Source organism: Crinia signifera, chromosome 2 (genome assembly GCF_055691185.1).
Source record: "Crinia signifera chromosome 2, ASM5569118v1, whole genome shotgun sequence".
In the NCBI taxonomy this organism is placed as follows: Eukaryota; Metazoa; Chordata; class Amphibia; order Anura; family Myobatrachidae; genus Crinia; species Crinia signifera.
The window spans coordinates 400310795-400382883 of record NC_139218.1 but is presented as its reverse complement, the minus strand read 5'-3'; the positions used below and the strand labels follow the sequence as shown (position 1 = coordinate 400382883).

At 48.5% G+C, this 72089-nt stretch overlaps 2 protein-coding genes across 7 annotated transcripts; both read right to left on the bottom strand.

Moving 5' to 3' along the window:
* Window positions 1–11552: 11552 nt before the first annotated feature.
* On the bottom strand, window positions 11553–25936 carry LOC146058624 (ecto-ADP-ribosyltransferase 5-like). Its single transcript, XM_083170898.1, has 5 exons — window positions 25874–25936; window positions 22089–22773; window positions 19086–19118; window positions 18663–18792; window positions 11553–11595 (listed from the first exon to the last, which is right to left on the bottom strand). Exons 1-5 carry the CDS (start codon window positions 25934–25936, stop codon window positions 11553–11555), a joined length of 954 nt encoding a protein of 317 aa, XP_083027024.1.
* Window positions 25937–46082: 20146 nt separating this feature from the next.
* On the bottom strand, window positions 46083–71327 carry LOC146058314 (ecto-ADP-ribosyltransferase 5-like). Of its 6 annotated transcripts, none has more exons than XM_083170572.1 (7): window positions 70313–71327; window positions 54259–54384; window positions 53805–53911; window positions 53422–53519; window positions 48612–49317; window positions 47634–47666; window positions 46083–46286 (listed from the first exon to the last, which is right to left on the bottom strand). In XM_083170572.1, the coding sequence occupies exons 4-7, from the start codon at window positions 53467–53469 to the stop codon at window positions 46195–46197; spliced, it is 879 nt and encodes a 292-aa protein (XP_083026698.1). In that variant the 5' UTR covers window positions 53470–53519; window positions 53805–53911; window positions 54259–54384; window positions 70313–71327; the 3' UTR covers window positions 46083–46194. The 6 variants fall into 6 exon arrangements, with proteins under 6 accessions (XP_083026698.1, XP_083026693.1, XP_083026694.1 ...); XM_083170567.1 differs by having other exon boundaries at window positions 53410–53519; window positions 70313–71326; XM_083170568.1 differs by having other exon boundaries at window positions 53410–53519; window positions 54264–54384; window positions 70313–71326.
* Window positions 71328–72089: the final 762 nt, after the last annotated feature.

Sequence of the window (72089 nt, the reverse complement as noted above, 5' to 3'; positions counted from 1 at the left end):
AATCCAATCACTCTCCCTAAAATTGGAGTACCCTACCTCATAGAATGTTTTAATCTAGTGGACTCTTGGAGATCACTTAATCCGACAGAGAGGGACTTCACATGTTTGTCCTTGACACATGGCACATGGTCCAGGATTGACTATATATTGATCCCAGAACCCTCACTTCCCAACCTAAAAAAGGTAGATATCCTACCCCCAACTTTATCTGATCACGGTTTAATCACTATACACCTGATGTTACAAGATATAGAAAAACCAACCTTAAACTGGAGATTCCCATCGCACCTTGTCCAGTCTAGAGACCTGACGGATGCTCTCAACACCACCTGGACTAATTATGTCTCTGAAAATAGTTCTTATGCTGATGAAAACCCTATTATTTTTTGGCAAACAGCCAAAGCAGTCATAAGAGGAGTAGTAATCTCTCATGTCTCTAGACTTCGGAAAAAACAGAAATTAAATTATAAAGAACTCCAGACGGCATTGACAAATGATTTCCACAAATTTAAAATTTTTCCTTCACCTGAAACTAAATCTCAATATAATTTATCAAAAAAAAGATTTGAAGATTACTTGCAACTACAAGGTGATAAATATATCTTTAATATTAATTCAAAATTTTATAAATTTGGGAACAGAGTGGGAAAACTTCTGACCAACTTACTACAGGGATCTAGAACTCAAAACACCATTCAACCGCTGCTGAAACCAGATGGTACGCTTACTAGTTCTAACACCCAAATAGCTAAGATTTTTAGGGACTATAATAAGAATCTATATACTCCCCCGGGGTCGTCCCCGGACGAGCGAATGGATGCAGCTGCCCCTCCCCCAGACCCTGATTTAAATGCAAGACACTCATATTGGGATACACTTCAGACCCCTCAAATACCTCCACATTTACTAGACTCTCTTATATCTCCTGTCACTAGGGTGAAGAAGTGATATGGGCAATAGGTAGATTAAAATTAGCTAAAGCCCCAGGCCCAGACGGCTTTACAAATGAGTTTTACAAGGCAATGTCACAACAATTAGCTGAACCCTTAACAAAATGCTTTAATGATATTATAAACAAAAATACACTACCTGACCATTTTTCAGATGCAATAATTAAAGTAATCCCAAAGCCAGGCAAACCCCTAAATTTAACTGCTTCATACAGACCTATATCGTTGCTCAACGTTGACTACAAGCTTTTTACCAAAATTATAGCGAGAATGAAACCTATCCTACCTTTGATTGTACACGAGAATCAAACAGGATTCATAACAGGCCGACACTCAGTAGTCAATGTGAGGAGAGTATTAGCAGCCATTCACCAATCCTCAAATGAGACAGATGCCTCCTCGGCGTCCAGCCTGGTGCTAACGCTGGACGCCGAGAAGGCGTTTAATATGGTGCTCTGGCCCCACCTTTTTGAAACATTTAAAAAATTCGGCTTCCCTCCCCTTTTTATAAACATTATTCAAACTTTATATAATTCCCCGTCCTCAATTATTGCCTGTAATGGAATATTTTCTGAACCTTTTACTTTGGCCAGAGGTACGAGGCAGGGATGCCCTCTTTCCCCCCTCCTCTTCGCCCTGGCCATAGAACCTTTAGCAATTGCGGTAAGAACTTCTCCATTAATACAGGGTATTCAAATAGGTTCTGAGGAATTAAAAATCGCCCTCTTTGCTGATGACACACTCATATTTCTTTCTAACCCTACTAATTCTTTACCTGCCCTAATGCATCTCATTCGCTCGTTCGGAGCCGTCTCCGGATATAGGGTTAACCTAAATAAATCAGAGATTCTCCCAATTGGCCAAGCTCGTATAAATTTAATCAACAGCTTAAATACTCCTTTTGGAGGGGGCGTGGCCTGGCAGCCAGTCAGAGCGGACGCATCTCTCCAGAGCTCCTGCTTCCAACTCCCAAAAACCCACTTTCTCACCCTCAAACCCTGCTCCTTCCTCCCTACATCGCCTCCCCTTCGTCCCCCCATTGCTCCGGTCGCCTGTTGGCCCCAGCTGCGGAGCCGGAAAGCGCTTTTTAGCGCTTTTGCAGGTTGCGGCCTGGTCACCCGGCCGGAGCCGGGACCTCGATTTTGCCCGGAGGCGCCGCGGAAGAGACGGACGGACGCGGCCGGGGGCGCTGGGGGGGCCCCCCGCCGTCACCGCTTACCACCAGGGGACCCGAGCGGAGGAGCGGACACCCCTGCAGGGTCCTGCGGCCCCACCGCCCGCCCGCACATCGGCGCTCCACGCCGGGACAGAGCCAGCGTCGGAGCTAAATACCGACTCACCAGGCCCCCGCTGGACGTCCTCAGCCCAGACACTCGGAAAAAGTGAGTACCCCTCAGGCAACCCCCAGTTAGACGCCCGCAGAGGCACTGAACGGGTCACAGCCGCCATCACACCCATTCCGCCATCTTGGGAGAGGCATCCCAGATAGCTGGCAGCATCAGGGCGCTCACCCTCTCAACCCCAGGCTGCATCCCCTTCAAAGTGAAACAGGGCACACTCACACAGCTGGTGAGCGAGGAGGCCCCAAGCTGAACTCCACAGGGCAGCAGAGGAGAGAGACAACGCCACTGATATAAAGCCACCACCTTAGTGACACTCTCTCACGGAAACCTCTCCTCACAGCCCCACAGAATTTACCCCATCTCCCACAGGCAAGTCTGGCTAACACTCAGATTACCTCTGAGCTGCTCCACCAACCTACAGCACCTCTTAAACCCTGCCAGCAAAAACCCAGGCACTGAGCAGAGATAACCTCTGGAAAATAAGCCTCATTTTCCTGCCTATACTTATTACAAAGCAAGGAGGAAGCAGACCCTGGTGATAGTTCTTATAAGACTGTTGTGATCTCACTTCTTATCTATAAGACAAGACTGCCCTCTAGTGCTTGCAACAACAAACTACAATTACTGCTCTAAAAAAGAGCCAGCTTGCGAAAAGAAAGACACTTCACAATTTAACACCCGTGCCTGCATACGCAATGTAAGCTAACCTCTCGCTACTGACCAACGTACAACACAATCGGTGAGGAGGAGGGGTCGGGGACCCTCAATATAAAATAAAAAAAAAAAAAAGAAGACAATGATGCGTCCTAAGTAAGGATGTCTCCATAAAGCCAGGCCCCCGGGAGTCACCGCCCGATGAGTTAAGCCACACAGATGTGAGTGTAACCTAGATAACTCTCCCCATCTCAAGATCTAACCGCCTACTGTTTCTACCTGAAGCTTCTGAGCCAATTATGGTCAAAGGCAAAAAGGCTCTTCCAAAAGGTAATACGCCTCTTCCCAAGGAAAACATGTCCCAATCTGATATGAGACCCTTTTTGCAATCCACTCTCTCTACACAAGCAGATGTCTCTCCAGTTCACACCCCACCCACTGCTCAGCAGGACTTCCAGACCTCACTGCTGGCAACGGAACTGGCAGAAATTAGAAATACTCTGTCATACATGAAAACCCTCCCAACGAAGCAGGATATTCAAGACACAATCCGCCAAGAATTAGCTACAGTTCGGCAAGACTTGTCTCAACTCTCCCAACGTACAGATTCTCTGGAAAAAAGCCAAGAAGAAACTTACACTTTCTGCAACTCCCTTACAGAGACTCTAGCTGCCCAATCGGCAGAGATCCGCTCTCTACAAATGCATCTAGTAGACCTGGACAACAGAGGGAGAAGAAATAACCTCCGACTCCGGGGCCTGCCCGAGGAAGTCTCCCAGGAAAACCTGCCAGACGTCCTCTCCAAGATCTTCAACGAGATCCTTGGAAACGACCCCCCAGAATCGATACCCCTCGATAGAGCACACAGGGCACTAAGACCCAGAGGATCGCCGTCTGATCGTCCACGCGATGTGATCTGCCGTTTACACTACTATGCACAAAAAGAAAGTATTGTACGCAAGATACGCCAGCTGGATGGAATAGACTTCAATGGCTCCAATGTACAAATCTACCAAGATCTATCCTGGCACACACTTCAGCAGCGGAAGGCATTGCGACCAATCACCTCCGAACTCCGCAAGAGACAACTGAAGTATAAATGGGGCTTCCCCTTCAACCTCCAAGTTACCTCCGGAGGGAGACAACACACCCTAAACTCCTACTCCGAAATCCCGACGTTCTGCACAGCGTTGGGCCTGCCGATCATGGACATACCCAATTGGGAGTTCAATCATCCGGACCTCCCGCCACTCCAACAGCAAGGACACGGCCCTCCTTGGCAAGAAGCCCGATACGGCAAAAAGAAACAAGGCCAAGCCCCGCCCACCAATACAAACCCCCCCTGAGACCTACAAGCTGTCATACAACAAGACTACTCTCTACTTCGGGACCAGACCCGGGACTGGTGAATATAATGTTTAGTTACAGAACTACCTTGGTTCCAACTTAAGTTGACTGTTTATGCCTCACGGGTCCTCTACTCCTAGGTTTATGTTTGGAAGAAAATAGTTCAGGCAGTTTTATTTAATACCACTACCAATACTCACCAGCAAAGTTACAGTGGTGGGCAGTTATTTTTTAGGTTAATGTTTATAGGGGGTTGGCTCAGACCACCCTGTTAGCTCCAATGTGGTTATCTACCTGCAGGACCCAGGTAATGGACATTTCTCGGGCTGACCCTGAGTTAATTTCTCGGGTAAGGTTAGATACTTATGCTTTATGTTTAGGCTAAGTGGAAGAGTACCTATATAGCCTACACTAGCATTATTTTAAGCATCTATACATAAGAAGTTCTTATAGGTAAGCTATGTAAACCTGACACACTCATTTTCTCAGTACTAACTCCCTAAAGGGAGATCACATAACACTTGTTAGCGGTGACTCCCCCTACCCCATACCCGCCTCAGGCTCTTTGCCTTCTGAGACACTGGTGGCCTTTTACCGCCAGTCGCCTCTTAGCGGGATTTTTCTTTTTCTACTAGTAATGTTGTTATTTAGTATGTTTAATTGTATTTTCCTTTCCCATGTTTTTCCTTCCCCACCTCTCCTACCCCAATTCCTGACCTTTCAAGACGCATCGCAGACTATGTTCCACCTCATCGGACATGACCACACCAGGTAAACTGAAGATCCTTTCCATTAATGCAAAAGGCCTTAATACCCCAGAGAAAAGGAGTAGCTTACACAGGACCCTATGGGCGGAGAGAGCTGATGTAGCCATGATCCAGGAAACACACTTTAGACGATCCGCTAGAAACCCATCCCTTACTAACCATCGCTTCCCCACCGCATATTACTGCAATACACCTGACAGTAAATCTAAGGGGGTAGCAATTTTGTTTTCTAAACATCTCCAACTAACTGATGTATCCATATTGAAACCGGTCCCCGGGAGAGTACTCCTCATTAAATGTAAAATATCTACTCAACCCTACACCTTTGTAGTGGTATATGCCCCCAACCAAGACCAACACTCATTCTTCCTATCACACTTGACACACTTAGACTCCCTCTTTGAGGGCACGACAATTTTGGGAGGTGATCTCAATTGGACCCTAGACCCAACTATAGACACATCTACTGGCACCAGCAGGTTTCCGACTCAAAAATATCAAAAGGTAAACAAAATTCTCCATGACCTCCAACTTGCCGACTCCTGGAGGATTCTTAATCCCTCAGGCAGAGACTACTCATTCTACTCTCATCCCCACCAGACCTACTCTAGACTAGATTACATATTCCTAAGTCACAAACACCTCCCACTACTTCTAGACGCAACAATAGGTCCCATCACATGGTCGGATCATGCCCCGATCTCAATAACCTTAGCCACATACCAACAGCCCCCTGGCCAATGGACATGGAGGCTCAATGAATTATTACTACAGGACACACAATGCAAAGCAGAGCTGGTCAAGACATTATCAGAATATTTCAAGTTGAACGATACTCCAGACATATCCGCGATTACCCTATGGGAAGCACATAAATGCGTCATCAGAGGCAAAATGATACAATTGAGCACATATATGAAAAAGCAAAAAACCGCGAGAATATCTGCATTATTAGCAAACATCCATAGGCTTGAAACAATGCACAAATCTGGCGCCTCCCCATCTCTACTTGCAGAACTAGTTGAGTCTCGTCATAACCTTAATAAACTCTTAGCCGAACGCACCAAACTAGAAATGCGAAAGTGTAAGAGTAAGTATTATCAGTGGGGTAACAAGCCAGGCCGCCTATTAGCGCAAGCCCTTAGAACCCAAAGAGCTGCTTCTTTTATCAATAAGATAAAGAAGGATGCAGATGTTCTTTGTTAAAAAAACCCCAGAAATTGCATCATGCTTCCGAAACTATTACTCTTCACTCTACAACCTTCAGGAAACTCCCAGCCTTCAACACCATCTCAGCAGACTCACACTTTTCTAAACAGTCCCTAGAAGCTCATATAACAGTAATCCCGAAACCAGGAAAGGACCCCTCCGTGTGCTCCAGCTATAGACCCATCTCCCTTTTGAATGTCGACATCAAACTCTTCGCAAAATTAATGGCTAACAGGTTGAATAAATTTCTCCCCGCCCTGATCCAGAATGATCAGGTGGGATTTGTCCCCGGCCGTGAGGCAAAGGACAACACTACCAAAATTCTGAATCTGATCCACCTGGCCTCACGCCATAAAATCCCCACCGTTCTTGTCTCTACCGATGCCGAAAAGGCATTCGACAGGGTCTGCTGGGGATTTATGCGGGCTGTACTGGAGCACATTGGATTGGGCACTTTGGCCCTCCACAGAATTTTAGCCCTTTATCACAGGCCCACAGCAAGAGTGAGGACTAACGGCTATCTGTCTGACCCCTTCCCTATTAGCAACGGAACAAGACAGGGCTGTCCCCTCTCGCCACTAATTTTCGTTTTGTGTATGGAAGCACTAGCTAGGACGATAAGAGCCAATGCAAATATCTCGGGTATACAAGTAGGAGAAGCCAACTATAAATTGGCATTATTCGCCGACGACCTTCTGGCAATAGTCACCCAACCAACTACATCCCTTCCCCACTTCATACAAGAACTAGACCGTTTTAGCTCTCTCTCTAACTTTAAAGTCAATATGACCAAATCCAGTATCCTTAACGTTTCAGTGCCCCCCGCCTTGGTCCCCCAACTTAAGAGCTCATTCCCATTCACATGGCAACCCTCCCACATTACATACCTAGGAATCAACCTACCCTGCGACTTGACCCGACTATACACCTTAAATTATCAACCCCTTCTAGGATCTATCCGTGCAGATTATAGTAGATGGCACAACAAACAACTATCCTGGTTAGGGAGAATAAATGTAATTAAGATGAACTCCTTACCCAAACTACTTTACATACTCCAAACCTTGCCAATCCAGGTCCCAGAGACATGGTTTAAAACTATCCGAATCCTGACCCAACAATTCATCTGGCAACGAAAAAAGCCCAGAATTAAACGTGAGATTTTGGCTAGAAGCACTGAAAGGGGGGGGTTCCGCCTTCCAGACTTTAGGAACTACTACCATGCCATCCTCCTAAACAGAATCCTGGACTGGACCAGGAATCGTAGAAGTAAGCAATGGGTGGAACTGGAAGGGGTTTGTATAGGCCTCTATCCCGAAATATTCCCCTGGCTACCCACTCTCCCCAACCCGCCAACATCTCATCCCACCATTCCCCCTACACTACAAGCATGGAAATCTCTACGGCTAAATCCACTCATCTCTTCCAAATTTGGCCCATTAACTTCATTTTTAAATAATCCAGATTTCCGACCTGGTTTGAATATTCCAGACTTCTCAAAATGGGCCATAGAAGGACTTTTTAGGGTGGGCCAGATGATGCTAGGCTCCAGTATGTGCTCCTTCTCGGAATTGCAAGTAAAATGGGATATCCCATCGAGAGATTTCTGGAAATTCCTACAGGTTAGGCATTATATACAAACAGGCTATAGATCTCGCCTAACATCCCGTGAACTGACCGCGTTTGAAAGACTGTGCATATCCACATCTGAACCTGTACACACTATTTCACTATTATACAAACTTTTACAAGATCTAAACAATGATACCTCCTCCACTTTCACACGGGCATGGGAAAGAGATCTCAATCTAAACATATCGGACAAGGAATGGGAATCCATTTTTATGAAGGCCCATGCTAGCTCTATTTGTATACAAACTAGAGAAACACAATATAAACTGATTATGCGATGGTACAGACACCCCTCCATGTTACACATCATGAACCCAAATATTCCTGCAACTTGCTGGAGGTGTAAGAGCTCCACCGGATCCCTCATGCATATATGGTGGGAATGCCCTTTAATCACCCCCTTCTGGACAGAAGTCATTAAGACTTCACAAACTATTCTCCGTAACCCTGTCCCAGTGACTCCTGCTTTTTGGTTGTTAAACCTATCCCCCACACCCCTCACCTCCTATAAAACCTCATTGATCAGGCACCTTAGCAATGCGGCGAGGGCTAGCATCCCCATCCTATGGAAATCAATAATCCCACCCACATGTAAATCATGGTTTTCCAAAATTGATCACTATATGTCAATGGAGGATGTTATGATGTCATCAGTGGATAAACACACTGAATTTGCAGCCACATGGCTCCCCTGGATGGAGTACAAAACTTCCCAAGAGTATAAGGCAATTTCCCTGTGAACAAATCGCCTGGTCAGACTCTGGATAACACCAACTTAAACTGCACATAGGTCTACACGAGAGGGAAAGGTCATTCCCCCCCACCCCCCCCCCCTTCCCTGTTATTCCTTTCCTTCCCCCCACCCCCCCCTTTTTATCTTTCTCGATATAGTAATTCTATAGATTGTATAACAGGGAATTGAAAGGGATAGTAGAGATGTAATCTACCCAGTACAACACATTTTAAATGCCATGTAATATTGTCTCAAGATAATAATGTTAACTACTGGAACACTGTATGAAGAAATGAAGCGTGTATCTCGCTGCGTCGAGAATTGTTGGCCGTTCATTTACACCAACCCTTGCTTCCCTGTCTGTATTCTCTTTTTTTCTTTGAAAATCAATAAAAAATGATTATACAAAAAAAAAAAAAAAAAAATACTCCTTTTGTGGTAAATACATCTCACTTCAAATATCTAGGAGTTCAAATCCCAGCAAATCTTTCTAAATTATACTCCTTAAATTTTTCCCCAATTATTGCCCAAATCTCAACCAAATTGGAAACATGGAAGGACCTACCGTTGTCACTCTTGGGTAGATTAGCGGTAATACAGGCTATAATCTTCCCAAAAATCTTTTATAGCATGCAAATGCTCCCCATAGCCTTAACCTCCTCTGATATTATCAAACTAGACTCAATTTTTACTAAATTCATATGGCAGAATAAAAGGCCGAGAATCGCCAAACAAAAGATTAAAACTTTAAAATCTCAAGGAGGACTGGGTTACCCGGACTTAGCAGCATACTCAGATGCAATATTTTTTAGATACACCCTTGATTGGATAACGGCCTCTTCTAATTATACAGACTATAGTCTGGATTGTGCAATCTTCTCCCCCTATTCCCCTAGCGCACTGATACACTCAAACATAAATAAAGTTCCTCAGAAATTTAGAACACACATCTTGTTCCGTGATGCACATGTGGCTTGGACAAACATCAACAAGAAGACTAAGAGAAACCCTCATATTACTCATTATATCCTGCTGTGGGGTAATCCTCTCTTCATCCCTTCTATTCAAAATAAAGGATTCAAGCTATGGAGAGGGAAAGGTTTGGATACTTCTTCCAAAATGTTCGACCCTGGAGGAAATCTCTACACCTTTCAACAATTAGCACTAAAATATGACTTACCAAAGACCCACTTATTTATGTTTTTGCAAGTTAGACACTTTCTGCTTTCTTTAAAAACTCCATTAATAATTAATACTAAGATAGAAACAACTACACAAATAACAAACATTGATACATTACTCAGTTATGCTTCAGGAAAACCATATAAGGTTAAATATTTATATACCCTATTAATGACGATAGATGTCCTTAAAGACCCACAGTGGACAACACTCTGTTCCAAATGGAATTCAGACATACCAATGATAAAAGATGTCTCCATTCTGTTAGATTCACATGAATCATCGATCTCTGCATTAAAATCTGTATATCTTCAAGAAGTGTATGTTAGAACATTACATCGAGCATATATAACCCCACATAGACGAAAATACATGGTTCAAGATGAAAAAGGAGATTGTATAAAATGTGGAAAACAAAATGCAGACTTCCAACATTGCATGTGGGACTGCTACAAAATGAAGCGATTTTGGAACAAGATTATTCAATATATAAATACAATATTCTACTTTTCCTTTACATTGGACATAGCAGCGTGTATGGGACTATCCTATCAAACCTGGCAACACGATGGCCTAAGTAAACACACGCTATCACTCTTAATTATGATTATAACCACGGCAAGAAAATGTGTCCTTATACATTGGACGAAAAAAACAGCCCCTACTGTTGCTGAACTCAAACAAAAGCTACTACAGATACTGTCCTTCGAAAGACGATATGCAAGACTTGACCTAGTAAGGGGTGCAAAAACCTTTTACCAGAAATGGACTCCCTTTATAAACACTTTGGATACACCTCAAAGAAACCAAATTGAAAATGTAATGTCTTACAGTACATAATATCTATATCATGTGTTTGATAAAAAAAATTCAAATATTGCATGTACTAATTCAGTGGTGACTACCACTACAAGTAAAAATGGAATAACTCACTCCTTTTACGACTGACAGAGATAAGAGATAAGAGAATTTATATGGTTCTAGGACAAGTAATTAAAATACCCCCCCCCCCTCCCCCCCCCCCCCTTCCTTAATTCTTCCTCCCATACTTACCTTGTCTCCCCGGTCTATTGTCTTTATGTTACATGTTTAGAATTTTAGAAATAGTAAGATAGTAACTCAAAATGTTATAGATGAAAACCATAATAACAGAGGTATACATAACTATATAATATAGATGCATATTGATTGAAATGATAAAGGTTCTATTGGAAAATAGTTAGTGCTAACAACTATATTAGTATAAACATACTGTTATTATGGCAAATCTTTCTTGGAAGAGAAATATTGTTTGATGTATTGATTGATATATACATGATACTTGAATGTCTATCTTTACCACGTACTATTTACATTTATGTTTGAATAATAGAAAAACGTAATAAAAATTATAAAAAAAAAAAAAAAGTATCAATATCAGCAGCAATATAATCTGACATCACACTGCCCTATAACAATTCTCTTCTTGACGCACTTGCGCAAATCCCTGGTATATCTCTGGGTTAAATGCGCACGGTCGCCACCAGCACCTAATGGTGGACAGAGAGGTGAACGGGGCTGAACAACTCGACTCTTTGTATAAAGAACTGCTTCTCTGCATCATTTTGTGTTGTCTACTCAGTGACCTGGAGGACGCACTACTATCGCTAGACTAAGAGCATATACATTTCCAGAATGCTCACCATCCCCCGAAGGATTATCTCCAGAATTCATGTAGTCACCACTGCCAGGTTCTTCATGCCAACCGGGCCTGGGAGCCACCACTACATGGGATGAACCTAAAACAACAGAAGAGATAGTGGGAGAAACCACAGGAACAGAAGGAAGAGGCAGAACAACAGCTGGTGCTGGCAAACTACCAACCAGGGCTGGAGAAGGTGCGGTGGAGGGGGCAGCAGTGTGACTGGCAGCATAACAGTACAGTAGGAGATGCCAGCCCTAGTCACTTGGCCAACAGTGTCATCCTGATGCCTAGAAACTCATAGGAACAGACCCCAACCCTCCCTGTCTGCACCTATCCCTAACCCTCCTACTCCTGTGGCCTAACCCTAATCTTCCCAGCCTAACCCTGTCCTCTCCCCGTAACATAACCCCCTCACAGTCTAATTCTCAGCCCCTTCTACCCTGCACCCTCACCATTCTTGGCATACTTATGTTCAGGATGCCGGCTGTCAGGATTACGGCCATGGTCTTCCCATCTGTCGGAATGACCCATCCCAGTAGCCTCAAGGCCTAAAAAGTTGAAGCTAATCCGAAATGGATTTTAACTTTTTCAGATCCATCTATGGACTCTGAGCAGATATTGGCCCTTATTCTGGTTGATTTGGCCGTGTACGAATTCGCACCGGGGCCGATTTTCTGCACATTTATATACACTGGGAGGGTGCGAACTCGGTGAAAAATCTGTTCGCCAAGTGTACACTCCCTGCCTTTTGAGCGGGGGGTGGAGAGGGGCGTGGGATGCCGGCCTGGGCCATTAGCATATGTGAACGCCCAGCGTACCCATGAAAATGCTGGGCGTAAACATGGTAATGCGGTCGTGACGCACGTGCGGGGGAAGGACGGCTGACATAACTCAATGTCAGCTGCCCGCCCTATTCCCTGGAATCCAACACGCATATGCACAAGTGGTCTGGACCCCCCTTACATATGCGCGCGCCTTCACCAACTCAGGGGAGGTTCCCACTAGCATGCGAATGGATGTTTATGTCAAATATCAATGCGCATGCCAGGCAAGCGAAGGGGGGCGGGTCGTACCACCATTCACAGGACGGGTTATGGATAATTCGCAAGGGTGCGACTTAATGCCCGAGTGAGTCAACCAGAATAAGGGCTCTTATGTACCCCAAAAAAAGGGCTCTTATGTACCCCAACATTGATGATGTCATCCGGACTGCATGCCAATCGGAACTTGGGCTTAGACTGTGGGGGCCGGGGATAAGATGCTGCGAGGGACGCTTACAGAATGTGTGGGGTGGGGGGTTAGGGTTAGGCTGCCGCTTGACTGACAGGTCAGTGGAGCTTAGCCAGTCAGGGGAGCACTGCTGCTGACATGGCATTCCCTGATTGGCTGCCGGGTCCTGCAGTAACAGGAGTCGCGGGGGACCCGACATTCGGGGGAAGGAAGCATATGTGTATACATAGGTGTCTTTCAGTTTGTATGGACTGGGTTTTTCTCGATTTTTGATTTATAACCCCTTGGATGCTAAATTGAAAGAAGAGGATGCGATCTACACAGATAGATGGCAAGTTTATTTATTGTCACAGGTACCCTTTCTGAATCTCTACTGGACAAGGGGACTGAACCTACGTGATCAAGATAGGTAGTTATGGATGTGAAATAAAATGACACTTTAACTGTGGTGGGACCACAAGTCCCAGCTGGCCCATTAATGCCCGCATGCTGGTGCTTGTGGTTCTCCAAGTCTCTGCATGCGAAGGAGGCTTGCTGGGTCTTGTAGTTCTACTACAAAACTCAATACTTAGGTTTAACCTTTTTTAGCCATTTAATTTTACACCATCAGCCTGGTGCCCAGTGAGGCCTGGGGACAGCTCTGGCCCAGGCCGGGGGGTGCCCTGGAATGGGGGGGGACCTTTATTGAGTTATTGGATAAGGCCCCACTTCCCCAGGGACCAGCCATGATGTCATGTTTTGGCTGGGGGTTCCCCGTCTGTGGCATGACACCACTAGCTGTTGGAGCCCGGTGCTCGTCCCCCTGTATTTCTGCAATCAGGACCAGCTCAAAAAGCCCGGGTCTGGTTATACTCATGGGGGACACTGAGGGCGCAGAGGCCACTGATTGGCTGAGAGAAAGAGCACTCTCAGCCAGTCAGTGGCCAGCCTATCATTTGAATTTTCAAATTCTGCCGCTGATGTCCACAGTGTCCGCTCAGTGCTTCCCGGACACAGTGGTCTGCCCGCTCCGCCACTGCACCCACAGCCCCCAGGCGCTTCACGCTGCCCAGGTGCCACCTGCCTCCCCCTGTATCTGTCCTGGACTGCGGCTCGAGTCAGTGCCCTGTGCGGCCGCAGAGAGAGAGAGAGAGAGATAGACTGTAGATAAATGATAGATGGATAGATTTTGACCCTTATTTCTTTGTAAGGATATCAATATGCCTATCCAGTACTATTTTTCTGGAAAAATAGGTTCAGGAACTGCAGGTCTGGGGGTGGATCAATTAAATAAAAAGAAACATATATAATAGAGAGAGGTAGGGAGAGATAGATGTATATATTGTATTTAGAAACAAAGGCACTCACATGTGACTTTAAAATAAAACTTATCTTATGAAAAGTAGATTTTCAGTTCCTGATGATGTCATATTTAATTAGGTTCAGGAACTGAGTTCCTGCTAGTTCCTTCTGAAAAATAGCACTGTGCCTATCCCAAGCAGGTTTACATTGTTCTACTGTCTTAGCCTCTACCACCTCTGATGGGAGGCTATTCCACGTATCCACTACCCTTTCTGTGAAGTTATTCTTTCTAACATTTCCCCTGAATCTTCCTCCCTCTAGTGTCAGTGCATGCCCTCGTGTTCTATTACTTCTTTTCCTTTGAAGAAAACTTCCCTCCTGTTCTATGTTAAAACCCTTGATATATTTGAAGATTTCTATCATGTCCCCCCTTTCCCTTCTCTGCTCTAAAGTATACATGTTAAGATATTTTAGTCTTTCCTGGTACGTTTTGGGATGTAGGCCATGCACCATTTTAGTTGCCAATGTATTTATATCCTTCTGAAGATATGGTCTCCAGAACTGGACACGGTATTCCAGATGAGGTCGTACCAATGACCTATACAGTGCCATTATTACGTCTTTCTTTCTGCTACTGATTCCTCTCCCTATGCAACCCATACCTCCCAACTGTCACGATTTTAGAGGGACAGTCCCGATTTTCGGGTCCTGTCCCTCTGTCCCACCCGCGGCAGGCATTGTCCCGCTGCGGGGGGTGGCAGTTGGGAGACCCCCCAATCTAGTAGAATAGACGCTGTGCGCATGCGCACAGCGTCTATTCTCGTATGAAAATGAGGTCGCGGCTAATTAGCATAAGCCGCGCCCTCATTTGCATACGCCGCGCCCCCTTTTCGGGCGCTCGCGCGGCTTCGCCGCGCGAGTGTCCCTATTTCTTTAAGCCAAATGTTGGGAGGTATGGCAACCAAGCATCTGACTAGCCTTCCTCATTGCTTTGCTACATTGCTTTCCTGCCTTTAAGTCACTTGAAATAGTGACTCCTAGATCTCGTTCCTCCTCAGTAGTTTCCATTATAGTACCCTTGATACTATATTGAGCCTTTGGGTCCCAAGTGCATAATTTTGCATTTTTTAGCATTAAACTGTAGTTGCCATTCTCTTGACCAATTCTCAAGTTTACTTAGATCATCAGTCATTTTAATTTACCCCTCCTGGTGTGTCTACTCTGTTGCATATCTTTGTGTCATCTGCAAAAAGGCATACTTTCCCTTCAATACCATTTGCAACGTCACTAACAAAGATATTAACGAGAACTGGTCCAAGTACAGATCCCTGGGGTACTCCACTGGTAACATGTCCCTCCATAGAATGCACTCCATTTACTACAACTGTCTGTTTCCTATCCTGCAACCAGGTTCTTATCCATTTAATTGTTTTATAATCTAATCCCACAGTTTATTTAGCATCCTGCGATGTGGGACAGTGTCAAATGCCTTACTAAAGTCTAGATATGCCACATCTACAGCCCCCCCTTCATCTAGTATTTTGGTTACGGAGTCAAAAAAGTCAATGAGACTTGTTTGGCATGATCTCCCTGCAGTAAAACCATGCTGTTTTGGATCCTGTAAGTTGTTTAATTTAAGATATTCCACTATTCTTTATTTTAATAGTTTCCATTAATTTCCCTACTACTGATGTAAAGCTCACTTGTCTGCAGTTACTTGCTTCTTCTTTGCTTCCGCTTTTGTGCAGTGGAACTACATTTGCTCTTCTCCAGTCCTCTGGAACTGCACCTGTATCTAGTGACTGTTTAAATAAATCTGTTAATGGTGCTACCAACACATCTTTTAGTTCTTTTAGTATCCTTGGATGCACTCTGTCTGGCCCCATTGATTTATCCACTTTCAGACTTGAAAGTTCTGTTAAAACTTTCTCCCTAGTAAATGTACTTTCATCTACCTTATTTTTATGAATGTCCTTGCAACTTAACTGTGGTCCCTTCTCCTTCTATAGTGTATACGGCGCAAAAGTAATTATTTAGATGATCTGCAATTGCCTTGTCTCCCTCCACCAAATTCTCAGTGTCTGTCCGCAGTCTTATTATTCCTCCATTTGATTTTTTCCTTTCACTTATATACTTAAAAAAAGTTTTGTTTCTTTTATCTACTGACTGAGCCATTTTCTCCTCAGCTTGTGCCTTGGCACGCCTGATCACTTTCTTAGCCACCTTGCGTCTAGCAAGATACACTTCTTTGTCATTATTATTTTGAGTCTGCCTGTATGTCCTAAAGGCCATCTTTTTTGCTTTTACACTAGTTGATACCTCTTTAGTAAACCACACTGGCTTCCTTTTGCTTATAGAAGCAAAATCGAATCCACATCGAATGGTTTTTAGGACACTTTGATCTGCATTCGATTCGCTCCCGTTTTCTCAAAATCGAATAGAAAAATCTACTGTGCAGCCAAGAAAATTTTGAATTCGATCCAGTAAATCGAATGAGTACATTGTGCCTACATTGTGGAATCGAATCGAATGCAAAAGTACAGATCTAATGCCAAATCGAATGGGAAGATCTAATGCCAGATCTAATAGAAAATCAAATCTAACATCAAATCTAAAGCAAATGTTAGCGTGTGTACAGGGCTTTAGATAGATATGAGATAGATAGATAGATAGATAGATAGATAGATAGATAGATAGATAGCCTGTAGATATATGATAGATAGAGAGATAGATAGATAGATAGATAGATAGATAGATAGATAGATAGATAGATAGATATACTGTAGATATAAGATAGATAGATAGATAGATAGATAGATAGATAGATAGATAGATACTGTAGATATGTTATAAATAGATTATATGAAATACAGAATAAATGACACAATTACTGGTTACGGGCTTTCTGCCATTAGGGCGTTAATTACACCATTTCTTACCTGAATTACACGCAGGTCCTCGGCCCGGCTCCCCTGTAAGGACACAACATGTATAATGCTTATTTATAGAAGATAGAAAATGATGGTTCGGAGTTGATTGTATAAAGTGTCGCGAGCGCAGCGAGCCCCGCGCAAGGCGAGCCCCAAGCATGGCGAGCACAGAGCGACCGGTGATGGGACGCAGAATACATGTCAAGTAATCCACGTCTTCTCGCAGGGCTCGCTACGCTCGCCACACTTTATAAAATCAACTCCACGCCAACGTGGATAGTGGGGGTATGAACAGGTCAGGAGGACACGTACCGCATCCCCTCGCGGGGGTCACTGCACTCGCCACGCATCGGGCTGGATAGTGGTGACTTGAAAAAGAGGCAGTTGCCAGTATGTAACATGGAGCCCTGGCAAATGCGTCCTTTATTGTGCATGTGACGCACTTGCGCCCGCACCCCCCTTTGTGCACGAGACGCAATGACCTACACAATGGCATTATTACTTCTTTCTTTCTACCTGCTGATACCAGATATCATGCTGTATTGTATATACGGCCGGTAATTGTCCCTAAAATACACCTGGAAAATGCGGTACTTGTGCATTATCACGGCACCCACACCCGCGGATTGCATGCCATATCGTATACCAAATCATATGCAAATCGTATGCAGCGTTATGCGTCCTATGACCTTTTCATACTACCACTATTCACGTCGGCATGGAGTTGATTTTATATAGTGTGGCGAGCGCATCGAGTCACCCAGCCCAAAACGTGCCACGCGAGGGGACGCAGAATACATGTAAAGTAATAGGCGTCCCCTCGCCTCTCTTCGGGCTCGGTGGCTCGCTGCGCTCGCCACACTATATAAAATCAAATCCACGCCGACGTGGATAGTGGGGGTATGAAAAGGTCGTAGGACGCGTACCGCCGCCCCTCGCAGGCTCGCTGCGCTCGCCACGCTTCGGGTTGGCGTTCATACTGGGGTGACGTGGGGGTGCATTTAACATTGTAAGTCCCCATTAGGGTGCTTATACAATTAAACATCGTATAGGGGGCTTATACAATTTAAAATCGCATTGCATCGCTGTGCATCGGGTGTATGCCATGCGATGCGATGCGATTATATGTCGTGCGACCTAATATAGTGGGCGCGGTGCTAGTACACAAGTACCCAAAAATATTCCTAATTTTCCAGACGCATTGGCCTGAAGCCTGCACGGATCAGTCAGATCAGTCATATCATTTATATCAGTCAGATCTGTCATATAAGTTAGATCCGTCATATCAGCCAGATCCATCATATCAGTCAGATCAGTCATATCAGTCAGATCCGTCATACCATTCATATCAATTAGATCAGTCAGATCAGTCAGATCCATCATATAAGTTGGATCCGTCATATCAGCCAGATCCATCATATCAGTCAGATCCGTCATATCAGTCAGATCCGTCATATCAGTGAGATTCGTCATATCAGTCATATTAGTCATACCAGTCAGATCCGTCATATCAGTCAGATCAGTCATATCAGTGAGATCCGTCATATCAGTCAGATCCATCATATCAATCAGATCCATCATATCAGTCAGATCCGTTATATCATTCATATCAGTCAGATCCGTCATATCAGTCAGATCCGGCAGATCTATCATATCAGTCAGATCTGTCATATCAGTCAGATCGATCAGATCAGTCAGATCCATCATATCAGTCATGTACGTTAGATCCATCATATCAGTCATGTCCGTTAGATCCATCATATCAGTCAGATCCATCATATCAGTCATGTCAGTCATATCAATCAGATCCGTCATATCAGTCAGATCAGTCAGATCCATGCAAGGCTTCTCTCTGTAAAAAAATAGAATTAATTAATAAAAAATATGGTGTGTGGTCCCCCCATCCGGCAATTACCAGCCCCAATGTCATTGAGCCAGTCCTGGTTGAAAAAATACAGGGGGGAAAAAAGTTGGGGTCCACCTGTATTTCTATAACCAGCACCAGGCTCATAGGCTGGTCCTGGTTCCCAAAATATGGGGCCAAACATTACATGAATGATCCCCTCCCTTGCATGCACCTAAGGGGTTTTACTGAACTAATTGAGCATCTACCACTATCCATATGTATGTATGATCCCCTTACCTGAATAACACACGGGTTGTTTTCTTTTTTCTCCTGTAAGTACAGAAATAACACTGTGAAATTTTGAGAACGAATGCAAAAATGAAGGACAAGAGGGGGCGATGCAGAGCCGGCCATAGCAAATGTAATGCCCTAGGCTAAATGTTCATGTTTGCCACCTAGTGGATAATTCCACCACCATGCTTAGCGCTGTTATACTGCCATCTGCTGTGCGCCCCTTTATTGCGGTGGGTTCCAGTACAATACACCAGCTGCACCACCACTTGTTCCGCCTCTGACCCAGCAACGCTCCAACAGCACAGCATCCCCCAGCACCCATCGTTCCTCGCCCAGCGAGCACCTAGTACCAGCAGCCCTCACCTAGACACTCAAAAACTGCAAAACTACATTCAAGCAATGTGGTATTTGCAAATGTTGAGATAAATTACATAAAAAAAGATTGTAGCAAAAGATCCGAGGAGGCAGATACTAGCGAAAGTCCAAAGAAAGAGAAAGTGATACAAGCTGCTCAAGGATCACCATAAAGCTCCTATAAGGATCATCTAGGATGTTTTTTCTTAGCTGTTTCCAAATCTTTAAGTGGATGTCCCCTCTGTAGGAATTGTTGTAGCATGGCATCGAACTCTATTGTGGCACACTCAACATTTTTTGTAATCTTAAGGATACGCAATAACTTTGAAGATGGAAGGCCTTTTTTAGGGTGATGGCTGTGTGCATGTAAGATGTTGGCATCTATTGGTTTATGAAATATTTGGGTAACCAAATCTTGTCCATCCCAGCAAAAGGATACATCCAGTTAATGTATCAATTTATCGCTATAATTACGGGTAAATTTGATGAACTCCTGCATTTGTTTGATGTTTTTCATGGCATTCTCAAACTGACAAGCCCCTACCAAACTACCAGAATGTCATCAATATAGCGACAGAAGAAGGCGATGTGTTGGGAGAATTCATGATTGTTTAAGAGGACTTCCTTTTGGACTTGAAAGATATAAATGTCGGAAGAGGGGGCAATGTGTGAGCCCATTTCACACCCTTTGTTATCAAACATGAAATAGTTGTGCACTAGTGTCTTCTCATAAAAGGATAACGAAAAATCCCACTTCTGGGCCTAGATAGTCCGGACATGCTAGGATGAATGAGGGAACACTCTCCAGACTCTCTCTTTGTGGAATACTTGTGTACAGTGTAACAACGTCAATGATACACAATAAGAGATGTTCAGGTAAGTCTGTCAGTTTCAGAAGCACATGAGTCTCTGAAGAATGAGGCTTCCTCCACAATCAGGGGTTGTACAGTAGATAATGATCAAGATCTTTTGAGACACTGCTGTATAAAGAAGTGCGTGCCGAGATAATTGGGCGACTAGGGGGTGACACCAGGGACTTGTGAATCTTCGGCATGGTGTATATCACATTTGTGGTTGATCCCAATTGACTTTGGTCAGGCTGATTTGCCAGTTCCCACCATAGGACTCCACAATAAACTCATAACAGGGGCTCCTATGGTGAGAACCGTCCATAGACGCACCTTGTAAATTCATTACATGTACACAGCCTGATAGCCTGAGGGGAGTCCTATTGACTTATGTCAGTGGGGTTCCCCTCATTCTTGGGAGGTTGTCGCATGTGTAAACATACTTGTGGTTCCTCAGTTTCCATTTTAACCCCTGGATTCGCAATGCCCCCCACAGCAGGACCCAATTCCCCCCACAGCAGGACCCAATGCCCCGCAAAGCAGTACCCAATGGCCCCCACAGCAGGACCCAATGCTTTTTTCATCTTTTATTTTATACTTTAGCTGCTATTAACCCTGCCCCCACTACCCAGGGGTGCTGGGGATAGCCCTGGGCTTCATCCACATGAGTAATGCTTTGGCTGTGGACCTTATTTAAAAAGTATCCTCCGGCTGTGGTATTAAACTGCTGGCTTTTGGAGCCTGGTGCTGGTTTGTAACCAACATTTTTGTAACCAGGACTGTTGGTTTCTGAATACGAGGGGAACCCGGGGGGGGGTTATTATTATTATTTATTTATTCTCAGTTTAGCACAGAGAAGCAGGCACATATCGGACTGGTCCGTACACATATCGGACTGCTCCGTGCACATATCTGACTGATCCTTGCACATATATCTCACTGATACGTGCTGCTTCATCAGATACTGTTGAAAATGGGTCAGATTTTCTATTCATGTTTTTAGCTGAGTTCAGGCTTAAGAATGATTGTACATTAGACCTATATGGCCATTTGTGTCCGGGTTCCATCAATGGTTTATTAATTCTTTTGCCAAATTTGTCTGAGCTTGCCATTTGTAAAGACAGTGACAGTACACCCACCTCCTGGGTAGACTCAGTGACATCACACTCAAAACCTAGGTACAGTCAGTGACATCACACTCGCCGCCTAGGTACAGTCAGCGACACCACATTCACCTCCCAGGTACACTCAGTGACATCAAACTCACCACCTAGGTACACTCAGTGACATCACAGTCGCCTCCTAGGTACACTCAGTGACATCACACACACCGCCTAGGTTCCCTCAGTGACATTACACTCACCTCCCAGGTACACTCAGTGACATCAAACTCACCACCTAGATACACTCAGTGACATCACAGTCGCCTCCTAGGTACACTCAGTGACATCACACTCACCGCCTAGGTTCCCTCAGTGACATCACACTCACCTCCCAGGTACACTCAGTGACATCACACTCACCGCCTAGGTACACTCAGTGACATCACACCTAGATACACTCAGTGACATCACACTCACCGCCTCGGTACACTCAGTGACATCACACTCACAGCCTAGGTACACTCAGTGACATCACACTCACCGCCTCGGTACACTCAGTGACATCACACTCACCGCCTAGGTACACTCAGTGACATCACACTCACCGCCTCGGTACACTCAGTGACATCACACTCACCGCCTCGGTACACTCAGTGACATCACACTCACCGCCTAGGTACACTCAGTGACATCACACTCACCTCCTAGGTAGGCACAGTCATAGTAGCTGCACAGTTGGCCGGTGCTCTTCACCTCATACGTGTTTCCTGTTTTTTTCATCATGTCAAATGTTTCTGCGACAGGAATTAAGACTTCTTGTTCATCTGGAAATACTGAAATAGCGGAAATGGAGGCTCCGAAACAGGTTGATATATGAAATAATGTCGCTGTTCCGAATCCTTGAGCTGTACTGTAACTGAGAGATGATGACGCAAACTGTCCATATCTAAATTTATTATGTACATTTAAGGTGCGTGTTGTTCCCCTGTACACCTCGTACCTCTGAGCACAACCTTTCCCCAGAACCTGTAGTGCTCTCGTCAGGTAGAAGTGCAGAGCTTTAAAGTGGAAATGCTTCATGTAATAATCTCTGGACTGCCCGGCGATGGACACGTTTCTGTTTAGCTGCCCATAGATGGGGCCTGGCATGGTGTACAACACAACAGCGGTTCCGTACTCATCCGTAAACATATCAGGAAGCACCAATCCTCCTTTCTTTGCCTGCCAGCGACTCCAGGCGGCATCCCACAACTCAGCAAACTGGCGGTGTCTCTTTTCCTGCTGCAGAATCTTTGGTGCGTCACGCTCCATGCTCTCTCTGCAGCAGAGATACTGATCGTCAAACGCGTCTGGGACCATGCTCAGATCCTGGGCCCAGCAGCCCATCTACAAGAGATGTTGGGAAATTGTTAGAAATATCTTCTGGACCCACGGAGCAATAAAAATGGGGGTCCACACCTCCTTCTGGAAAGCCACACCCCCTTTTGAGAAGCCATGCCTATTTCCGCAACACCCACCAGTGCCGCATCAGGTGTCATGGAGCAATTGACATCTCTGATGTGCATTGCTGGTGATGCTGATTCCTCCTAGAACAATTACAGAAAGTTTATTGAGGCAATCGACTATCAGTAACACATGGTCTAAATTTACTGAGATTGAATGGGTATGAATGCAGCCATTTGTGCCTATTTGATGTCCGGCTAATTTACAATCACCCTAATGCGGCTGATTTCCTGTATTTATATACGGCAAGGTCAGCTGAATTTGGCTGTACGAATGTATACACAATCGATAGAACACGTATGTGGTCATAGAGTTCTGTGATCGGCAAAATTACAATCATTTGTACTGGTGAATTCAGATATGAAATGAGCAGTATATATGAATGACAAGTGCACCACGTTTAGGCCCTTATTCTGGTTGGTGCGGCCGGAGCCGCACACGGTGCTCCGGCCGCACAAACCAATCCCCGCCCACGAGACGGATCGCCACGGCCGTCCGTACACGGACGGCTGGCGATCCGCATAAAAATGGTGGGGCGTACGCCTCCACCATGGTGGGAGCTGCCCCCTGCATTCGATGGTCGTCGACCATCGAAGGCAGGGCCGCACGCCACAGCAGCTCCCGCAAGCTGAGACCACACGGACAATCGTCCGTGTGATAGCTTGTATGGGGGCTGAGAGCTGACATCCGGCGACGTCAGCTTTCCGCCCCCATCAGTGGCGTCATACCCTGATTAGCATGCATACGCCCCGCGTTTGCATGGGAACGCCCATGAAACGCGGGGCGTATACATAGGGAAATGAGGGTATGAAGCCCCTCACGCCCCTATACGCCCCCTTTGCGGCGGACGAAATACGTCTGCGGCGAATGGGGCTGCACATGCGCAGATTGACCTCTGCGCATGTGCAGACTAAAAACATCGGCGGTACGGCCGCACGCGGGCCGTACCGTCCGATTCAGAATAAGGGCCTTAAAGAGCATTTGTCTGAAGCCTGCATGGATCAGTCAGATCAGTCAGATCCGTTATACCAATCAGATCCGTCATATCAGTCACATCAGTCAGATCCATGCAGGCTTTAAAGTGTAAAAATAAGAATAAATAAAAAAAAAACAGGGTGGGGTCCCTTCGCTCTGGCTATAACCCCGGGTTCATTGAGTCCGTCTTACAGGGGGGAAAAAGCCCGGGTCTCCCTGTATTCTATAACTAGCACCAGGCTCATGGCCTGGTCTTGGTTCCAAAAATATGGGAGACAAAAATGAGTAGGGGACCCGCGTATTTAGGCAATCAGCACTGGGCTCAAACAGCCAGCGGTGTCATGTCACAGCTGGGGGACACTTATTATAATATAAGGTCCCCTAGACAAATCATGTCAGCCCAGCCCCCCCCCCCCCCCCTTCCTGTGGAATCTCGGTGCCCCTGGGTGGTGGGCATCGGGCAGATGGCAAAAGTGTAAAAAAAAAACTGATAAACTATTCCCAACAAACCTCCCCCACATGCAGGGACTTGGAGAACCACAAGTCCCAGCATGCGGGGCATTAATGAGCTGTTCTACAACAAAACCAATAGCCACATAAAACACACACACAAAAATAAAGTACAACTTTAATACATATTACAATCACCCATATATACTTACATTTAGGGTCCACCATAGGCAAGTTCTCTTCTCCAGTAGGAATCCATAGGGGTACCTGTGAACTCATCAGCTCCTCCTGCGTAGATTGCTTCCTCTTCGTTCCATGTAGCATCCACGGTAGTTACATAAAACAAAGCGAGTAGCCCGTACCACCAGACTAAGAAGCCGCCAGTGTGTTCACACTTGAAGCTACTTTCCAAGAATAAGGGATTTCCCGTTGACGTCATTCACTGGGTCCCCCCGCCAATCAGGAGCCGGCTCCGGGGGAGCTCCGTGGCTGATTGGCTTTGTGCAGCTCCATAGACACCCATGTTAAACTTTAACATGGCCTTTTATGGAGCCGCGAAGAGCCAATCAGCCTGCTGCTGATGGGCTGGTGGAGCACTCGGTGTCTGACGTCACCAGCAAATCCCCCAGTTCAGGGGAGCAGGCCCAGGTGTAAACAGTTCCAGTTCTTTATAGTATTGGGACGCCTCGGTTTCTTATCTTAACCCCTAGATGCCTACATGGACCGAAGAGGATGCGATCTACACTGGAGGACCAGGTGAGTATAATTTGCTTTCACAGGTACCCTATGTATTCTGCATGGAGAAGAGGACTGGTCTACCGTGGAACCTACAGGTAAGTATGTATGTTTTACTTTTCTACAGTGTGTGTGTGTGTGTGTGTGTGTGTGTGTGTGTGTGTGTGTGTGATGTATTATTTGACTATTGGTTTAGTTGTAGGACTACAAGTACCAGCGGGCCCTTTAATGGCCTGCATGCTGGGACTTGTGGTTCTCCAAGTCCCTGCATGTGAGGGAGGCTTGCTGGGACTTGTAGTTCCACAACTTAACCCAATCGTTTATTAGTATATTTCTTACACATTTATAGCTATAAGCCTGCGCTCTGGCCATTTTGTCCCACGTATATTATGAACCAGGACCAGCTCTATGAGCCCGGGGTTGGTTGTAGCCGGGTGGGGGGACCATAGGCTGTTTCTTTTTTTATTTATTAATTCAGTTTTTGTACACAGGGCAGCATCTGCTACATCACACGTATTTGGCGGCCATAAATATGGACACCAAATATGACGGCTACAAACAGCTATGACATCGGATAATGCGAATCAGGTGAATGAGGCAGATTAGTACATTTGCCCTATTCATGATTTGTATATTTTCGCCAGATTACATATGTACCCCTGCAAAGCAGGAGCGGGTCGCTAGTAAATTTATATTAAAAATGTGAGCGGATATTTTGAACATCTCTCACAGAGAAGTTGGCACTCAAAGGGTTAATCGTCATATATAATCTAGTATAATCCAGTGTCTTCAAAGGAAGAGGAAGATTCGGTAGTGACTGTACCTGCGGAGAGATGAGCAACTGCAGAAGAGATACAGCGACAGTAACCTTTGTCTCCATCTCCATGGTAACCTATAAAGATATTAATGACATCGTGTAATTATGTCATTGTAGTTCTCTCTCCCTCATTTACATACCTTATTAGTGCTTCTAATTAATGGTGTTGGTCTTGTTAGGCTGTGGGCCAGGGGTGGGGTGGGGGGGCGATTTAGGGTCAGGGACTAGCGGAAAGGGTTAGGGTTGGCTGTGGGGGGGTGGGTAAGTTGTGGGGGTAAGTTTAGGATGTAGGGAGGCAGAGTTAGGAACTAGCGGTTAGGGATAGATTGTGGGAGGGATAGGGTTAGGTTGCGGGGAGAGGGGTTAGATTTTGACACTAGTGGGGAGGGTTATGGTTAGGCTGTGAGGGGGTAATTTAAGGTTAGGCTGTTGGCCAGGGAGTTTAGGGCTGGGCTGTGGGGGTTAGGTTTAGGCGGAGGGGTGTAGGTGTTAGTGTTAGGCATTAGCAGTTAGGGTTAAGTTGTGGGTAGGGTAGGGTTAGGTTTCCGTTACTAGTGGGGAGGGTTGTGGTTAGGAGGAGCTAGGTTTAGGCACTAGCAGTTAGGGTTAGGCAATGAGGGGGTAGCTTAAGGTTAGGCTGTGGGAGGGTTAGGCTGTGGGGGTTAGGTTTAGGCGGCGGGGTGTAGGTGTTAGTGTTAGGCATTAGCAGTTAGGGTTAGGTTGTGGGTAGGGTGGGTTAGGTTTCCGTTACTAGTGGGGAGGGTTGTGGTTAGGTTGTGGAGAGGAGGAGCTAGGTTTAGGCACTAGCAGTTAGGGTTAGGCATGAGGGGGTAGCTTAAGGTTAGGCTGTGGGAGGGTTAGGCTGTGGGGGTTAGGTTTAGGCGGCGGGGTGTAGGTGTTAGGGTTAGGTACTATCAGTTAGGGCCAGGCTGTGGGGAGGGGGGGGGTTAGGTTTAGTTGGCGAGGTGCAGGGGTTAGGGTTAGGCACTAGTGATAGGGTTAGGTTGTGGGGAGGGGGCTTAGGTTTAGGTGGTGGGGTGCAGGGGTTAGTGTGAAGTACTAGCGGTTAGGGTTAGGCTGTGGGGAGGGGGGTTAGGTTTAGGTGGCGGGGTGCAGGTGATATGGGCCCCATACATCAGCAATCACAATTAATGGATTTCCAGATACAGGGATTTTTTTGGCCAGATAAATGGATTCTACAATCTATCTGACTTTGCCCACACATTACAGATTTATTTCAGTGATCGGCAGATTTTTCCATCTAAAGATTGCATCTTCATATCTGGAAATTGCCCAATCAATTGTCATTTCAGCTGTTCATAATGTAAATAGATGAAAAAGATGAATTGGGAATGCCCACACATCTAAAAAAGATCTGCAGATAATACCAGATTATTAAGCATCTTTAAAAATTGGGATTGCCAAAAGGGGGAGCCCACACATCTAAAATTAATTGTGGCAATCATCTCCAGATCTCAGGATTGTCACAATTAATTGGTGATGTATGGGGCCCTTTAGTGTTAGGTACTAGCGGTTAGGGTTAGGCTGTGGGGAGGGGGGGTTAGGTTTAGGCGGCGAGGTGCAGGGGTTAGGGTTAGGCTGTTGGGGGGGTTAGGTTTAGGTGGTGGGGTGCAGGGGTTAGTGTTAGGTACTAGCGGTTAGGGTTAGGCTGTGGGGAGGGGGGGTTAGGTTTAGGCGGCGAGGTGCAGGGGTTAGGGTTAGGCTGTTGGGGGGGTGAGGTTTAGGTGGTGGGGTGCAGGGGTTAGTGTTAGGTACTAGCGGTTAGGGTTAGGCTGTGGGGGGGTTATGGTTAGGTTGTGGGCAGGGAGGTTAGGTTTAGGCGGCAGGGTGTAGGTGTTAGTGTTAGGTACTAGCTGTTACGGTTAGGCTGTGGGGGGGTTATGGTTAGGTTGTGGGCAGGGAGGTTAGGTTTAGGCGGGAGGGTGTAGGTGTTAGTGTTAGGTACTAGCGGTTAGGGTTAGGTTGTGGGGAGGGGGGGTTAGGTTTAGTTGGCGAGGTGCAGGGGTTAGGGTTAGGTACTAGTGATAGGGTTAGGCTGTGGGGAGGGGGGGTTAGGTTTAGGTGGTGGGGTGCAGGGGTTAGTGTTAGGCACTAGTGATAGGGTTAGGCTGTGGGGAGGGGGGGTTAGGTTTAGGCGGCGAGGTGCAGGGGTTAGTGTTAGGTACTAGCGGTTAGGGTTAGGCTGTTGGGGGGGTTAGGGTTAGGCTGTGGGGAGGGGGGGTTAGGTTTAGGTGGTGGGGTGCAGGGGTTAGTGTTAGGCACTAGTGATAGGGTTAGGCTGTGGGGAGGGGGGGTTAGGTTTAGGTGGTGGGGTGCAGGGGTTAGTGTTAGGTACTAGCGGTTAGGGTTAGGCTGTTGGGGGGGTTAGGTTTAGGTGGTGGGGTGCAGGGGTTAGTGTTAGCTACTAGCGGTTACGGTTAGGCTGTGGGGGGGTTAGGTTGTGGGGAGGGAGGTTAGGTTTAGGTGGTGGGGTGCAGGGGTTAGTGTTAGGTACTACCAGTTAGGGTTAGGCTGCTGGGGGGTTAGGGACAGGTTATGGGGTGGTTGGATTGGGTTTAGGCATTAGCAGATAGGTTTAGGCTGTTGGCCGGGGGGGGGGGGGGTAGGATTAGGCTACAGGTGAAGGGGCTAGTTAGGAAGTAGCAGAGAGGGTTGGACTCAGGCTACGTGGGGGTGGGGTGAGGAGAGTCAGGATAACTTTGCAGGAAAGGAGGGTATGGGGGCAGGTGGAGGATAAGTATACTTACCTCAGTTCTGTCCGGATTCCCTACTTCGGGATACCAGCGTGGGTATTCTGACCACTGGTCATCCACATGTTTGCGATACGGCCATTGTATTACTATGATAGTAACTATATCATAGAGGGGTCTTTCTGGTCACTAGGGATGGTGTATAAATGTGGACTCATTTTTTTTACCACAAATAACGTTGATAGATTCCAACTTAAATCTTTTGTAAATAGTCTGTAATGAGTCGTCCTGTGCCGCGTCCGGTCAGGGCTGGTTATCTGTAGCCCTGTTTGTAACCGTTTTGGTTGTGGAACATAAGGAATACATGTCTACCCTCCTGGAATGGAAAATCGGTGGGCAAGTCCACCGCAATCCCTGCAATCCCCCACAACCCCGTCTTGGTGTGGAGCGGTTCGTGGGGACCAGATGACACAATTCAGCATGTAATAGTGGCAAAGTGCAGTGGGGGTGTGGTCAGGTTGATGCAATCACAGGTACCACACCCCCTGCACAGCCGCACCAGGGCACCCCCACCCTCTCCGACCGTTTCACCATGTTGAGTATATGCATGTCAACCACATTGGGCCAGATGCACTACGCTTAAAAAGTCATAAAATGGAGAGTGATAAACAGCCAGCCAATCAGCTCCTAACTCACTTGTCACAGACTGTGTTTGAAAATGCCAGTCAGGAGCTGATTGGCTGGTTGCTTTTCATTCTCCATCTTATCACTTTTGAAGCTTAGTACATTTGACCCTGAGTGTTGGTCTTCTGACTGTCTACCTAGACACTGATACGCACCATGAGTCCGATCTTCATGTGATTTATCATGGTACCAGATACTGATAACAGTATGGCCCAGATGCACTAGGCTTCAAAAGTGATAAAATGGAGAGTGATAACCCACCAGCCAATCAGCTACTACCTGTCATTTTTCAAACACAGCCTGTGACATGACAGGTAGGAGCTGATTGGCTGGTGGTTTATGACTCTCTGTTTTATCACTTGAAGCTTAGTATGGCCCTTATAGTGCACAGATATCAAATAATATTTGCGGCTAAATCCCCGAAAACACCCATTTTCGGTGGTTAGCCGCAAATAGTAAGTAAACCCAGAATGTATCAAAGGGAGACTGCAGCAGGAATTTCCGATCCCTGCTGCGATCCCCCCTTCACCGCCGACGGCCGCATCCATGGGGAATGTGAAGCTGCCCGATGTATCAACATCCGGCAGCCCGGCTTTGCAGTGAGGTCAGACGGGTTGCGCACTTAGAGGATCACCCCCTTGCAGCCTTTTCATATATAAAGGAGAAAAACAACATGAAAGATGGAATGGGATCATTCGTCAGACTGCATTTAGGTCTACAGTCATTAGGTCGACCCCACTAGGTCGACTGGCAGGAAGGTCGACCTGACTTAAGGTCGACATAAGCCAAGGTCGACATGACTTAAGGTCGAATTTGCATAAAGGTCGACATGAGGAAGGTCGACTGGTCATAAGGTCGACATGGGTTTTTCACTGTTTTTTGATCCGAATGTCGACACAGTCGACATGGACACAGTTGGCAATGAGAATCGGACCCTCGCATCGCTCGCTTCGCTCGCGATGCTTCGGGCACGGTGCCTCGTTGCGCTCGGCACACTATTTTATTCTCCCACCACGCCCTAGTGGATGGTAGGGCATGAAATACCGCCTGTCGGCACATGTCGGCTCAAAAACAGTGAAAAACCCATGTCGACCTTATGACCAGTCGACCTTCCTCATGTCGACCTTTATGCAAATTCGACCTTAAGTCATGTCGACCTTGGCCCATGTCGACCTTAAGTCAGGTCGACCTTCCTGCCAGTCGACCTAGTGGGGTTGACCTAATGACTGTAGACCTAAGTTCATTCTAATAGATGACCGCATCCCATAAAATATGCGATTTTTGGGAAATGCCCGAAAACGGCATATTTTGCGGAAAAAATCGCAAAAAAAAAACGCCTCCCATTACATTTCGCCCAAAGTGTCTGTGCTTTCAGTGCATCTGTCTGCAATCTTCCTCCAATAAACAACGCGTTTCGGGGATCTGTCTCTCCTTCATCAGACTTGGATGAAAGATTTCTGTCCGGGTTTCCATATTTATACCCCTCCTATTTGCTGGCCGCTCCTCCACATAATGGCGCAATTCCCGCCATATCGTGGACTGGAAGTTGTGTACGTTCCATGTTCTCACTTCCAGTTGCGTCACTTCCGCTTCCGGGTTTTCGACTTCCGGTCACAAATCTTCCGTCTGATGCGTCATTGGTGCACTGGCCCTACAGTACGGCAGATGCGGGTACTACGTCTTAATGTGGTCACCTATACGTGCCGCACCCACCGGCCACACACCTATAACACTATTATATAATCAGCGTGCGTTGGCCGCGCCTCCCCTCTATTACTGTACCTCCAGGAAAGCCAAATATAATCCTCGGACCCAGGCTACAGTATACGGAGGATCGGGAGACATGTATGACGCGCGCACCATCTATATTGGCGCGGCGTCTGACTGAGAACAGGCCCTCTGTGTGTCTGTCACTGGATAGGTTCTCATTTAGGGCCTGATTCACTCCCCTCGCTAAGCAGCGGTCGCCGACCATCGCATGATTTCTCTCCCCTTAGGAAATAAAACGCAGTCTAAACTGACTTTTATTTCTGTCGTAGTCTGCTGAAGAGAAGGCGGGCGCTGGTGCCATGTGGCGGGCATCGGCGCGCCTGCCTTCCCCTGCTCCGGCATCTGCCGGCCCACCTCCCTCCCCTACCTGTGCGTTCACCTCAGCGACTGTGATAGTCACCACAGGCATTCTCACAGCGGCCATACGCATGCGCAGAGACGCACCAATGCCGGGGACCGATCCAGCATGAATCAGGCCCTTAATATGACTCCTAATCAGTGTCTCTCTTACCTGGCAGCAGACCGGCCGAATGTGTCCTCTGTCCCCCTGCTAGAGTGTGTACAGTGTGTAGAGTCCTCATTCATCGCCCACAATGAGAGGGATGCTCAGATCCAGTGTCGCCTATATACAGATCATCCCCCCCTGCTCAATGTGAGAAGTTATAATTCTGGAGAAATCTGAGGTCTTTTCCTTAAGAAGAATAAACAGAATCCGCCCGATGACCGGTAACCTGGCAGCTGCATCCAAATTCCACTTCACAAGAACTGAGTTGGGCAATATATTCAATTAAGGATATTGCAGTGTAAATTTACTCACAGCGCTGAGGTCATGGGTTCAATTCCCACCATGGCCCTAACTGTGGTGAGTTTGTATATTCTCCCTGTACTTGAGTGGGTTTCCTATGGGTGCTCTGGTTTCCTCCCACAATCCCAAAATATACTGGTAACTCAATTAATCCCCACAAATTAACCCTAGAATGTCTGTGTGTGCGTGTAAATGTGGTAGGGAATATAGGGGCAGATGTATTAAGCCTTGACAAGAGATAAATGCAAGGGTGATAGAGAGATAAACGTCCAGCCAATCACCTGCTAACTGCCAGGTTACAGGTTAGGGTTAGAATGGGGGTTAGATGGGGAAGGTTAGGGTTAGGCTGGGGGTTAGATGGGGGAAGTTTAGGGTTAGATGGAGGAAGGTTAGGGTTAGGCTGGGGGTTAGATGGGGAAGGTTAGGGTTAGGCTGTTGGGTTAGATGGGGAAGGTTGGGGTTAGGCTGGGGGTTAGATGGGGGAAGTTTAGGGTTAGATGGAGGAAGGTTAGGGTTAGGCTGGGGGTTAGATGGGGAAGGTTAGGGTTAGGCTGGGGGTTAGATGGGGAAGGTTGGGGTTAGATGGAGGAAGGTTAGGAATAGGTGGAGGAAGGTTAGGGTTAGGCTGGTTGGTTAGAAGGGGAAAGTTGGTGTTAGATGGAGGAAGGTTAGGGTTAGGCTGGGTGGTTATTAGGAGAAGGTTAGGGTTAGATGGAGGAAGGTTAGGAATAGGTGGAGGAAGGTTATGGTTAGGATGGATGGTTAGAAGGGGAAGGTTAGGGTTAGATGGAGGAAGGTTAGGGTTAGGCTGGGGGTTAGATGGGGAAGGTTAGGGTTAGATGGGGAAGGTTAGGAATTAGGTGGAGGAAGGTTAGGGTTAGGCTGGGGGTTAGATGGGGAAGGTTAGGGTTAGATGGAGGAAGGTTAGGGTTAGATGGAGGAAGGTTAGGAATTAGGTGGAGGAAGGTTAGGGTTAGGCTGGGCGGTTAGATGGGGAAGGTTAGGGTTAGGCTGGGGGTTAGATGGGGAAGGTTAGGGTTAGGCTGGGAGGTTAGATGGGGAAGGTTGGGGTTAGATGGAGGAAGGTTAGGGTTAGATGGAGGAAGGTTAGGAATTGGTGGAGGAAGGTTAGGGTTAGGCTGGGAGGTTAGATGGGGAAGGTAGGGGTTAGATGGAGGAAGGTTAGGGTGGGTGGTTAGATGGAGGAAGGTTAGGGTTAGATGGAGGAAGGTAAGGATTAGGTGGAGGAAGTTTAGGGTTAGGCTGGGCAGTTAGATGGGGAAGGTTAGGGTTAGGCTGGGTGGTTAGAAGGAGAAGGTTAGGGTTAGATGGAGGAAGGTTAGGAATTGGTGGAGGAAGGTTCGGGTTAGGCTGGGCGGTTAGATGGTGGGAGTTTAGGGTTAGGCTGGAAGAATTGCTGCTTTCTACACTCCTTAGTCCTAATATAATATTTCAAAACATTTGCCACCTTAGGTATGAGTGAAATTTTTGTATTCTTAGTAGGGGAGACTATGTAATAGACCAGGCTCTTAATACATCTTGTGTACTAACCCCTATTAGGCAATCCATCAATTGTTAGGATTTAAAAAACCAGCTCACATTGATTGCTTTCTTCCTGTGAGAATTACCTTTCTTTCTAATTAATTCCTCTTTGTACAATCGTTTCCACTCTCCTTTCACTCTCTATTCTAATTTGGCTTAAGCATGATAATAGTAAAAACTACTGTACCTACCTGTAAAGCTGTAGTCCTTTCTGTACTACTGTACCTACCTGTAAAGCTGTAGTCCTTTCTGTACTACTGTACCTACCTGTAAAGCTGTAGTCCTTTCTGTACTACTGTACCTACCTGTAAAGCCGTAGTCCTTTCTGTACTACTGTACCTACCTGTAAAGCTGTAGTCCTAATGTTTTATTTATTGTTTTGAAATTTTAATGTATATCTTCACATATTGTGAAACTCTCATTCTCCCAGTATGTTTTTGTATATTTTCGTATATATTGTAATATTCCCGAAAACCCTTGATGAAGTGCCAGGAAGGGACGAAACGCGCTGGGTATTCCGTTTTGCTTTTTACAAGTGTCTGAAACACTAGAACATTAATGTTATTTGACACTTTTATTGGAAGAAAAATAGACTTTTTAATATATATTTGAACTTTACGGACTTCATTACTTATGCTTGTGAGAAAAGTAAACCTTTATGGCTGTACAAGTCAGGCAACCTCCTATAACAATCCCTACACTAATTGGAAGTGTGAAACAAGGGTCTGTTCTCCATATATATATATACAGAGAGAGAGAGAGAGAGAGAGAGAGAGAGAACAGACCCTTGTGTCGCACCACAGAACTTAGGATAACTGTGTGGGGGCCACCTAGCTTACAAGATCCCCTGTTGGATAGGGGGTGGGGGGAAATATGGAGTACAATCGTAAGTTGGCACCGCTTGTGTGGATCGATCAAGCCTTAAATTAATTCACTCTAGCAAAGAGAAGAAAGTTCATTTCATTTCAAATGTTTATTAAATAGTCTCTTATTCCACACAGTGGTAGCAGTTATTCCAGATCTTTACAGTTTTCAATCAGCTCATTCAGACAGAACCTGTGACCAGAGCCCACCTATAGAAGGTGAGAATTGCCTCTAGAACAATCCCAGACTCTGTACTGAATTTGTCGTTTTTTAATCCAATTAAGCAAATTAGCCTGGGTACATCATAATCATACATTGGGTCTTCCCAGATCTTTTGAAGGTTGGGGTTAGGCTGCAGGTCAGGGGGTTAGGGGATTGGAGCAGGGGAAATGTAAGTATACTTACCTACCCCGTCACGATTTCCTTGTGATACCGGCATTGGCATCACCACCATCTTTATCCCTTATATATCTCCTCACTTCCGGGATCCTATTTTGCCTTTAGGACTCTGCTCATCCTCAGGGGACTGGCCATCATCCTGACTGTTCTGATAGTTGCAATGTCCTCACTACAGGCCTTGATGCTGGATTCCTGCCAGTCTTTCTACAGGACAGCAGCAGCAGGGACGTGCAGTCAGAGGAGGCAGTGGAGGCAGTGCCTCCCCTGTAATTAATGGTTAAAATAATAAAAATACTTATGACACATTCTTTTATAAGTATTTGCTTTATATTAATGTAATAATTTTTACTACATACATTTTTTATAATTGGTTTCAGAGGCACCAAGATCGGTGCCTCCGGCTGTAAATGTAAAATGTTCATAAAGAGGGGGCAGGTAGGAGGCGGGGCTGAGCACCGGGCTGTAAAAGCGGCACCTATAGCACTGCCTCAGTGACAGGGACGTACTTTCTGCCCATATGAAAGCACGTCCCTGTCACTGGGACAGATGTGATTGGGCATCAGATAATCCTGCAGCTTCCAGTATATAATGGGGAACACACAGACACCGGGAGTGGACGCCATTAAGGAGGAACATTCTGCAGCTACTTACCCACTGCACTCCCCTTCTTCTTGCCCGGGAGGACAGTTTCCTTGCCACCCGGATACAATTGGCGTGCCGCCCAGACCTCCACTCAGGTCCGACTTATAATTACAGTAGGGATGCAGCCGCATAGAGCGTGACATGGCTGCGCCTGCATCCCAGGACCCCATTGTGTGGCGGCAACCCCGCTCTCAGGAAACCGCTGAGCCCCGGACCTGTCCCCTGCTACAACCCTGCTAGTAGGATCTCGCTCCCAGCACACCACCGAGTGCCGGCAAACCCGCTCCCAGAATACCGCTGCACCCCCTGCATCCAGGGCTGAAGAGCATTGCAGCGCAGCATCCATTGGGAGGAATCCATTGAGGTGAGGGCTCAGGGGCCAGCGTGGAATCTTCTTCTGGTAATCACCGGCATGAGCAGTGCAGAAGCAAGCAGCGCTGCTGAAGGAGAGAAGTAGACTTGTCCCGATGGGGTGCACCTCTGGCTGTACTCACCTGCAACAGCGCTGCTTGCTCCTGTATCGCTGCTGCAGGTGCCAGTGATAACTAGTAGGTGTCTGTGACGCTGAGGTGCAGGAGGCCTGTGTGACACTGCCTGACTTTGCTCCCCAAGAGCAAGAGTTCAGCTTGTTGAGGGTGAATCATTACATTTATTTTAAAAGGTGGCAGTGGGAAAAGCTAATTACATATATATATTACTAGGTGATTCATCGCGCCCTACGGGCGCTCTTCACACCGTCGTAAGGGGCTGCGCCCCCTTAATTTGTGAATTTGAGAAAGATGGTTAGAATTGTATGAAAGATGGCCTGTATTGCAACTTGAGTTATAGGTGAAATGTGTTAAATAGAGAGCATATGATGTGGAAGGGGGTGTGTATTGTTTTGTTTAATTAAAAAGCGGTTACAGAGTAAGATGTACATTGATAGTGTGGATGGTACAGTGACATTTGTGGGTGTGGGGGGGGCTGTGTGTGCATGTTGTTTAGGTGTGTGTGTGCAATAGTATAGTAGGGTGTTTCTGAGTCAGCGGCTCTCCACTGGCGGAGGTCACGACACAGGAAAACAGGAGGCTGGGTAGTGATAGGGGTGTGTGGGCATAAGGGGGACTAAAGAGGAGGGTGGGAGATACTGTGCAGCTTCTGCCAGTGGGTGAGGGTCCAGCGTGGCAGTACAGGAGTACAGGATGGTGGCCCTTAGTCAGTGTCTCCTCCTACTGGGTGGGAGTTCGGGTGCATGAGAGCAGGAGGCTGGGCTATGAGGCATGATAGGGGCATGTGGGCAAAACAGCGTCAGCAAACTCCCCAGTGGTGGAAGTTACGGTTCAGGAGAGCAGGAAGCTGGGTAGTGATAGGGGTGTGTGAGTATACGGGGGACTAAAGAGGGGCTTAGGGGTGCCGTGAATTGTGGGAGGGGCGCAGGGGTGCCATGAATCAAGGGAGGGGGGGGGCGCAGGTGTCGGCGAATCGCGGGAGAGGGCGGGGGTCCGCAAAGCGTGGGAGGGGGCGTGAATTGCGCAAGGGGGGGTTGTGAATCGCGGGAGGGGGTGCGCGGGGGGTCCGTGAATTGCGGGAGGGGGGGGGGCACGGGGCGCGATGAATCACCTAGTTGGTTATATATTTTTGTAGAAGGATGGTAGGATGTTGCTGTCATTCAGAATGCATTTACATAAACAGTAATAGTAGCAGTAAAAGGTCTGACTTAAAACACCTACAGTAAAACAGAACAGGTATTATATATTATACAAAGAATTGGTTGATGGTGTGGAGGTTGACGTGCACATAGTTCATAGTTGTCACTGGAAAAAAATTGCTCCAAGAAAAAATCAACACAGAAAGTTCAACACATGTAAATGTTGACATAAGTGTGGCATTTCATCGGTGTCCATGTCGACACATGAGAATGAATATGAAAACATTCAAAAAGAGAAAAATAAATCTTCAAAAACTCATGTCAACCTTTTTCATTGTCGACCATAGCCGTGCCAGTGTTTTGCATGTGCCATTTAATCCTGGGGTTGCCGTGAATCGCGCGTGGGGGTGGGGGGGGGAGGGAGGAGGTGAGGGGTGTCGATGCCGTGAATTGCGGGAGGGGGGGTCGCGGGGGGGTGTGGGTGCCGCGAATTGTGGGAGGGGGGGGGGCGCGGGGGGTTGCAGTGAATCGCGGGAGGGTAGGTGGCGGGGGGCGTGGGGTTGCCGCAATGACAGGAGGGGGGGTCAGGGGTGGGGAATCGCGGTAGGGGGGGTCGTGGAGGGCACCGTGAACCGCAGGAGGGGGGGCCCGGGGGGTTGGCGCGAATCGTGGGAGGGGGGGTCGCGGGGTGCCGCGAATCGCAGGAGGGGGGTGTGTCACGGGGTGGGGCTGCGAATCGCGGTAGTCACCGGGGGTGCCGCGAATTGCGGGGGGTGTGCTGCAAATCGCGGGAGGGGGGTCCCGGGGGGTGCCGCGAACCGCCACAAGAAAAAATCAACACAGAAAGGTCAACACATGTAAATGTTGACATAAGTGTGGCACTTCATCGGTGTCCATGTCGACACATGAGAATGAATATGAAAACATTGAAAAAGTGAAAAATAAATCTTGTCAACCTTTTTCATTGTCGACCATAGCCATGTCAGTGTTTTGCATGTGCCATTTAATCGTGGGGATGCCGTGAATGTGGGGGGGGGGGGGGGAGGTGCATACCTCCCAACATGACCCTCTCCAGGAGGGACACATTGCTCTGTTTCTGGACTTTCTTCTTAATTTATGGATTACCATGACCTGTGCTTAAACACCTTTCTTATCAATTACCCTGTTTAAAACAGGTGATGACAATCATAAATTAAGATGGAAGTCCACAACCCAGCGTTACAGCTCCAGACACACTTTGAGTGACAGATGTAGCCAAATATATAAGAGATAGGGAGAGAGAGTGGGGATCCTAAAATATTTAAGGCTTTGGGGATTATGTATGAGGTGGGGTTAGGGGTAAAAAAAAAAGGTTTAGTGTGTATGCTTAATATTGATAACAATGCTCCTGTACATCATTAATGACCCTCTAGTCGTCTAGTGTGTATGGGGCTTATGTCCAAGTTGACCACTGCAAACTCTGGCTCTGATACTAGCCAGTGCCTCACCAGCCACTGGCCTCACCGCACGTCACTGAGCAGCAGCATTTATACCCCAATAATGACATCATCATTTGTTATTGAAAAATATAATTCTGTCCCTGTCAGTCTGTTACTTGGTTTCCTGTCAGTCACTTCCACATATTTATCCTATGATATAACCATTACTCTCAGTTATGTAACATCTGTCCCTGTCAGTCTGTTACTTGGTTTCCTGTCAGTCACTGCCCCACATTTATCCTATGATATAACCATTATCCTCAGTTATGTAACATATGTCCCTGTCAGTCTTTTACTTAGTTTTCCCTGTCAGTCGCTTCCCCACATTTATCCTATAATATAACCATTACTCTCAGTTACATAACATCTGTCCCTGTCAGTCTGTTACTTGGTTTCCTGTCAGTCACTGCCCCACATTTATCCTATAATATAACCATTACACTCAGTTACATAACATAAGTCCCTGTCAGTCTGTTACTTGGTTTCCTGTCAGTCACTTCCCCACATTTATCCTATGATATAACCATTATCCTCAGTTATGTAACATATGTCCCTGTCAGTCTGTTACTTGGTTTCCTGTCAGTCACTTCCCCACATTTATCCTATAATATAACCATTACTCTCAATTATGTAACATCTGTCCCTGTCAGTCTGTTACTTAGTTTCCTGTCAGTCGCTTCCCCACATTTATCCTATGATATAACCATTACACTCAGTTACATAACATATGTCCCTGTCAGTCTGTTACTTGGTTTCCTGTCAGTCACTTCCCCACATTTATCCTATAATATAACCATTACTCTCAGTTATATAACATATGTCCCTGTCAGTCTGTTACTTGGTTTCCTGTCAGTCACTTCCCACATTTATCCTATGATATAACCATTACTCTCAGTTACGTAACATCTGTCCCTGTCAGTCTGTTACTTGGTTTCCTGTCAGTCACTGCCCCACATTTATCCTATGATATAACCATTACTCTCAGTTACGTAACATCTGTCCCTGTCAGTCTGTTACTTGGTTTCCTGTCAGTCACTGCCCCACATTTATCCTATAATATAACCATTATCCTCAGTTATGTAACATATGTCCCTGTCGGTCTGTTACTTGGTTTCCTGTCAGTCACTGCCCCACATTTATCCTATGATATAACCATTATCCTCAGTTACATAACATCTGTCCCTGTCAGTCTGTTATTTGGTTTCCTGTCGGTCACTTCCCCACATTTATCCTATAATATAATCATTACTCTCAGTTATGTAACATCTGTCCCTGTCAGTCTGTTACTTGGTTTCCTGTCAGTCACATCCCCACATTTATCCTATGATATAACCATTATCCTCAGTTACATAACATCTGTCCCTGTCAGTCTGTTATTTGGTTTCCTGTCAGTCACTTTCCCACATTTATCCCTATAATTTAACCATTACTCTCAATTATGTAACATCTGTCCCTGTCAGTCTGTTACTTGGTTTCCTGTCAGTCGCTGCCCCACATTTATCCTATAATATAATCATTACTCTCAGTTATGTAACATCTATCCCTGTCAGTCTGTTACTTGGTTTCCTGTCAGTCACTGCCCCACATTTATCCTATAATATAACCATTATCCTCAGTTATGTAACATATGTCCCTGTCAGTCTGCTACTTAGTTTCCTGTCAGTCGCTTCCCCACATTTATCCTATGATATAACCATTATCCTCAGTTACATAACATCTGTCCCTGTCAGTCTGTTATTTGGTTTCCTGTCAGTCACTTCCCCACATTTATCCTATAATATAATCATTACTCTCAGTTATGTAACATCTGTCCCTGTCAGTCTGTTACTTGGTTTCCTGTCAGTCACTTCCCCACATTTATCCTATGATATAACCATTATCCTCAGTTACATAACATCTGTCCCTGTCAGTCTGTTACTTGGTTTCCTGTCAGTCACTTCCCCACATCTATCTTATAATATATAATATCGCGGGAGAGGGCGGGGGTCCGCAAAGCGTGGGAGGGGGCGTGAATTGCGCAAGGGGGGTTGTGAATCGCGGGAGGGGGGTGCGCGGGGGGGTCCGTGAATTGCGGGAGGGGGGGGCACGGGGCGCGATGAATCACCTAGTTGGTTATATATTTTTGTAGAAGGATGGTAGGATGTTGCTGTCATTCAGAATGCATTTACATAAACAGTAATAGTAGCAGTAAAAGGTCTGACTTAAAACACCTACAGTAAAACAGAACAGGTATTATATATTATACAAAGAATTGGTTGATGGTGTGGAGGTTGACGTGCACATAGTTCATAGTTGTCACTGGAAAAAATTGCTCCAAGAAAAAATCAACACAGAAAGTTCAACACATGTAAATGTTGACATAAGTGTGGCATTTCATCGGTGTCCATGTCGACACATGAGAATGAATATGAAAACATTCAAAAAGAGAAAAATAAATCTTCAAAAACTCATGTCAACCTTTTTCATTGTCGACCATAGCCGTGCCAGTGTTTTGCATGTGCCATTTAATCCTGGGGTTGCCGTGAATCGCGCGCGGGGGTGGGGGGGGGGAGGGAGGAGGTGAGGGGTGTCGATGCCGTGAATTGCGGAAGGGGGGGTCGCGGGGGGGTGTGGGTGCCGCGAATTGTGGGAGGGGGGGGGGGCGCGGGGGGTTGCAGTGAATCGCGGGAGGGTAGGTGGCGGGGGCGTGGGGTTGCCGCAATGACAGGAGGGGGGGTCAGGGGTGGGGAATCGCGGTAGGGGGGGTCGTGGAGGGCACCGTGAACCGCAGGAGGGGGGGCCCGGGGGGTTGGCGCGAATCGTGGGAGGGGGGGTCGCGGGGTGCCGCGAATCGCAGGAGGGGGGGTGTGTCACGGGGTGGGGCTGCGAATCGCGGTAGTCACCGGGGGTGCCGCGAATTGCGGGGGGTGTGCTGCAAATCGCGGGAGGGGGGTCCCGGGGGGTGCCGCGAACCGCCACAAGAAAAAATCAACACAGAAAGGTCAACACATGTAAATGTTGACATAAGTGTGGCACTTCATCGGTGTCCATGTCGACACATGAGAATGAATATGAAAACATTGAAAAAGTGAAAAATAAATCTTGTCAACCTTTTTCATTGTCGACCATAGCCATGTCAGTGTTTTGCATGTGCCATTTAATCGTGGGGATGCCGTGAATGTGGGGGGGGGGAGGTGCATACCTCCCAACATGACCCTCTCCAGGAGGGACACATTGCTCTGTTTCTGGACTTTCTTCTTAATTTATGGATTACCATCACCTGTGCTTAAACACCTTTCTTATCAATTACCCTGTTTAAAACAGGTGATGACAATCATAAATTAAGATGGAAGTCCACAACCCAGCGTTACAGCTCCAGACACACTTTGAGTGACAGATGTAGCCAAATATATAAGAGATAGGGAGAGAGAGTGGGGATCCTAAAATATTTAAGGCTTTGGGGATTATGTATGAGGTGGGGTTAGGGGTAAAAAAAAAAGGTTTAGTGTGTATGCTTAATATTGATAACAATGCTCCTGTACATCATTAATGACCCTCTAGTCGTCTAGTGTGTATGGGGCTTATGTCCAAGTTGACCACTGCAAACTCTGGCTCTGATACTAGCCAGTGCCTCACCAGCCACTGGCCTCACCGCACGTCACTGAGCAGCAGCATTTATACCCCAATAATGACATCATCATTTGTTATTGAAAAATATAATTCTGTCCCTGTCAGTCTGTTACTTGGTTTCCTGTCAGTCACTTCCACATATTTATCCTATGATATAACCATTACTCTCAGTTATGTAACATCTGTCCCTGTCAGTCTGTTACTTGGTTTCCTGTCAGTCACTGCCCCACATTTATCCTATGATATAACCATTATCCTCAGTTATGTAACATATGTCCCTGTCAGTCTTTTACTTAGTTTCCTGTCAGTCGCTTCCCCACATTTATCCTATAATATAACCATTACTCTCAGTTACATAACATCTGTCCATGTCAGTCTGTTACTTGGTTTCCTGTCAGTCACTGCCCCACATTTATCCTATAATATAACCATTACACTCAGTTACATAACATATGTCCCTGTCAGTCTGTTACTTGGTTTCCTGTCAGTCACTTCCCCACATTTATCCTATGATATAACCATTATCCTCAGTTATGTAACATATGTCCCTGTCAGTCTGTTACTTGGTTTCCTGTCAGTCACTTCCCCACATTTATCCTATAATATAACCATTACTCTCAATTATGTAACATCTGTCCCTGTCAGTCTGTTACTTAGTTTCCTGTCAGTCGCTTCCCCACATTTATCCTATGATATAACCATTACACTCAGTTACATAACATATGTCCCTGTCAGTCTGTTACTTGGTTTCCTGTCAGTCACTTCCCCACATTTATCCTATAATATAACCATTACACTCAGTTACATAACATATGTCCCTGTCAGTCTGTTACTTGGTTTCCTGTCAGTCACTTCCCCACATTTATCCTATGATATAACCATTACTCTCAGTTACGTAACATCTGTCCCTGTCAGTCTGTTACTTGGTTTCCTGTCAGTCACTGCCCCACATTTATCCTATGATATAACCATTACTCTCAGTTACGTAACATCTGTCCCTGTCAGTCTGTTACTTGGTTTCCTGTCAGTCACTGCCCCACATTTATCCTATAATATAACCATTATCCTCAGTTATGTAACATATGTCCCTGTCGGTCTGTTACTTGGTTTCCTGTCAGTCACTGCCCCACATTTATCCTATGATATAACCATTATCCTCAGTTACATAACATCTGTCCCTGTCAGTCTGTTATTTGGTTTCCTGTCAGTCACTTCCCCACATTTATCCTATAATATAATCATTACTCTCAGTTATGTAACATCTGTCCCTGTCAGTCTGTTACTTGGTTTCCTGTCAGTCACTTCCCCACATTTATCCTATGATATAACCATTATCCTCAGTTACATAACATCTGTCCCTGTCAGTCTGTTATTTGGTTTCCTGTCAGTCACTTCCCCACATTTATCCTATAATATAATCATTACTCTCAGTTATGTAACATCTGTCCCTGTCAGTCTGTTACTTGGTTTCCTGTCAGTCACTTCCCCACATTTATCCTATGATATAACCATTATCCTCAGTTATGTAACATCTGTCCCTGTCAGTCTGTTACTTGGTTTCCTGTCAGTCACTTCCACATATTTATCCTATGATATAACCATTACTCTCAGTTATGTAACATCTGTCCCTGTCAGTCTGTTACTTGGTTTCCTGTCAGTCACTGCCCCACATTTATCCTATGATATAACCATTATCCTCAGTTATGTAACATATGTCCCTGTCAGTCTTTTACTTAGTTTCCTGTCAGTCGCTTCCCCACATTTATCCTATAATATAACCATTACTCTCAGTTACATAACATCTGTCCATGTCAGTCTGTTACTTGGTTTCCTGTCAGTCACTGCCCCACATTTATCCTATAATATAACCATTACACTCAGTTACATAACATATGTCCCTGTCAGTCTGTTACTTGGTTTCCTGTCAGTCACTTCCCCACATTTATCCTATGATATAACCATTATCCTCAGTTATGTAACATATGTCCCTGTCAGTCTGTTACTTGGTTTCCTGTCAGTCACTTCCCCACATTTATCCTATAATATAACCATTACTCTCAATTATGTAACATCTGTCCCTGTCAGTCTGTTACTTAGTTTCCTGTCAGTCGCTTCCCCACATTTATCCTATGATATAACCATTACACTCAGTTACATAACATATGTCCCTGTCAGTCTGTTACTTGGTTTCCTGTCAGTCACTTCCCCACATTTATCCTATAATATAACCATTACACTCAGTTACATAACATATGTCCCTGTCAGTCTGTTACTTGGTTTCCTGTCAGTCACTTCCCCACATTTATCCTATGATATAACCATTACTCTCAGTTACGTAACATCTGTCCCTGTCAGTCTGTTACTTGGTTTCCTGTCAGTCACTGCCCCACATTTATCCTATGATATAACCATTACTCTCAGTTACGTAACATCTGTCCCTGTCAGTCTGTTACTTGGTTTCCTGTCAGTCACTGCCCCACATTTATCCTATAATATAACCATTATCCTCAGTTATGTAACATATGTCCCTGTCGGTCTGTTACTTGGTTTCCTGTCAGTCACTGCCCCACATTTATCCTATGATATAACCATTATCCTCAGTTACATAACATCTGTCCCTGTCAGTCTGTTATTTGGTTTCCTGTCAGTCACTTCCCCACATTTATCCTATAATATAATCATTACTCTCAGTTATGTAACATCTGTCCCTGTCAGTCTGTTACTTGGTTTCCTGTCAGTCACTTCCCCACATTTATCCTATGATATAACCATTATCCTCAGTTACATAACATCTGTCCCTGTCAGTCTGTTATTTGGTTTCCTGTCAGTCACTTCCCCACATTTATCCTATAATATAATCATTACTCTCAGTTATGTAACATCTGTCCCTGTCAGTCTGTTACTTGGTTTCCTGTCAGTCACTTCCCCACATTTATCCTATGATATAACCATTATCCTCAGTTACATAACATCTGTCCCTGTCAGTCTGTTATTTGGTTTCCTGTCAGTCACTTCCCCACATTTATCCTATAATGTAACCATTACTCTCAATTATGTAACATCTGTCCCTGTCAGTCTGTTACTTGGTTTCCTGTCAGTCGCTGCCCCACATTTATCCTATAATATAATCATTACTCTCAGTTATGTAACATCTATCCCTGTCAGTCTGTTACTTGGTTTCCTGTCAGTCACTGCCCCACATTTATCCTATAATATAACCATTATCCTCAGTTATGTAACATATGTCCCTGTCAGTCTGCTACTTAGTTTCCTGTCAGTCGCTTCCCCACATTTATCCTATGATATAACCATTATCCTCAGTTACATAACATCTGTCCCTGTCAGTCTGTTATTTGGTTTTCTGTCAGTCACTTCCCCACATTTATCCTATAATATAATCATTACTCTCAGTTATGTAACATCTGTCCCTGTCAGTCTGTTACTTGGTTTCCTGTCAGTCACTTCCCCACATTTATCCTATGATATAACCATTATCCTCAGTTACATAACATCTGTCCCTGTCAGTCTGCTACTTAGTTTCCTGTCAGTCTCTTCCCCACATTTATCCTATGATATAACCATTATCCTCAGTTATGTAACATCTGTCCCTGTCAGTCTGTTACTTGGTTTCCTGTCAGTCACTTCCCCACATCTATCTTATAATATAACCATTACTCTCAGTTATGTAACATCTGTCCCTGTCAGTCTGTTACTTGGTTTCCTGTCAGTCACTTCCCCACATTTATCCTATGATATAACCATTATCCTCAGTTACATAACATCTGTCCCTGTCAGTTTGCTACTTAGTTTCCTGTCAGTCTCTTCCCCACATTTATCCTATGATATAACCATTATCCTCAGTTATGTAACATCTGTCCCTGTCAGTCTGTTACTTGGTTTCCTGTCAGTCACTTCCCCACATCTATCTTATAATATAACCATTACTCTCAGTTATGTAACATCTTTTCCTGTCAGTCTGTTACTTGGTTTCCTGTCAGTCACTTCCCCACATCTATCTTATAATCATTACTCTCATTGCAGCTGTCAGGAAGAGGAGGAGATAAGTTCTGACAAACAAGCTTTATTCATAAAATGTTATTATTTATAGACATATGAAAGCCGTCCACTCTCGGAGAATGACTGCTGCGGGACCTCCACTACACCTCTCTCCAGGGACAGGACGCACAGCTATAGATTCAGCTGGTCATAATCTGTAGCAAGACAACAATACCCAAACCAGCCAGCAGGGGCACTGTCGCTGCTTCACCGATCCTTCCTGTTACTGGAGCTGAAAGACACAATTTATATACTTATACAGGAGAATCCGCAGACAGGAAATACAGGGTATGTACAGTAGTTACGGCTAATAACAATAATACAAATATTTGTTCCTTGGAGGAGCGGCATATCTATAATGGGCTCACGGTGTGTGGGGCACGGTATCCGGACGACAATCACAACACAGTGATTAGGTTAACAACTACAAATGGTCGACGTGCACTACAGATGGGGCGCCTCCCAGCCAGCCCGTGGAATTGCCATATCCCTTGAGATGGCGCAGGCTGGCGGTCAGGCGCTCTATCTGATGGGGACGTGTGGGCGTCTCACCCGCACGCACGTGCCCATCAGCATGAGAGAGAGAGAGAGAATAAAACATTTCAGAACTCACAGTAACAGAAGTGATAATGACAGCTTTCAATTAATGGAGGGGAGGAGGAAATGTGCCCCCTTGGGAGCAGGAGCCCAGCGGCAGATGACTCTAGTGCCTTCCAGAGTTCTGCCTCTGCGTAGAGCGGTTTCCCTGGTCATCTCCACTTCAGGGAGACAGGTAGGGATCTGGGGGCAGCTGGGGCAGGCTGCTGGGGTGCTGCTGAGGGCGGCGGAGGGCTCAGATGGAACGGGGTGTGCAAGTGTCTTGGGCACGCACGATCCCTTCCATTGGCTGTCAGGATAGAATCGCTGAGACCGGATGCCTGCCCCACACTCTGGCTACGCCCTTCAGGTCCACAGATGGCGGTTTCTGGTCTCACGGGACCTGGCCAATAGGGAATTTCCAGCACTTGTGCATTATCTTCCACCTGCCGCTTACGTCCTCTCTGAGCCCCGGCATCTCCTGACCGCCCCTGTGTCTTCCCCCCCCACCCACCCCACCACCCCCCCACCCCTACCATCGCTAAAACTTCTACAACATTCATTAACTTAACTTGAAATCTCTGTGATATTTAGTAACACTGTCCCTTATTACATTTAAAGATGCTGATATACCTGGGACACGAACCTATCGCTTGTAGCATTGCAGTCAGACACTCAGGGTGTACAGTACATAGGAGCTAGCTCTGGTGCTGTACACCCCGCTGAGTATCTGACTGCAATATCCGCTGACCCCAATGTTTGTGCATTCTTCCCTTTTTTTAGCCACCAGAGAGGTAAAAAAGAGACCCCATGATTCTAAAAGTGTGGCCATGAATCCACCAACATGTCGCCCCCAGCATGATACTCTGAACGTCCCAGCTGGCGGTCAGAATAGTGTGATCACTTCAGCAGAAGGCTAAGGGCACTGGAAGAGAGGCTGTCTCCAAGGTGGTGATTGGCTTATTAAGGTGCCATGACACATACAATGGCAGTACCCACTCACCTGCGTTATATGTGCAGTTTGGTCTCTTTCTACCTGAAAGTAAAAAGAAAACAGTCAGCGCAGGAACATTATACAAAGTCTGTAACTGATTTCCCTCCAGTAACTCACCTAGGCCCCCATTTATCATTGATCGCATTTAGGGGTTTAGCCGCAAATGTTGTTTGATAAATGTGCCCCCTAGACCGCTACATAACTATGATACAGTATGTGTCTATGATTCCAGGGCCTGATTCTGGTTCACTCGCAAAAGCTAATTCTCTCTAATGGACAAAACCATGCTGCGCTGCAGGTGGGGCAGATGTAACAGGTGCAGAGAGAGTTAGATTTGGGTGGGTTTTTTTGTTTCTGTGCAGGGTAAATACTGGATGCTTTATTCTTACACTGCAATATAGATATCAGTTTGAACACACCCCTCCCAAATCTAACTCTCTCTGCACATGTTACATCTGCCCCACCTGCAGTGCACATGGTTTTGTCCATTAGGGAGAGAATTTGCTTTTGGGAGTGAACCAGAATCAGGCCCATTGTTGCTCTCAGAATGACACTTGCACAGACTCTTCTTTTACAGTAGAGACTAAACTAGTGTGCCGAGCGCAGTGAGCCATGTGACGGGACGCGGTGCACTTCCACTGTGTCCGTGTCTACTATGTCAACATTTGGGACAAAAAAAAGTGAAACGCCCATGTTGACCTTTTGACTGCTGAGCTAAATTGGGGCGACCTAATGACCCCCCCCTGGTAATAACTTTAGGGATGCAGCTTTAGAGTAAGAACATTTGTACCCTGATTTGAGGGAGAGTCTCGTAGGCCAACATCCAGCCGTCCAATGGGAACGTGGACAAGTCTCCCATACCAGGTAAAGGATCTGGTGGCGCGATTCTCTATGTGTTGTACATGGTTAGTCATGCCACGCCCCATCCCCCACCCATCTACACCCATATACTAATATCACTCTCATCCCGCGTGTCCGTGTCCTTACCTCCCAGGTAGGCACAGTTGTAAAAGCTGCACCTCTTCTGGGTGCTCCGCAGGATGAATCTGTTCCCCTCCTGGATGAATTTGGAGACATGAAACACCTCATCCACTGGAATCAGCACCTCTTCCTGGGAGGGGAAGTAGGAGAAGTCACGTATGTCGGCCCCGAAGCAAGTGGTGATGTTGAAGAAAGACGCGTTACCGAACTGCTGCGCCTGCCTGAGGTCGGTGGATGAAGATGCGAATTGACTGAGTCTGATATGGTGCTGAGGTTCTGAAGGCGGCTCAAAAAGAATCCTGCTGGACCCTCGATAGGTGGTCACTGGTTTCCCATCACACCCGACTTGCAGAAGAGTCAGTGCTCGGGTGAGGTAAAAGTGCAATGAGTGGTACATGAATGACCGGGGGTCCATGCCATACTCCCGGACCGCTCGGTTTAGCTGCTTGTAGACTGTGATGTTCATATTGGTGTAGACCAACACCGCTATCCCGTGCTCGTCTCTAAATCCCTCAGGAAGACTTTTCAGTGAAGACTTTCTTATTAACCAAGTTTGAGAAGCCTCTTTCCAAGCATCGTCCAACTCCTTGTCCTTCTGTCTTTCCTTCATCAGTAAATCCAGCGCTAGGGCCTCCATTTGGTCAAGGCACCCGACATATTGGTCATCCAAGGAGTCCTCATACATTCCCAACTGAACCCTCTGACCATCCACCTGTGAAGACAAGTGCCGTGATGGGTGCAGGCTCCCTAAGACTTATTCATCATCATCATCAAGCACCAAACTCTAAAGCTACAGACAAGAGCAGAGATTATTAGGCTACGGTAGCAGCATCTGTGTGAGGGCATCGTCTTGTGGCTGGGTGGGTTGGTGACATGTCACAGTGACTGTGGAATTGGTGGATTAGTGGCTCTTTCAGATCCAAAAACATCCTGTCTTGTGCGATGCAAATATTGAAATGAAATAGAGCACAGGTTCTCAAACTCAGTCCTCAGGACCCCACACAGTTCTGGTCAGGACCCCGCATGTTTTCCAGGTCACCTGTGGATTTTTGAACTGTGACAGTTGGTGATACATAGTGTGCATCCGGTTGATCTACAATGTCTAGAGAGACGGTCAGTCGGTAGACAGCAAAAGGTTGGCAGGGTGAAAGGGTCAACATGATTTCTTTCTTTTTTACTTTTTCATACTTCACCATCCATGTCGGCATAGAAGTAGACTATAAAGCATGGCGAATTGTTGGTCCATGTTGACATTGACAACCCAAAATTTTTGAAGACTCACGAGGACCTTTTTCATGTCAAACTTTTCATCGTTGACCTTCTGACCCTGTCGATATTTTGAATGTCGATCGTTTGACCCTTTCAACATTTTGGGTGTCGACCTTCTGACCAAGACGACATTTTGAATCTCGACCTTTTGACCCTGTCATCCTATTGCATGTCAATCTTTTACTGTCGACCTACTGACTGTCTAGACACCGTAGATCTATCTCCACAACCACATAGCGTACCTGTTGGGTGACCATGATCTGTGTCGGGGCCTGGGGACGAGGGCATTTTTTCAATTGCGGGATTTGGGTCTCAAAAATGCAAAAATGCTCAATCCCGGGATTCTTGGGAACCTGTGATTGGCCTCCCTTATTTTAAGCGGAGCGGGGTGGAAGGAGGGTGTGTGGCTGTGCTGTCAAAAGAATGCGGCCGGTTGCAGGGATGACGCCGATCACGAACAATTTAGGCAGCTGCCCGGCATTAGAAACTCTACTCCAGGATTGAAATGGGCCATGGCCTCTGGAAGGGCCCGGTCAGCTCATTTTGCCCACCGCAACGCCCCCCCTCCCCTCCCCCCCCCCCCCCCCGACTGCCTGCTTCTTCAATGCAAGACGCCGGTGGCCAATTACGATGCTGCACCGACTTTTGTGCCAATCAGAGCTTGTGTACCGTTAGCCAATCAGAGCGGTTGCTGGTACACTAGCTCTGATTGGCTCACCAGCCGGTGCTGCATTTTAATTGGCTGCTGGCGTCCTGCATTGAAGAAGCCTGTGCTCCGGGACCTGCAGCAGGAGTCAGCTGGTAAGTGAAGGAAGGGTGGGGGGGGGGGGCAGAAGGGGAGAGTGGGATGAGGGGGGGTCCTCTGGAAATCAGTCACGGGTCCCAAAATTCCTAGTGGCAGCCCTGGGCGGGGCTACAATAACGTGATCTGTGACCTTTGGTCCCATGGACACACACACACCCTCGACTGGGGGGGGGGGGGTTTAAAGGAGACTGGTGCCAACGTGCGGGAAGTGAGACAATCTGGAAGTGTAGGCAATGGGATATATAACAGATATATATATACTGTATATAAGACTAGGTGATTCATCGTGCCCCACGGGCGCTCTTCACACCGGCGTAAGGGGCTGCGCCCCCTTAATTTGTGAACATTTGTATATGAGAAAGATGGTTAGAATTGTATGTAAGATGCCTGTATTGCAACTTGAGTTATAGGTGAAATGTGTTAAATAGAGAGCATATGATGTGGAAGGGGGTGTGTATTGTTTTGTTTAATTAAAAAGCGGTTACAGAGTAAGATGTACATTGATAGTGTGGATGGTACAGTGACATTTGTGGGTGTGGGGGGGGGGCTGTGTGTGCATGTTGTTTAGGTGTGTGTGTGCAATAATATAGTAGGGTGTTTCTGAGTCAGCGGCTCCCCACTGGCGGAGGTCACGACACAGGAAAACAGGAGGCTGGGTAGTGATAGGGGTGTGTGGACATAAGGGGGACTAAAGAGGAGGGTGGGAGATACTGTGCAGCTTCTGCTAGTGGGTGAGGGTCCAGCATGGTAGTACAGGATGGTGGCCCTTAGTCAGTGTCTCCTCCTACTGGGTGGGAGTTCGGGTGCATGAGAGCAGGAGGCTGGGCTATGAGGCATGATAGGGGCATGTGGCCAAAACAGCGTCAGCGACTCCCCAGTGATGGAAATTACGGTTCAGGAGAGCAGGAAGCTGGGTAGTGATAGGGGTGTGTGAGTATACGGGGGACTAAAGAGGGGCTTAGGGGTGCCGTGAATTGTGGGAGGGGCGCGGGGGGTGCCGTAAATCAAGGGAGGGAGGGGGCGCAGGTATCCGTGAATCGCGGGAGAGGGCGGGGTCTGCAAAGCGTGGGAGGGGGCGTGAATTGCGGGAGGGGGGGTTGCGAATTGCAGGAGGGGGGGTGTGCGGGGTGTGACGTGAATCGTGGGAGGGGGCGTGAATCGTGGGAGGGGGGGTGCGCGGGGGGTCCGTGAATTGCGGGAGAGGGGGGCACGGGGCGCGATGAATCACCTAGTTGGTTATATATTCTTGTAGAAGGATGGTAGGATGTTGCTGTCATTCAGAAGCATTTACATAAACAGTAATAGTAGCAGTAAAAGATCTGACTTAAAACACCTACAGTAAAACAGAACAGGTGTTATATATTATACAAAGAATTGGTTGATGATGTGTAGGTTGACGTGCACATAGTTGTCACTGGAAAAAAATTGCTACAAGAAAAAATCAACACAGAAAGGTCAACACATGTAAATGTTGACATAAGTGTGGCACTTCATTGGTGTCCATGTCAACACATGAGAATGAATATGAAAACATTCAAAAAAGAAAAATAAATCTTCAAAAAACTCATGTCAACCTTTTTCATTGTCGACCATAGCCGTGTCAGTGTTTTGCATGTGCCATTTAATCCTGGGGTTGCCGTGAATCGCGAGCGGGGGTGGGGGGGAGGGAGGAGGTGAGGGGTGTTCGCGAATCACGGGAGGAGGGGTCGTGGGTGGATGCCGTGAATTGCGGGAGGGGGGGTCGCGGGGGGTGTGGGTGCCGCGAATCGTGGGAGGGGGGACGCGAGGGGTTGCAGTGAATCGTGGGAGTGTGAGTCGCGGGGGCGGGGGGTTTGCCGCAATGACAGGAGGGGGGGTCAGGGGGGAATCGCGGTAGGGGGGGGCGCGGGGGGTGGGGGGTACCGCGAACCGCGGGAGGGGGGGCCCGGGGGGTTGGCGCAAATCGTTAGAGGGGGGGTCGCGGGGTGTCAGGGGGTGGGGCCGCAAATCGTGGGAGTAGCCGCGAATTGCGGGGGGGGTGCTGCGAATCGTGGGAGGGGGGTCGCCGGGGGGTGCCGCGAATCGCCACAAGAAAAAATCAACATAGAGAGGTCAACACATGTAAATGTTGACATAAGAGTGGCACTTCATTGGTGTCCATGTCGACACATGAGAATGAATATGAAAACATTGAAAAAGTGAAAAATAAATCTTCAAAAACTCATGTCAACCTTTTTCATTGTCGACCATAGCCATGTCAGTGTTTTACATGTGCCATTTAATCGTGGGGTTGCCGTGAATGGGGGGGGGGAGGTGCATACCTCCCAACATGACCCTCTCCAGGAGGGATACATTGCTCTGTTTCTGGACTTTCTTCTTAATTTATGGATTACCATCACCTGTGCTTAAACACCTTTCTTATCAATTACCCTGTTTAAAACAGGTGATGACAATCATAGATTAAGATGGAAGTCCACAAACAGAGCATTCTGTCCCTCCTGGAGAGGGTCATGTTGGGAGGTATGGAGGTGTGGGGCGCTCACCTGGTGTGTCTGGTGAGTAGCTGTGTCTTTGCTGTGTAACATGGAGAGGCAGAGGGTGTCTGGCACTATCTGTGGGCTCACTGGGCTGGTTCTCTGTCATGTGAGTCAGTCATGTGAGTCAGTCATGTGAGTCAGAGGCTCCACCCAGCGTTACAGCTTCAAACACACTTTGAGTGACAGATGTAGCCAAATATATAAGAGATTATACCTGACCATTTACCATGTAGAAGACCCAGAGGCACCATGCGAAGAGCCGGAGACAATCCATTGGTAAGGGGGATCCCTGCTCACCCCAAATATCCTGCTATGTGACAGGAGCTGTACAAAGACAGGAGGCATGAGATGCGGACAGAGAAAGGGGGGAGAGGGACAGACACACAAATAGAGAGGAAGACAGCCAGAGAGGTAGAGAGACAGTCAGACATACAGAGAGGTAGAGAGACAGCCAGACATACAGAGAGGTAGAGAGACAGCCAGACATACAGAGAGGTAGAGAGACAGCCAGACATACAAAGAGGTAGAGAGACAGTCAGACATACAGAGAGGTAGAGAGACAGATAGAAAGTTTTGGCTAAGTCCTGCGCTGCGGGTGGTTTGACCTACCTAATCCGTTATATAGCACGGACTATTACACCCCGTTAACTGCTGCTGTTCTGTGGGGGGTAGCTCAGTTCCCCAAGTTGATTACCAGAAAAAAACACAGAGTAGAACTGCGCAATAAAGGGGGAAATAGTACATGCAATTTATTTATGTACCAATAAAAAAACACATATAAAACATACACAGAAAATTAAACCACAATTAAAAAAGGAAAAATTTATACAATAATGTTACATAAAAGAAGGGGGGGGTTATATAAAAGATTATTGCACAACCGGTCGTGTCGAATTGATAGGTTTAAAACCAAATAGATTTTGCTTCCCTTTAGCTTATCACGGTCACATTAGTATGTTAGTTGTAGTTAGAACACTGGTTTAGGTAACAGTCTTTGTATGGATTAGTAAATATCACTGTCCAGGTTTTAATGTCTGGCCAGACAATATTGCATTTGGGGTACCTTACAGCTGCCACCTGTAATTCCTCCGGTCTCCCAGTGGATGGTGCTGAATCACCTGTCTTGGTCCAACTATATCTGGAGTCACCTTTAGGCTGGTGGGCTGATGGTAAACCTGTGTGGTATCCCCTGTGGTGCAGAAAGAATTTGTAAAAACCAACGCGTTTCCCCGCCTCCGGTAACGGTCTCAGCGGCTTTTTCAAGGAAAGAAAGGAAGAGTAGCAAGTGCGAGGTATACAATACAAAGAGGTAGAGAGACAGTCAGACATACAGAGAGGTAGAGAGACAGTCAGACATACAGAGAGGTAGAGAGACAGTCAGACATACAGAGAGGTAGAGACAGTCAGACATACAGAGAGGTAGAGAGACAGTCAGACATACAGAGAGGTAGAGAGACAGTCAGACATACAGAGAGGTAGAGACAGTCAGACATACAGAGAGGTAGAGAGACAGTCAGACATACAGAGAGGTAGAGACAGTCAGACATACAGAGAGGTAGAGAGACAGTCAGAGAATGAGAGAGAAAGACAGAGAGACCTGATTCAGGTGCTGAATAACCTCCCGACAGTCAGTACCCCAACCAGAGCCGCCGAGAGGCATGCCGGGCCCTGGTAAAAAAGGGGGAAGTGGATGAATCGCGGGAGGCACGGTCACCTCCCGTGATTAGGCCACGCCACCAAAATGTTTGGGGGGGGGGGGTGTATGATAAAAACACTCTAAAGTCAAGGGGGGGGTGTAATTATCATCGCCCCCCTCAGCAGCAGCAGCAGCAGCAGCACACACCTACAGCATGAGCTCTCACACTGTCAGTGAGACACTCATGCTGAGCCTGCTGTCAGCACAGCACAAGGTGTAGGTGTGTGCTGCTGCTGCTGCCTGGAAGGGACAGAGAGAGAAGGGGGAGGACCAGGGCCCCGCCGGGCCCCTCCTGCAAGGCCAGGCCCAGGTAATTAGTTCCCGCTCCCCCCCCCCCTTTCGGCGGCCCTGACACCAACATCAGAATCCGGACTTTTAGTATTTACAGGGGTTATTCTGCCTCGTAGGGGTCCACAACCCCCATAGAGGGAGAATAGAACCTGTGGTGAATGCACTGAGTGCGCGAGAGGCTCAATGCACTCGCCCCCCTCGGAGTACTAGCAGTCAGGATTCCGATGTCCGTATACAGACTGTTGGAATCCCAAATGTCGCCCTGCTATACCACACCCACCGATTCAGGGGGTTATGGGAATTTACAGGTCAGATGATAATCGAACGACTGCACATGTGTAAGGGAATCCTTTGTTGGTGACCATACACAAGGTGATTAACAGGAACAGTGCCGGAACTTATGAGTGGTTGGCCCAGGTGCAAAACTACATTTTTGGGCCCTCCTCTTCCACTCCAACCCAAGTTCACAATATGCCATACAGCAGTGGGTGGCAGAAGTGGGCCCCTTAGTCTTCAGGGGCCCCGGTGCAATGCACCTGCTGCACCAATGGTAGTTCCGCCTCTGAACAGGAAGCTGGCATTTGTGGGTGGTAACCAGCAATTTTCTGGGAGAGTCAGTGAATACGCAGGCATGGCCAGGTGTGTGAGGGGAAGTCATGTGACGTCAGCTCCACCCCCGATCAGCCTGTTCCTATGGCAGCCGCTGAGTAAGTCCTGGGCTACACACAGACTGCACACACTGGGGAATCATTATATGGTGAGGGGCGTGGCCAGGTGTGTGAGGGGAAATCATGTGATGTCAGCTCCGCCCCCCGATCAGCCTGTTCCTATCGCAGCCGCTGAGTAAGTCCTGGGCTACACACACACTGCACACACTGGGGAATCATTATATGGTGAGGGGCGTGCCCAGATGTGTGAGGGGAAGTCATGTGATGTCAGCTCCGCCCCCGATCAGCCTAAAGATGCCCATATATGCTGCAAGAATCACATGTGTAATAGGCTAGATCGCATGGCATGGCATGCATTTTGCATGTGTTTAGCATGCAATGCGCAGTGGCGTAACTATAGCTCCGCAGCCCCCGCGGTGGCGGGGGGGCGCAGAGAAATTGGGGGCGCCACCAGGGGGCTGCGGGGCTATTGTTACCCGCGGTCTGCGTCTCGCCCGGCTCTCTGCCGGGACCTGCCTGACGTCACGGTCCCGGCCAGCTCCTGCTGCAATGAAAACTGACAATTAGAAAATGGCTGCCCCCATACTGCAGACAGTTTTCTGTCTGTAGTATGGGGCAGCCATTTTCTAAGAGTCAGTTTTCATTGCACCAGCAGGAGACAGCCGGGACCGTGACGGTCAGGCAGGTCCCGGCAGAGAGCCGGGCAAGACGCAGACCGCGGGTGCAGGGTGCAGGACAGGTACGGGTAAGAAGGGGGGGGGCAGGTTAGGTGTGTGCGGGGGGGGGGCGCCGAAAAAACGTGCGGCGGGGGGGCGCAAAATAGTTAGTTACGCCCCTGGCAATGCGCGTGCGATGCGACCCGAAAGCAGTACAAAAAGTATGTGCAGCACATACATTTTCTACTGTGCGATGCTATCGCAGCGTGTATGGTCATCTTGATTCTATGGCAGCCGCTAAGTAAGTCCTGGGCTACATAGACTGTGCACACTGGGGAATCATTATATGGTGAGGGGCGAGCCCAGGTGTGTGAGGGGAAGTCATGTGATGTCAGCTCCGCCCCCGATCAGCCTGATTCTATCACAGCTGCTGAGTAAGTCCTGGGCTACATACAGATTGCACACACTGGGGAATCATTATATGGTGAGGGGCGTGCCCAGGTGTGTGAGGAGAAGTCATGTGACATCAGCTCCACCCCCGATCAGCCTGATTCTATCACAACCGCTGAGTAAGTCCTGGGCTACATACAGATTGCACACACTGGGGAATCATTATATGGTGAGGGGCGTGCCCAGGTGTGTGAGGAGAAGTCATGTGACATCAGCTCCACCCCCGATCAGCCTGATTCTATCACAGCTGCTGAGTAAGTCCTGGGCTACACACAGACTGCACACCCTGGGGAATCATTATATGGTGAGGGGCGTGCCCAGGTGAGTGAGGGGAAGTCATGTGATATCAGCTCCGCCCCTGATCAGCCTGATTCTATCACAGCCGCTGAGTAAGTCCTGGGCTACACACAGACTGCACACACTGGGGAATCATTATATGGTAAGGGGCGTGCCCAGGTGTGTGAGGGGAAGTCATGTGACATCAGCTCAGCCCCTGATCAGCCTGATTCTATCACAGCCGCTGAGTAAGTCCTGGGCTACACACAGACTGCACACACTGGGGAATCATTACATGGTGAGGGGTGTGGCCAGGAGTGTGAGGGGAAGTTGTAAGCCCCAGGACAGTGAAGGGGTTAACCCCCAGTGACGGGCGGAGTGACTGACAGGGGAAGAGGAGGAAGGGGCGGAATATAGGAGCAGCGTGGTAGGAGGAAGGGGCAGGGTGTACTCACGTGCGAGAGAGGAAGCGCGGAAAGAGGGCAGCCCAGCAGCAGCGTGGAGGAGACAGGCCGAGTGAAGTGCCTGCCGCAGCCGCACAAGACACCCGGAGACACGTCTGCGTCGGGTGACCCCCGCCGACCTCCAGGGGAGGAGAGCGAGAGAAGACGCGGCGCGCCTTGACACATTCCAGCCGGGCACGGAGAAGCGGGCTGCACGGAGGTGACCCCCGCTGACCTCCCCAGCAGTACGTCACAGCAGAGAGACGGGGCGCGCATGTTGCGTGACCCCCGCTGACCCCCCTGTACAACAGACAGCCGGAGGCCGGGGCGCGCGTGTTGCGTGACCCCCGCTGACCTTCCCCCAGCAGCCAGCAGCTCCGGGCCATCGGAGAGGCCTGTGGCCCTTGCAGGTCATCATGGGAACCAGTTGCCGCCAGGACACCACAAGGAGTGTGGCTCTTGAAGACTGCACAGCGCCGGAGTGATTCACTCCAAATCAGCACAGAAAGTGCCTTCCTAACGTAAGTCTGCCCCTGGGGCAAGTGATGCCGACACCCCCGTATATTGTGGAGAGGGACACATAGAGGAAGAGACCTGCCCACTGCAACATTACCTGCGTAAGTTGTTGGGCTGTGTAGCCACTTAACTGCACCCACTAGAGATTTGTAGGATGACTCTAACTGTTTTAGCCTGCACCCTTACTGAAGCCCCACTTGTCACGTTCATTTACGCAAGGAAACATAAGCGACTATAAGGGCTCCCGGGCCTCCTTGCCTTATTGCCAACTACCCCTACCAGTGACTGAGAAGGATTTGCCTGTGGACCAATACCGCCACCTGGTGGGCCAAGCACCAAATTGCGACCCCCTATTGGATCCGCGAGAAAAGTAATCAATTACCTTAAGTCCTATGCATAGGCCCTATCACAGGACTGACCGGTCTTAAAGTAACAGAGGGTGCACCCGGGTACGCAGGGTTAGCTTGTGTATTTATTTGATGATGATTTGTTGACATAAAATTGTGAATGTACAGTGTGTAGTAAGGTGTACTCGCATTTGGTCCTCACTGCAGTCAAACGTAAATAGTATACCCGTTCAGCGGAGGTTAGTGCTGGCTCTCCAAGCCACAGCGATAGGCCAGGTACTGAGTGACCCCCATAGTCGGTGGAGGATACATTGTTATTATCTAAGTATACTGAGAATATTCATGTTGTTTTTGCATAGATTAAGGTATACTGCCTTTATTGTACTGTGATGTTGTGAAAATATTGTTAAGTCATTACGTGAAAGAGGTTGACGGTCGCAGTGACCGGTTTTAGAATAAAAGGTCAACTTAATTCTGTTGTCCATTGTCCTGTGTCCAGTCCTGCATCACGAGAAGACTCCAGACTTAAACCCGTGGGATCGGGGAAGCACAACCCCCACCGCATCCAAGGTAACCCCTCTTCAGGTGTTTACAATTCTTTGGCGTCACGAACAGGATTTAGTCGACGCGGAGTATAATCCGATCCCAGGATGGACACACCACAGGCCGGGGGCGGGCAGGCACCCGTTGTGCCCCCCAACGCCGAACCACAGGTGGCCACCCCAGTGGTAGTACCTGCACCCGCGACGGGATCTCACGCTCCCATTACACTACCCTACTACTTCGGGGCTCCATGGATGTTGACATACAGTGGGGACCCCAACAAGGGTGCCACATTCACAGCCTTCAAGAACCAGATGAAGTCCATGGCCCAGCTCTACACCCCGAGAGAAGAGCAGAGGGTACAGATCCTCATCGGCCAACTCACGGGCTCGGCCCTCAGCGAGGTCGAATCATGGGAGGACGACCAAAGGAAGGACACTGACCAGATCTTGGAACGGCTAGCCACGATCTTCGAGACCGCCACCCTCCCAGATTTGAAGATGCAACTCTACGGTCGGAAACAGCGACCAGGCGAAACCCTCCGGGACTTCGCCATAAGTCTACAAAAGACCCTGAGGCTCATCCAAGCGGCCGACAAGGATGAGGTGCGTAACAGTGATGAGGCGCTCACACTCCAATTCGTGGAAGGGGTGTCGAACTCCAACATTAAGACCCAACTGCGACTCCTAAGGATGCAGATGTCGGGGAAGTCCTTTGCTGATTTTAAGAACGCCGCCATCTTGACCGTCGGGAACCACGTGGACCCCGAGGTGGAATACCCGGAGATGGTGGGGGCCCGAGGAGCCATAGCCTCGAGTTCGGAACAAGTCGGCCGACTGAAGGGCCCAGCCAGCCGGGGTGGCCAACCACCAGCGGATGATTCAGAGCAGGCCCTCCAACGTCAGGTAGAAGACCTGGCCCTCGGGATGGCAGCTATGCAGCGGGACATACGCCAGCTGGTGCAACAGACCACGTCGGACCACGAGGAAGCCAGATGGAGGGCGGAAAGGCAGCCGTCAAACCGGAGGCGATGGGACCCGCCTCGGGAATATGGGAGGCGAGCCTCGGACCAATTTGACCATCAAGGTCGACCCATCTGTCGCCACTGTCAGGAGGCCGGGCACGTCGAGAGAAGCTGCCCCTCACCCGACCATTTAAACTCCAATGCCCCGAGGGAGAGGGCCGAACCTCGGGGAGAACGCCGGGAGTAGACTCAGACCCGGAGGAATGGTGGGCCCAATATGTAGGACAATGCCCGAGGATCCCAGTGGTGATCAATGGGATAGAGGCAGTGGCCACGATCGACACTGGGTCACAGGTATCCATGATACAGCTACCCACTCTCCAAAAGTATTGGGGAAAAGAAGTACCGCTCAGACAGCCCCTCACTCAGGTGAAGGTGGTCGCTGCAAATGGCCGCGAGGTCATCTGCAACGGGTACTGGGAAGCCGATTTACAGATTGGACGAACATGGTTACCCAGGCAGGGGTATTTAGTGATCACCTGTGGGAAAGGAAGAGTCGCCCCCATCATCCTGGGCATGAACATATTAAGGAATTGCCCTGAGGAGCTGATTGCAGCGTTAAAGCAAGAACCAGTTAACCAAGACCAGGCTGGAGAGTTCACCCAACAGCATATCATCTGCATCCAGGGGAGCCAAGTGGGCGAGAGAGTGCTGGCCCCGCGTACCCAAGGGACGGTCAAGTGGTTTAACGTCCGAAGGGGGTATGGCTTCATCAACCGGAACGACACGAGGGATGACATTTTTCTCCACCGGACAGCCCTTAGGAGGAGCCACTCGCGGAGATCTTCGTACAGTCTCAGAGAAGGCGAGATGGTGGAGTTCGACGTGGTAGAGGAGGAAAAGGGTGCCAAGGCGGTGGACGTGACTGGTCCAGGTGGGCTGCCAGCGAGAAGAAACCGGCCGGACCTCGACAGGTGTCCTTTCCGCAGGCGTGCTCATCGGTGTCAAAGTGGGCAGATGGCGGCGTCGATTTCCCTCAGGCCAGTCTCGCGGCATTCATTCTCAGAAGTGAACCTCGTCCCCGCCAATAGAGGAGAGAAGCCGGTCGCTGAAGAGGAGTGGAATTACCGCACCCCTATGGTTAACAGACGTCCACGGCGTAGAGTCCGCCATACCTGGGAGGCCGAGCCCTACATGGTCACCAAGAAACCGAGGGCAGTGGTCGAAGTCTGTGGCGGCGCGCCTTGACACATTCCAGCCGGGCACGGAGAAGCGGGCTGCACGGAGGTGACCCCCGCTGACCTCCCCAGCAGTACGCCACAGCAGAGAGACGGGTCGCGCGTGTTGCGTGACCCCCGCTGACCCCCCTGTACAACAGACAGCCGGAGGCCGGGGCGCGCGTGTTGCGTGACCCCCGCTGACCTTCCCCCAGCAGCCAGCAGCTCCGGGCCATCGGAGAGGCCTGTGGCCCTTGCAGGTCATCATGGGAACCAGTTGCCGCCAGGACACCACAAGGAGTGTGGCTCTTGAAGACTGCACAGCGCCGGAGTGATTCACTCCAAATCAGCACAGAAAGTGCCTTCCTAACGTAAGTCTGCCCCTGGGGCAAGTGATGCCGACACCCCCGTATATTGTGGAGAGGGACACATAGAGGAAGAGACCTGCCCACTGCAACATTACCTGCGTAAGTTGTTGGGCTGTGTAGCCACTTAACTGCACCCACTAGAGATTTGTAGGATGACTCTAACTGTTTTAGCCTGCACCCTTACTGAAGCCCCACTTGTCACGTTCATTTACGCAAGGAAACATAAGCGACTATAAGGGCTCCCGGGCCTCCTTGCCTTATTGCCAACTACCCCTACCAGTGACTGAGAAGGATTTGCCTGTGGACCAATACCGCCACCTGGTGGGCCAAGCACCAAATTGCGACCTCCTATTGGATCCGCGAGAAAAGTAATCAATTACCTTAAGTCCTATGCATAGGCCCTATCACAGGACTGACCGGTCTTAAAGTAACAGAGGGTGCACCCGGGTACGCAGGGTTAGCTTGTGTATTTATTTGATGATGATTTGTTGACATAAAATTGTGAATGTACAGTGTGTAGTAAGGTGTACTCGCATTTGGTCCTATCACTGCAGTCAAACGTAAATAGTATACCCGTTCAGCGGAGGTTAGTGCTGGCTCTCCAAGCCACAGCGATAGGCCAGGTACTGAGTGACCCCCATAGTCGGTGGAGGATACATTGTTATTATCTAAGTATACTGAGAATATTCATGTTGTTTTTGCATAGATTAAGGTATACTGCCTTTATTGTACTGTGATGTTGTGAAAATATTGTTAAGTCATTACGTGAAAGAGGTTGACGGTCGCAGTGACCGGTTTTAAAATAAAAGGTCAACTTAATTCTGTTGTCCATTGTCCTGTGTCCAGTCCTGCATCACGAGAAGACTCCAGACTTAAACCCGAGGGATCGGGGAAGCACAACCCCCACCGCATCCAAGGTAACCCCTCTTCAGGTGTTTACAATTCTTTGGCGTCACGAACAGGATTTAGTCGACGCGGAGTATAATCCAATCCCAGGATGGACACACCACAGGCCGGGGGCGGGCAGGCACCCGTTGTGCCCCCCAACGCCGAACCACAGGTGGCCACCCCAGTGGTAGTACCTGCACCCGCGACGGGATCTCACGCTCCCATTACACTACCCTACTACTTCGGGGCTCCATGGATGTTGACATACAGTGGGGACCCCAACAAGGGTGCCACATTTACAGCCTTCAAGAACCAGATGAAGTCCATGGCCCAGCTCTACATCCCGAGAGAAGAGCAGAGGGTACAGATCCTCATCGGCCAACTCACGGGCTCGGCCCTCAGCGAGGTCGAATCATGGGAGGACGACCAAAGGAAGGACACCGACCAGATCTTGGAACGGCTAGCCACGATCTTCGAGACCGCCACCCTCCCAGATTTGAAGATGCAACTCTACGGTCGGAAACAGCGACCAGGCGAAACCCTCCGGGACTTCGCCATAAGTCTACAAAAGACCCTGAGGCTCATCCAAGCGGCCGACAAGGATGAGGTGCGTAACAGTGATGAGGCGCTCACACTCCAATTCGTGGAAGGGGTGTCGAACTCCAACATTAAGACCCAACTGCGACTCCTAAGGATGCAGATGTCGGGGAAGTCCTTTGCTGATTTTAAGAACGCCGCCATCTTGACCGTCGGGAACCACGTGGACCCCGAGGTGGAATACCCGGAGATGGTGGGGGCCCGAGGAGCCATAGCCTCGAGTTCGGAACAAGTCGGCCGACTGAAGGGCCCAGCCAGCCGGGGTGGCCAACCACCAGCGGATGATTCAGAGCAGGCCCTCCAACGTCAGGTAGAAGACCTGGCCCTCGGGATGGCAGCTATGCAGCGGGACATACGCCAGCTGGTGCAACAGACCACGTCGGACCACGAGGAAGCCAGATGGAGGGCGGAAAGGCAGCCGTCAAACCGGAGGCGATGGGACCCGCCTCGGGAATATGGGAGGCGAGCCTCGGACCAATTTGACCATCAAGGTCGACCCATCTGTCGCCACTGTCAGGAGGCCGGGCACGTCGAGAGAAGCTGCCCCTCACCCGACCATTTAAACTCCAATGCCCCGAGGGAGAGGGCCGAACCTCGGGGAGAACGCCGGGAGTAGACTCAGACCCGGAGGAATGGTGGGCCCAATATGTAGGACAATGCCCGAGGATCCCAGTGGTGATCAATGGGATAGAGGCAGTGGCCACGATCGACACTGGGTCACAGATATCCATGATACAGCTACCCACTCTCCAAAAGTATTGGGGAAAAGAAGTACCGCTCAGACAGCCCCTCACTCAGGTGAAGGTGGTCGCTGCCAATGGCCGCGAGGTCATCTGCAACGGGTACTGGGAAGCCGATTTACAGATTGGACGAACATGGTTACCCAGGCAGGGGTATTTAGTGATCACCTGTGGGAAAGGAAGAGTCGCCCCCATCATCCTGGGCATGAACATATTAAGGAATTGCCCTGAGGAGCTGATTGCAGCGTTAAAGCAAGAACCAGTTAACCAAGACCAGGCTGGAGAATTCACCCAACAGCATATCATCTGCATCCAGGGGAGCCAAGTGGGCGAGAGAGTGCTGGCCCCGCGTACCCAAGGGACGGTCAAGTGGTTTAACGTCCGAAGGGGGTATGGCTTCATCAACCGGAACGACACGAGGGATGACATTTTTCTCCACCGGACAGCCCTTAGGAGGAGCCACTCGCGGAGATCTTCGTACAGTCTCAGAGAAGGCGAGATGGTGGAGTTCGACGTGGTAGAGGAGGAAAAGGGTGCCAAGGCGGTGGACGTGACTGGTCCAGGTGGGCTGCCAGCGAGAAGAAACCGGCCGGACCTCGACAGGTGTCCTTTCCGCAGGCGTGCTCATCGGTGTCAAAGTGGGCAGATGGCGGCGTCGATTTCCCTAAGGCCAGTCTCGCGGCATTCATTCTCAGAAGTGAACCTCGTCCCCGCCAATAGAGGAGAGAAGCCGGTCGCTGAAGAGGAGTGGAATTACCGCACCCCTATGGTTAACAGACGTCCACGGCGTAGAGTCCGCCATACCTGGGAGGCCGAGCCCTACATGGTCACCAAGAAACCGAGGGCAGTGGTCGAAGTCTGTGGCGGCGCGCCTTGACACATTCCAGCCGGGCACGGAGAAGCGGGCTGCACGGAGGTGACCCCCGCTGACCTCCCCAGCAGTACGCCACAGCAGAGAGACGGGGCGCGCGTGTTGCGTGACCCCCGCTGACTCCCCTGTACAACAGACAGCCGGAGGCCGGGGCGCGCGTGTTGCGTGACCCCCGATGACCTTCCCCCAGCAGCCAGCAGCTCCGGGCCATCGGAGAGGCCTGTGGCCCTTGCAGGTCATCATGGGAACCAGTTGCCGCCAGGACACCACAAGGAGTGTGGCTCTTGAAGACTGCACAGCGCCGGAGTGATTCACTCCAAATCAGCACAGAAAGTGCCTCCCAAACGTAAGTCTGCCCCTGGGGCAAGTGATGCCGACACCCCCGTATATTGTGGAGAGGGACACATAGAGGAAGAGACCTGCCCACTGCAACATTACCTGCATAAGTTGTTGGGCTGTGTAGCCACTTAACTGCACCCACTAGAGATTTGTAGGATGACTCTAACTGTTTTAGCCTGCACCCTTACTGAAGCCCCACTTGTCACGTTCATTTACGCAAGGAAACATAAGCGACTATAAGGGCTCCCGGGCCTCCTTGCCTTATTGCCAACTACCCCTACCAGTGACTGAGAAGGATTTGCCTGTGGACCAATACCGCCACCTGGTGGGCCAAGCACCAAATTGCGACCCCCTATTGGATCCGCGAGAAAAGTAATCAATTACCTTAAGTCCTATGCATAGGCCCTATCACAGGACTGACCGGTCTTAAAGTAACAGAGGGTGCACCCGGGTACGCAGGCTTAGCTTGTGTATTTATTTGATGATGATTTGTTGACATAAAATTGTGAATGTACAGTGTGTAGTAAGGTGTACTCGCATTTGGTCCTATCACTGCAGTCAAACGTAAATAGTATACCCGTCCAGCGGAGGTTAGTGCTGGCTCTCCAAGCCACAGCGATAGGCCAGGTACTGAGTGACCCCCATAGTCGGTGGAGGATACATTGTTATTATCTAAGTATACTGAGAATATTCATGTTGTTTTTGCATAGATTAAGGTATACTGCCTTTATTGTACTGTGATGTTGTGAAAATATTGTTAAGTCATTACGTGAAAGAGGTTGACGGTCGCAGTGACCGGTTTTAGAATAAAAGGTCAACTTAATTCTGTTGTCCATTGTCCTGTGTCCAGTCCTGCATCACGAGAAGACTCCAGACTTAAACCCGTGGGATCGGGGAAGCACAACCCCCACCGCATCCAAGGTAACCCCTCTTCAGGTGTTTACAAAGTCATGTGACGTCAGCTCAGCCCCGATCAGCCTGATTCTATCACAGCCGCTGAGTAAGTCCTAGGCTACACACAGACTGCACACACTGGGGAATCATTATATGGTGAGGGGCGTGGCCAGGAGTGTGAGGGGAAGTCATGTGACATCAGCTCCGCCCCCGATCAGCCTGATTCTATCACAGCCGCAGAGTAAGTCCTGGGCTACACACAGACTGCACACACTGGGGAATCATATGGTGAGCGACGTGCCCAGGTGTGTGAGGGGAAGTCATGTGACGTAATCTCCGCCCCCAATCCGCCTGATTCTATCACAGCCGCTGAGTAAGTCCTGGGCTACACACAGACTGCACACACTGGGGAATCATTATATGGTGAGGGGCGTGCCCAGGTGTGTGAGGGGAAGTCATGTGACGTCAGCTCCACCCCCGATCAGCCTGATTCTATCACAGCCGCTGAGTAAGTCCTTGGCTACACACAGACTGCACACACTGGGGAATCATTATATGGTGAGGGGCGTGCCCGGGTGTGTGAGGGGAAGTCATGTGACGTGAGCTCCGCCCCCGATCAGCTTATTCTATCACAGCCGCTGAGTAAGTCCTAGGTTACACACACACTGCACACACTGGGGAATCATTATATGGTGAGGGGCGTGCCCAGGTGTGTGAGGGGAAGTCATGTGACATCAGCTCCGCCCCCAATCAGCCTGATTCTATCCCAGCCGCTGAGTCCTGGGCTACACACAGACTGCACACACTGGGGAATCATTACATGGTGAGGGGCGTGCCCAGGTGTGTGAGGGGAAGTCATGTGACATCAACTCCACCCCCGATCAGCCTGATTCTATCACAGCCGCTGAGTAAGTCCTGGGCTACGCACAGAGTGCACACACTGGGGAATCATTATATGGTGAGGACAGGGCTGGCGCTTTAGGCAGCTGCCTAGGGCGCCAGCCACTGGAGGGCGGGGGTGATCCTCCGTTTGTCTTCTTGTGCTGGGTACTCCAGCAGGAGCAGTCAGTGCAGCAGCCAGTGTCCCCACGTTGCGGGCCAGGGGACCAGGCCATGAGTGTCCTGTCAGAGCCTCCCCAGGCGTCTCTCTCCTTACATAGATCCAGGGCGGCTCCGGACGCCAATCACAGGCCGAGACCCGCCCCTTTCCTGCCCCTGCCTCCGAATGACAGCCCGGAGCAGCGCAGGCCCCGGGAAAAAGCAGCCAGCAGTGGGACCCGCAGGGAGACGGTGTCAGCAGCGGTGTGCAGTAACACCTCCCTTCACTGTCCCGGCCTGTGGTAAGATGCTATTTTGTGATATATAGCACCTGGATTAGTGACTGCCTGGAGTCTCCGGGGCCCTGGCTGGGGAGGAGGGGAATGCACAATTGTTTGAATGTATGCAGTGTATGGTTGTATGTATGAGTGAGGCATTATATGTCAGGGTTGCCGACCCTCCCGGAATTCCCGGGAGTCTCCCGAAAATCGGGTCCCCCTCCCGGCCCCCCGGAAGGGTGGGCAACCCTCCCGGAATCTGGGGGACCCACTTAATGACCTTACAGTCAAGCCCCGCCCCCCGATCGGGTAAGGAAAGTCTCTTCTCCGGGAGAGGAGCATTAAAAAGTCGGCAGCCCTGTTATATGTAGTATGTATATGGGGACAGTGTACGGTGTGTGTGTGTGTGTGTGTGTGTGCTTTGTTCACTGTCACTTCATTCCTTCAAATGTACTGGGGTTCCTGTGATCATCTCCCCTCCCTAACTCACTGTGTCTATCTCCCACATCTCTCTATTCCCTCCCTGCCACCCAGTGTCTATTTCCTCACTATCACCCCACCCTACTCTATCCTCTCTGTACCACCCTGCGCCTCTCTCTATCCCCTCCCTACTTCTTGCTGTCCCCTCCCTACCACCCTGATTTTCTTTATCTCCTCCCTACCACCCTGTGCCTCTCTATGCCATCTTACTACCACCCTGCACTATCTATGCCACCTTCCTATCTGTGTCTCTTTATCCCCTCCCTACTACCATGTGTCTCGCCTCTCCACCGTCCTGCATATCCCTAGCCCCCTCCAGAAAACTGATGACTTGTATTATTCCGCAGTGCAGGTGAAGGGTTGATATGCTGGGTATTTATTTTGGTACTCTTTACCTAGAACGGCGCCCGCGATTACAATCGCGGGCGTCGGGGGTAAAAAATCGCGGGCATCGCGGGTACATAAAAAACGGGTGCGACGCGATGCCCGCGATTTTCCCATAGGGATCAATGTTAAAAGTCAGATTGGACGCGATTTTAGCGTTAAATGCCTCAATGCCCGCGATTTTTACATAGGAAACAATGTTAAATGGGCCACAGAGCCCTAATAGTCCCCCTGAAGTCTTAAATGGCCCCCACAATTTTTAACGCCACCCCACGATCAACGTCAACCCGAAGCGTGGCGAGCGCAGCGAGCCCGCGAGGGGCGGCGGTACGCGTCCTCCGACCTTTTCATACCCCCACTATCCACGTCGGCGTGGAGTTGAGAATAGAATAGTGTGGCGAGCGCAGCGAGCCACCGAGCCCGAAGCGTGGCGAGCCCCGCGAGGGGACGCGGATACCTTCACAGTTATACGCGTCCCCTCGAGGGCTTCACAGGTGTCCGTGGCGACACGGACACCTGTGAAGCCCGCGAGGGGACGCGTTTACCTGTGAAGGTATCCGCGTCCCCTCGCCACGCTTCGGGCTCGGTGGCTCGCTGCGCTCGCCACACTATTCTATTCTCAACTCCACGCCGACGTGGATAGTGGGGGTATGAAAAGGTCGGAGGACGCGTACCGCCGCCCCTAGCGGGCTCGCTGCGCTCGCCACGCATCGGGTTGACGTTGATCGTGGGGTGCCGTTAAAAATTGTGGGGGCCATTTCACACTTCAGGGGGACTATTAGGGCTCTGTGGCCCATTTAACATTGTTTCCTATGGAAAAATCGCGGGCATTGAGGCATTGAACACTAAAATCGCGTCCAATCTGATTTTTAACATTGGTCCCTATGGGAAATCGCGGCCATCGCGGGCATCGCATCGCACCCGTTTTTTAGTGCATTCGATGGTCGCGATGGGCGCCGTTCTAGGTAAAGAGTACCTTTATTTTAGTTAGATATATTTTTTATATGCTTATGGGAAGGATATATGACACAGCCTATGCACTTTCTCCTAACTGACTGTTAATTAGTGGTGTAGGTGACGGGCAGGGGGGAGTTGACAGACATTTTGCCTAGGGCACCAAGAAACCTTGCACCGGCCCTGGGTGAGGAGCGTGCCCAGGTGTATGAGGGGAAGTCATGTGACGTCAGCTCCGCCCCCGATCAGCCTGATTCTATCACAGCCGCTGAGTAAGTCCTGGGCTATACACAGACTGCACACACTGGGGAATCATTATATGGTGAGGGGCGTGCCCAGATGTGTGAGGGGAAGTCATGTGATGTCAGCTCCGCCCCCGATCAGCCTAAAGATGCCCATATATGCTGCAAGAATCACATGTGTAATGGGCTAGAACGCATCGCATGGCATGCGTTTCGCATGAGTTTAGCATGCAATGCGCGTGCAATGCGACCTGAAAGCAGTACAAAAAGTATGTGCAGCACATACTTTTTCTACTGTGCGATGCAATTGCAGCGTGTATGGTCATCTTGATTCTATGGCAGCTGCTAAGTCAGTCCTGGGCTACACACAGACTGCACACACTGGGGAATCATTATATGGTGAGCGGCGTGCCCAGGTGTGTGAGGGGAAGTCATGTGATGTCAGCTCCGCCCCCGATCAGCCTGATTCTATCACAGCCGCTGAGTAAGTCCTGGGCTACACACAGACTGCGCACACTGGGGAATCATTATACGGTGAGCGATGTGCCCAGGTGTGTGAGGGGAAGTCATGTGACATCAGCTCCGCCCCCGATCAGCCTGATTTTTTCAGCCCCAGGGACTCGGTGGGGAAATGTATGCCGAGCTAAGCTCCATAAGGGAGGGCTAAACTGTGCAATCACTTCCCCACGCGTGCACAGAATCTATTCCCCGCTGCTCTGCTCAGTAGTGACCCGGGGACTCCCATCTACGTGACACTGCTGCCTGCAAACATAAGGACGTTGGGAGATACGCACACAGAATCTATTCCCCACTGCTCTGCTCAGTAGTGACCCGGGGACTCCCATCTACGTGACACTGCTGCCTGCAAACATAAGGACGTTGGGAGATACGCGCACAAAAAGAGAGAGACAGACCTAGAGAGAAAGTGACAGCAGGGAGAGAGGGGAGAGAGCACAGAGAACAAAGGCATTAGTCACCCGGTGGGCACTGCCCGTGGAGCTGCTGCGTCCGTCTCTCAGGTCCCCGTATTACAGGCCCTGTGCCCGAGATGTTGTAATTAGACCTCAGCGTGACAGCTGCAACAGCAATTACACAATATGCCACTATAAGGACTCACATTGTGACACCCTCAGTTGTGGCAAACTCTGAATCATCAAGAAAACCGTCACAATCCCACTATGGGCCTGATTCAGACCTCATCCCAAATGCTAAATCTTTAATGGGCAAAACCATGCTGCAGTGCAGGTGGGGCAGATGTAACATGTGCAGAGAGAGTTAGATTTGGGTGGGGTGTGTTCAAATTTAAGTCTAAATAACAGTAATAGAATAAAGCAGTCAGTATTTACCCTGCACAGAAACAATATAACTAACCTAAATCTAACTCTCGTCTGCCCCACCTGCAGTGCACATGGTTTTGTCCATTAGAGAGAGAATTTGCCTTTGCAAGTGAACCAGAATCAGTTCCTACCAGATTGGGCTTGGCCAGCCACAGTTAGGTAAGTGGATGATACCAGAGTGGATGTCCTGCACCTTTCCAAATGTAAAGAGGGGCTGGCTCGGTCACTGATTCTGTGGGTTCTTTGCTGGTGTGATCTTCGGGCACAATGGCGACACGTTTCGCTGATTCAACAGTTTTATCAAGGTGATGCTCACTAGCCAACAGTCAGGGTTAAATACCCTCCATCATTTGAAACCACTGCCCACCTGTTCTGGTTGTAATTGGAATCAGCTCTTACTGCATCCAAAACACATCATAAATACTGTATTTGAACAGGAGACCAACCATAATGACTCTATTTTATTAACTATATAAAATGTCTTTTTTTTTTTTCAAATAAAAACCATAATAGGGTCTAAGGTGAGATTCCGGACCTGACAAGTGTGCAGGACTGTACCTGGTAGGATGCAGGGCAATACGTGGCAGGTGTGTAGTGCTGTACCTGACAGGTGTGTAGGGGGGCTGTACCTGAGAAGTGTGCAGGACTGTACCTGGTAGGATGCAGGGCTATACGAGGCAGGTGTGTAGTGCTGTACCTGACAGGTGTGTAGGGATGTACCTGAAAGGTGTGTATTGGGGCTGTACCTGACAGGTGTGTAGGGGGGCTGTACCTGACAGGTGTGTAGGGCTGTACCTGACAGGTGTGTAGGGGGGCTTTACCCGACAGGTGTGTAGGGCGGTACCTGAAAGGTGTGTAGGGCTGTACCTGACAGGTGTGTAGGGCTGTACATGACAGGTGTGTAGGGATGTACCTGACAGGTGTGTAGGGCTGTACCTGACAGGTGTGTAGGGATGTACCTGACAGGTGTGTAGGGCTGTACCTGACAGGTGTGTAGGGATGTACCTGACAGGTGTGTAGGGGGGCTGTACCTGACAGGTGTGTAGGGCGGTACCTGACAGGTGTGTAGGGCTGTACCTGACAGGTGTGTAGGGATGTACCTGACAGGTGTGTAGGGCTGTACCTGACAGGTGTGTAGGGATGTACCTGACAGGTGTGTAGGGCGGTACCTGACAGGTGTGTAGGGCTGTACCTGACAGGTGTGTAGGGATGTACCTGACAGGTGTGTAGGGATGTACAGTACCTGACAGGTGTGTAGGGATGTACCTGACAGGTCTGTAGGGCTGTACCTGACAGGTGTGTAGGAGGGCTGTACCTGACAGGTGTTTATGGCGGTACCTGACAGGTGTGTAGGGCTGTACCTGACAGGTGTGTAGGGGGGCTGTACCTGACAGGTGTGTAGGGCTGTACCTGACAG

What these genes read in the sequence shown, in the direction of transcription:
- LOC146058624 (XM_083170898.1), bottom strand. Translation starts at nt 25,936, where the DNA reads ATGGAGATGGAGACAAAGGTTACTGTCGCTGTATCTCTTCTGCAGTTG. An exon ending in TGACTGTGCCTACCTAGGAG is followed by an intron (nt 19,119 to 22,088) that starts GTGAGTGTGATG and finishes CTGTACTTACAG; the next exon opens with GAGAAAAAAGAAAACAACCC. An exon ending in ACAACCCGTGTGTTATTCAG is followed by an intron (nt 18,793 to 19,085) that starts GTAAGGGGATCA and finishes TTTTTTACAGAG; the next exon opens with AGAAGCCTTGCATGGATCTG.
- LOC146058314 (XM_083170571.1), bottom strand. Translation starts at nt 53,469, where the DNA reads ATGGATTGTCTCCGGCTCTTCGCATGGTGCCTCTGGGTCTTCTACATG. An exon ending in TCTACATGGTAAATGGTCAG is followed by an intron (nt 49,318 to 53,409) that starts GTATAATCTCTT and finishes TTGTCTTCACAG; the next exon opens with GTGGATGGTCAGAGGGTTCA. An exon ending in CAACTGTGCCTACCTGGGAG is followed by an intron (nt 47,667 to 48,611) that starts GTAAGGACACGG and finishes TTTTACTTTCAG; the next exon opens with GTAGAAAGAGACCAAACTGC.